Source organism: Tyto alba, unplaced genomic scaffold (genome assembly GCF_018691265.1).
Source record: "Tyto alba isolate M040663 unplaced genomic scaffold, T.alba_DEE_v4.0 Super-Scaffold_10, whole genome shotgun sequence".
Lineage (NCBI taxonomy): Eukaryota > Metazoa > Chordata > Aves > Strigiformes > Tytonidae > Tyto > Tyto alba.
Genome location: NW_024881262.1, coordinates 1,501,897 through 1,573,067, shown reverse-complemented (window position 1 = coordinate 1,573,067; position 71,171 = coordinate 1,501,897). Strand labels below are relative to the sequence as shown.

At 42.1% G+C, this 71,171-nt stretch overlaps 2 protein-coding genes across 2 annotated transcripts; both read left to right on the top strand.

Moving 5' to 3' along the window:
• Positions 1–18,311: 18,311 nt before the first annotated feature.
• Positions 18,312–44,832, top strand: GPR149 (G protein-coupled receptor 149). The gene is made up of 5 exons (XM_042797045.1): positions 18,312–19,730; positions 20,743–20,935; positions 23,821–24,086; positions 24,126–24,230; positions 41,768–44,832. Exons 1-5 carry the CDS (start codon positions 18,762–18,764, stop codon positions 42,338–42,340), a joined length of 2,106 nt encoding a protein of 701 aa, XP_042652979.1. The 5' UTR covers positions 18,312–18,761; the 3' UTR covers positions 42,341–44,832.
• A 3,918-nt stretch (positions 44,833–48,750) lies between these two features.
• DHX36 (DEAH-box helicase 36) lies at positions 48,751–69,820 on the top strand. Its single transcript, XM_042797033.1, has 25 exons — positions 48,751–48,997; positions 49,638–49,759; positions 50,569–50,770; positions 51,480–51,518; positions 52,651–52,821; positions 53,733–53,812; positions 54,809–54,883; positions 55,020–55,186; positions 55,770–55,851; positions 56,324–56,464; positions 57,743–57,845; positions 59,435–59,522; positions 60,402–60,457; positions 60,565–60,629; positions 61,115–61,258; positions 61,901–62,018; positions 62,672–62,770; positions 63,773–63,946; positions 64,249–64,335; positions 64,973–65,056; positions 65,162–65,261; positions 65,343–65,433; positions 67,036–67,156; positions 67,739–67,891; positions 68,891–69,820. Exons 1-25 carry the CDS (start codon positions 48,785–48,787, stop codon positions 69,074–69,076), a joined length of 2,961 nt encoding a protein of 986 aa, XP_042652967.1. The 5' UTR covers positions 48,751–48,784; the 3' UTR covers positions 69,077–69,820.
• The last annotated feature ends 1,351 nt before the right edge of the window (positions 69,821–71,171 follow it).

The following is a 71,171-nucleotide window of genomic DNA, read 5'->3' as shown; positions in this document are numbered from 1 at the left end:
AGCTTAGTTTGCTGAATGTATAAGACCCCCAATTTCTGTAATATCAGGTAATGTGTTTATGGCATGATTGAGTGAAAACCAGTCTTGTGAGTCTAGGTGTTTCAAGGGTCTTTAGGTTGAAAGATGCTGATTAGTCCTGCTCATACAGCTGATGACACTGTTCAGATGAAGACCTAGTTCAGTGCCTGGTAGATAGCTTGAGATCACTATTCTGAAAAGCACTGTCAGTACTCGTGGTGGCTTCAGGAGAAAAAGCAAAGATACGAATAAATGCTAATGATAACTACCCCTCCACCTGCTCTTAGGTACTGACCCTCCAATGGTCCCCTCTCCTTAACTCATCAGAAATGAGATCTGTCACCGTGCAGGGTCAGGAAAGTCAAAGTTAAAAGTCAAGGTTTCTTCTGCTGTTGGCAGAATAGCAAACTAGGGTGGTTTCCATAGCACACTAGTAGTCTGTGTTGTGAACTACAGAAACCCGTTCTTGTAGGCTACAGTTAGATGCCCTTGCAGTGCTGAAAGAGGCTGTGGTCGGTCCGGTGTCCCCGGGGTCACCGTGCCAGCCTGACAGGCGCTTGGACGGGTGGAGCTGAGAACGGCTGGGCTGTGAGTGGTGATTGCTGGCCTGCTGCACGCCTGTAGGCTTGGGTTCCCAGTCGTATGTTAATGACTCTGCTCCGATTTTTAGTGGTCAGCAATGTGTGGATGCTTATTTGATGAAATGTCAGCTTCTCTAGTGCCTCAGGAGGACATGGTTTTCTCTAAGATGGCAGGAATGACCCCAATCATTGGATGCTTCTGAGATGAAAAGTAGTATTCACCAGAAAGAGTTCTGTTGCACACCTTGAAGTGCTTTGCTTTCCTATTAATTTTCTATTTCCTTTCAAATTAATAGGAAGGGTTGTAGTGCTTTTTCTCCTCAGAATGTAGCTAGATATTCTTACAGAAATTTAATTTGATAGAGTTACCAGAACCTAAGAATCTGATCCATGCTTTCTGTGATTTGTTTTTCACTAGTGATAATATTTTATGGACTTTACTGAGCCAATCCCCCATGTGTTTCACTGAGACTTATTTGTGTAAATCTGAAACAGAGAAATGTAGAGCATAGCAGAGAGAAGTACATTTAGTTTGTGATTACAATCATGAATGTGCTTAATTTTTCCATTAAAATTATCCAGTGATAGTTTAAAAATTGCTGAGAATGCAAGACTGAGTGTGGAGGGAATTGGGATGATTTATTCCTATGTTATTATTAAGTCAAATTTGCTCACTTTACACCCGATTAGTATGCCCTGCACTGTGACTGAGTGTGCTTAGTTAACCACACCTGCTTTCACTAGGAGAAGGTGACTCGTTTATACAGAGATGTGACTTTTCCAAGCTAATCACAAATATCTGTTCACTAGAAAAATACATGGATTATGTGGATTTTTAGCATATGTTTCCTGGCTCTTTTGAGTGTCATGTGGTAGAAAAAGTGGTGATGATATCTTAAAGCTCCAAATGCAATTTGCGTACTCCTTTTGTGCTCGGGCACCATGGCAAAGGGATCGGAATTTGGAGCATCTAAATAAGAGGCCTGGGTTTAAATTCCTGTGGTGGCCAGCTGCATGAGTAGCTGCACGGATGTTTTGAGAATTCAGTCACTTTTAGTGTATAAATGCAGACTTGGGATTTGTCAGCTCTTTGTGCCTGAGGCTTCCCCAGTGAGCCACGGCAACAGAACATAGTGCCCAGCTTCTGCAGTAACTTAATGGGAGATACTTCAGACTTCTGCCGCAGTTCAAAACAGCCCAGCGGGGACTTCTGGGCTTGGTTTATGTCTGTCCTCTCCAGCAGCTCTGCGCGTAGTCCGGGGGAACCGAGCTGGCAGCAGCTGCGCCTGCGGCAGAGCCAGATCGGCTGCGCTGGGACACGCTGAGCTGGGAGACGCTGCGCCGCCCGCGAGCCAACGCAGGGCCAGCGCCGGGTTCCTGGCCGTGGTCGTTAGGCCAAAAGCGGCGTTAATGAAAACTCGGCCTTGTCCTATAGGAATACACAGTTAAGTTTTTCATCAGGCTCAGGGGGTCAGATAAGCATATGAATTGAAAAGATTCAGTGTTTGAAAATAATCTAACGTTCTTCTCAAGCGTTTTTGTTTTCTCTTTCTTTGCAACCTAAATATCTGAGGGGAGTGATGCATGCTTTCCATCTAGCCTGATAAAGTAAGATTCTTATGGCAAGGCTTTGCATAGTATCTTAGTATCTTGCTGACACACTATGTCCCGTTTATGTTGGCGCTAAGCCTGGATTCTGCAGTCCCTTTATCACAATTCCAGCCTCAGAAATTGGAGATCAGAGAGGCTGGACTCGTAACTGCATTTGAAAGGCTGTTTTCTAAGTGTGATTTTATCTTGTTTGGGAGGTTTTCATTCGCAATCTCATGAGAATATTCATGAGTTCTTTCTCTTGGCTAGAATCATCAAGAAAATGCTCGATGCCCAGTGGCACAGCCCTGCACTTCCCTTCTTGCTGGGTCTTTTATTATTCCACATGTTCCTAATCTGATAGTTTTTTTACTACTATAAATTAGCAGTTTTAAATACAGTTGCCAGGAAAGATCAAACTGTGATATTAAAGAAGAAAGCTTCATTATAAGTGTGCTGAAAATTCTAGGAAATATTTATACCTTTGTTGTCTTGTTTTTCCTGGAATTATGATATCTGCAATTTGGTAGTAAACATGGAGTTTTAAAAGCCTGCTTGGCTTTCCTGGCTCATATTTCACCAAAGCTGACAAACAAAACCTCCCTGCTTCAGCATGTGCAGAACCGAGCCAAGAAAGGAATTACGACAAAGTAGGTAGAATTTCCAAATCTAAGATTTAAATTCTTTTCACTTATTAGCTTTCTAACTTGTATAAACAAATGAATTTTGCTTTGAGCGAGGCAGAGACATAAAAGTGACTCCTCACTAATGCCATCTTCTGGAGGACACCACTGAAGTATGCTATTTTGTATTCTAGATGTTGTGTTTTAGCTACACAAGTAAATTGCAACATCCAAGTAAGGAGGTGATTTCTTACCGGAGACTGGCATTGACACCCTCACGACAAACCTTCCAAGATTTGTGTGCACATATTCTGCAGCATGGAATAGAACTGGAAGTTTTTAGGATTTCTTATATGTGAGATGTAACATGTCCTTAGGGCTGAGTATAACTGGGGCTGAGCTTAGTACTGTATTGAAACATTTGTAAGAAAATGTCTTTACTTCCAGTTTACTCTTAGAAAAGAAGTTTGCAGAATCAGCCCGTAACTTGGAACATGCATTTGGAAATACCTACTCCTCTTTTTACAATGAAAAAGAGTTTATTTAATAAGTATATGGATTTAGGGTATAGTTCTATTGCCTATATGATGTCTTGTCATTGTCCTTGCCAAACTGGATTCTACAGCGACTGTTAAAAGTTGTATCAATTATTGACAATGTAAAATATTAAAATAGGTTTCAAGGATGAATTAAAACATCCACGTAACCTGTAGTTTTGTGAACTGCTGGTAAAATTATTGTGTTAGTTTAGTCAGACTATTGTAAAGTGTCTGAAGCTGCTTTAGTATTCTTTACCTTGTACTCAGTATTCAGTAGTTATATCCACGACTTCGTAGTTTGTTTGAAATATTGTCATTCATTATTTGGGTTTATTGTTCTGTTATGAATTCTAATATAAGGTATACTATTTTCAAAAGTACGTAAATGATGTAGGATCCTGCTGCCTTTTTCCTATATTTTTTGTAGAACTTTATTTTGAAGTCCCTCAGATACCTTTTAAAATGCCACCTCAGATCTAAACACTACATAATAGTCAGTTCTTCAGTGTCATCTCCTATTAAGTCTGTTCATTTTCTTATTGAAGTAGGCTGAGTAGATGAGCTTCATTCACATGTTTATATTGTTTCAGCTAGTGCAGTCTGGTGAAGACAGCAGGATTACTGTGCTAAAGTAACCAAATTGCTTGTGTCCTTACAAATTAAGAGAATCTCAAGAAATATAGATATATTTGTGCCTCAGAGATAAGAATGTGATTTTTTTCCAATTTGAAAACTATTCTGAACTGTTAGGCAGTTCTCTGTGCCTTGTTCACTGTGAGCAACAACACTAATGCAACCTGACTGGTAGTGGCTACTGTCAGTGTCTTTCGCAAAGGAAGAAGGACCTGTTGTGATTTTATATCACTCTTTGCTGTAATGAATTTTCACTAGGATTCTTGAATGGCATTTAGCATATTCTATCATGGCGCACATTTCCTGCAGGTATTGTAGGATTTAAAATGTCCCCCTTGTTGCATACATTTTGAGGATGCTTTATATATGATATAGATTGACTTGGTGAATACACTGGTGACTTTAATTTCCTGCGTCACTGGCATTATGAGCTTCCAGGAGAGCATGGCTACTGGCTGCTTGTCCTGTATTCTGTGCCTTCATTTCTAGTGGGATGTAGTCGTGCTTGCCACCTGGAAATGAGCTCTGTGAGTAGAGCCCCGTGCTGACACCAGTGTGCCAAGTCTTGCAACAGGAATGGCTCCTTCGAGCTGGGCCAGATGTGGGCTGGAAGTGTCCGAGCAGGTAGCTGTTTTGTCTGTAGGGTTCCTGTGTGTGGCATACATAAACATCTCCTTAGATCATTACCCAGTCTGCTGAAGTACTTGTCATAGCTATTAATTGTGCTGCTGCATTCCACAGAGAGACTCTCGAGCCCTGTGGGAGCTGGCAGGCTTCTAAAATCCCTGTGCAAACAAGAAATATCAAAACAAGGGGTTCTCTGTGCTCACTTGGATGGGCACTTTTGGGAACCCCAGTGTCACAGGGGTTTGGTTTGACTTTGCTCTGCTTTAGGGAGCTGGGGAGCTTGTCTTCACTCCTTGTGACTAACCTAGTGGAAATACTTGAAATTACTTGCATGAGGAGCAGGAACAGGTTTTGTCTTATGGTTTTGTGTTCACAGTGTGTCTCTAAGAATCCTGTCACATTCATTAACATTCATTTATACCCCATGGGTTTTGTGCCTTCACCTTACTGTACAAACAGGTCCTAAGAGCTTTTTCTCCATGTTTTATTAATAAAGGGAGGAAAATAAATAGTAAAAGAGAAAACTAATACCTTACAAAAGTTTACGTTTACTGACTGTTAGAGAAAATGATATATTATACTTTAGTAAAATGTGGCATATCTGGCAAATAATGTGTTGCCACAAGCAACAAGCGTAGGTATTGGTCACCTACCCTGTTAGACTGATGTATATATACAGCATTCTGTGGTAGACCATATGAGCCCAAGCCAATAGTTAATGCCAGTTTTCTTAAAACCCTGAGCAAACCCCTGCAGTCAGCGAGACCTTTCCTTCCTTGCTGACTGCGGTAGGGAATAGTCACTGTGTGCGACGGGCAGGGTCTCGCGAAATTGGACTCTTGCCCTAGTAATTACGGTAATTCAAATTAGTAAAAAGAAGTAATTCATGACATCGTGGCTCCATGTGCTATGACTTTGTTGTGGTTCAACACTTTGCCTTAAATAATTATCAGAAATGGAGGAGGAGGGAGCTGGTGAAGATGGCAGGGAAGGGGAAGGCGGAACAGGGAGTGCTCCAGGCTCGTCCAGGTCATGGTCTTTACAGCACTTTCTGATAAGTGGATAGGCCAGGTTCTGCTTTTTTCATGCTTTTTATTACTATGTAGCAAAAGAGTATATAAAGCAACTTACGGTACAGATATTTACACATATCCACTGAATACTTTGGTAATAATGTAGATAGAAATAACTTTAATCTTTGTTACATACAAAGCATGTTTCTTTAGGATGTGAAAAATACCTCAACTTCGGGCTTTTATTATAATGTGCTAGATACCACATCTTCCGTGTTACTTACCTAACCATAAAAGTTAATGAGTAAATGTGTAAACTGTAAATAGGACTTTGCAGGTGTGTGACAAATTTTGAAAATTAGTCAATATTCATTTAAATACATAAATGAAGACTTCAGATTTTACATTTACCTGAAAACATTTGTGACTCTGGTGTTAATTCAGTTAAGTTAAATTTGGAAAATTAAAAGCTTACCCCTTTTTAATTCTGTAGTTCAACATTTGAAGAGTTTTGTACATAAAGTTATAAATGATCTCTTTAATTTCACTGAGATATTGTGGCCTGTCTTGAGGGATGTTTCACTGGCTCAGATTGCTTTGTATGTGTTAACGACAAGTGACTTGCCATTTAGACACCATTCCATTAGTACAATTAAAGTAAAAGTAACTTTCCCAGAACACTGTTCTGAACCTCCACTATGAATCTGCCAACAGCTGATACAGCCTATTGAGTTGGAAAGGACAGATGAGTATTTAAGACTTCTATTAATCATGGCATTTTACCTAGCTCAGTAAAGATAATGAAACTTCTTATCCTCGGGCTCTCTTCCTTATATCTCTCCTTAAAGAAAAACATATATTAACAAGTTTATACAGGCTGGAAGGACTTAAACTGTGCTGTTAAATTGAGAGGTAAAGGTGATGATGTAGGAGGAAATTTAGGGTGATGTGATTTTGTGGAGGATTTAATTCTCAGGGAAACATTGGCTCTTTTAAGATATCTATCATCCAGCTGAGAGTACGGCTGACAAATTGAAAAGGTTACTGATCTAATGACTCAGTGTTTTCCCAACATCAAAAGAAATTAATTATCAGCTGAGAAGTTCAAAAGACTAACCCTGAACTCTTTTGCTGATGATGTCAATAGAAAATTGAAACCCCTCCAATTCCTTGCATCCACAGGTACTTTAACAGAGGCTGCATTCATCTGTTGGGACTACTTCCACCCCTGGGTAGCTCTCCAAAGCAAGAGAGCTCACTGACACTCACACTTATACTGAGTTTTTTCAGTTGTGATATTTTGCTTTTTTAGACATCCCTATAAACTAATTTTTTCATAAGTAGATCCATTGTTGCAAATCTTTTAGGGAAAGGCCGGCTTGAAGAGTGGACACCATTGTTGAAGCTGATAGAAGTGTTTTCAAATAGATTATGAAAAGCGATATAATTGTTTTGAAAAGTGTGATGTGAAAGGTCTCTGTCTTTCTACAACCTGTAGCTGCAGGAAGATGTCTGACAGACCTTCATCCAAAGCTTACTGAAATCGGTGGGAATCTGGCCACATGCACCCTTTGCTATGAATTGGTACACAAGTCCAGATTCATTTCTGACTTGACTTTATCAATTTGACTGGAGCTATCATAGGTAACTATTTCAGTCTCTATTTTAGTGTTGTCAGTTAAAACATTTTGCAAACTATTACTTGCAAGAAAGAAAGGGGGAATATTTGTGATATATTGAGATAGGGTTTTTTTTTTTAAGTCATGCTATATTAAAAACATCACAAAATATAAAATCAAAAACAGTAAAGAGGAGGAAATACAAGTTATATCCATGTCAATGAAAATAGCTTTAGGTGGAACTTGTGATAACTTCTCAATGAGGAGAAATCATCTGTGAATACAAGGCCATGCACAACTTGCACTGGCTCCAGTGGGGCAAGGCACAAGCTTTGAGCCCAGCTCTGTCTGTCACTCAGGAGTTCTGTCAGCCCGATGAAATGTTTCCATGAGCTCCGGTCTGCTGCTGGCTCGCTCTGCTCTAACTGTTACGTGTCACTGGAAGCTGCGCAGATCATCTGGGAATCCGCACTGACAGCTCTTGCTTTGAAAGTTGCATCTGGTTTGCATAATATATTTAGTTTCTTTGCTGGTGATAGGTGTATTTAAATTATTCAGTATTACTGCTTTTAAAATGCAACATTAATTTCTTTGTCAAAAAAGTATGGAGGTACTCCATAACTGCTTCTACCCAAATCACAACCTCAGCCAGAATATTTTTTTAAAAGGTTGAGCATATAGCTCGGGTCACTTAAAGTTCAGTTTAGCGGGGTGCAACACACCAGGCCAGAGAGTTTTGTCTTACACTTGCAGGTGCTTGCGGATCAGAAAACCAGCAAACAGCCTAGGGCAGTTTTCATGCCGTGAGCATCCCTTCCTCAGACAAGGTGTGGCAGGTGGCCTTCGCTGGGGGAGCGGTGACACTGCCCGTGCCAGGGCGTCCCATGGAGGCCCGGGGGAGCCGGGGCTGGCACACAGGCCTGCAGCTCGCCCTTCGCCAGCAGCCTGCCCGGCGCGAGGTGGGATCTCCAAGGACGGACATCCACAGCCTTCCCGGGCAACCTCTGCCGCTGCCTCACCACCCTCACAGGAAAAAAAGCATTTTCTTCTTGAAGCAAGAATGGAAGGATGGAGATACACTGGCTGACCCTGTTAGTTTGCACCCAGAATTGGGAAAAATAATCAATTTAAATTGTTTTAACTCTTGCATTCTGTGCCGTCTCAGATCATCACTTTTCATAGGCGCACTTTTCTCTCACCAAGTGTCAAGAAAGTTTGCACCAAGTCGATCTTCATGTTCGGAGGATGGAGGACATAGCACGACAGATTGATTAAAGAGAATAAAATAATTCCTGTGGGGGGTTGTTGTTGAACTACAACTCAAGTGCTTTTAGGTTTTGTTAATGCAAGTGAAAATATAACCATATTATTTGACTGTACAGACACTTCACAGGGATGGGACAATCAGTGGCTTAGCAGCACCTTGCCTCTGAGAAGACTTGACTCCCGGGGTTTGCGCAGTTTGTAAGAACATTCTTAATCTCCATTCCATAATTCACAATATAAGGAGACACACTGCCTGTGCAAGAGTTCTAGGACTTGTTTTACATCCTTCCTTCTTGCGCTGTGTCTGTTTGCTTCCCTCCCTAGGCGGTAGTGACGGGAAGCATTGCCTCAGTAACTCTGGCTCCATAGCACCGGCCTAGATTATTTTGTGGAACTTAGAGCACAGTTGCTGGAGATCCATGGCGAGACACCTTGCCAGCCCTCTGGACAGTGGGCGTGAAGTTGGCTCCCTAACACAAGCATTTGCAGCACCAGTCAGTAGTAATTTTTGACGGTGTTCAGCAACACCCGCAGTGGGCTTGAAGGTTACCCATCAAAGCCACGTGATCGAGGGCCTTTAAAGTCCATTGTAGTCCCTGGGTTTTGCTCTACAGGCCTGCAGAAAGCTGGCTGTGTAAAGGGCATGAGGCTCTATCCATCCTTTGTCAGTATTGTGTTAAATTTGTCATAATCTTCTTTGAAATGATTTCAAGGTTCATGAAGATTGGATTTTTTTTTTCTCTCTCTCCTCTAAAACACAATATTCATGTTGGGGTGAAAAAGGAAGAACATCATTCTTACTCTGTTCCAAGACTGAATACGGAAAGTATCAGACACCTCACAAGAGATGGGTTTTATGGTAACTCTGATCTTATTTTTCAGCTCCCTTATATTGCTATAACTTGGTCTTACTTTAAGTAACTAATGGAGTTACTGGTTGAATCCATACAAACTCTTTGAAAATTTTGAAGTTCAGTAGTCATTCTGCATAGGGTGAAACAGTTCTGAATGACCTCCTACTTCTTGTTCTGTCTTTATGCAAAAGTCATCTCTGAAGTTGCTGGGAAAATGCCCCACTATCTCAGAATTGGGCATCTCATCCTTTTCTGTACATTTTCCCCTGATTTCTCCTCAATGCCAAGATATTTTCTTCATAGATTTTACAAGACAACAACTGTCGGATCTTCTAGATCACAATATGGGAGCTTTCTGCCCCTGTGTTGGAAACTCATCCTCTAGTTAGAAATGGCCTCAGAATTTGGTGAGCAGTTGACAAAAATAAGACTTTGTTATCATAACTGAGTAATGACAAATGTATTTACAGATGAGTGTGTTTGTTTTGTTTCTTCTTAGTGTAACATAGCCTGTTGCACTCTAATTCAGCTCTTGTATGAAAAATAACCTTATTGAGAACCACTAGGTCCCTGTCACGTAAATTATATTGAAGTGATCAGAGAGGGAAATGGGGTTTGGGAGGAATGTATAATTTTTTCTTAAATAATGCATTTCTTAAGCTCAATTAGTAAGGGTTTGTTATCAGTGCCCATCTTAGTTTACTTAGTTTGTGCAAATATGAGATGATACCAAACATTAGATTATACTGCATGGTTTAAAAGGGAAGGTCTTCTGTGTGACCTGAATTTTGAGCTGATAGTTACAGATAAAGGCACTCAGGCAATTTCCAGGAAAAAAAAAAAACAAAAAAAACCCAAACAAACTGGAAAACTGCCTGTGAGGCAGCCCCGTGCACTGGCAGCCCAGAACCCACCCGTGCCCTGGGCTGCAGCCAGAGCAGGGGGGGGCAGCAGGGCCAGGGAGGGGATTCTCCCCCTCTGCTCCGCTCTGGGGAGCCCCCCCTGCAGTGCTGGGGCCAGCTCGGGGGCCCCCAACAGCAGAAGGACCCGGAGCTGCTCGAGCGGGGCCAGAGGAGGCCACGGAGATGCTGGGGGGGCTGGAGCAGCTCCCCTGGGGGGCCGGGCTGAGAGAGTTGGGGGGGTTCAGCCTGGAGAAGAGAAGGGTCCGGGGAGCCCTTCGAGCGGCCTCCCAGGGCTTAAAGGGGGGACAGGAAAAGGGGGGGGGTGGGACTCTGGATCAGGGGGTGGGGGTAGAACTAGAGGGGACGGGTTTAAGCTGACAGAGGGGAGATTTAGGTGAGATCTAAGGCAGAAATTGTTCCCTGTGCGGGGGGTGAGGCGCTGGCCCAGGGTGCCCAGAGCAGCTCTGGCTGCCCCCTCCCTGGAAGGGTTCAAGGCCAGGTTGGACGGGGCTGGGAGCCCCCTGGGCTGGGGGAAGGGGACCCTGCCCGGGGCAGGGGGGGGGGGGGCACTGGGGGGGCTTTAAGGACCCTACGAGCCCAAACCAACCTGTGATTCTATGATTAACTGGTTTTGTTTTAGCAAAGCTGTTGTAGGACTCATGGGGGAAGAACCCAGAATATTAATGCTGTGCAGAAACACCAGAGCTAGAGTTGGGTAACCAGCAGCTCAAGATGTAACTGTCTCAGCAGAGTGTGTGGTAGTGTAGCTGCCTTGCTCCATGTACCTGAGGGAGCTGACAGAGGGAAAGCCCAAATGTCTATTCACATTCCATTGCCTCGTGGTCTGGCAAACGCTGGTCTTGCACAGTGGTTTTTATAAATACTTTACAGACAAAAATCCAATTACTGAAAAGTGAAGTTTGTTTAGAAGAATCTGAAACTAAAAAGCATCATAATCTGAAGTGAACATTTTCTTTCTCAAACATGTACCACCTAGTGAGAGATACTTGAAAAGTACAACTGATTTCTTTTGCAATCTGAAATATTCTTTCTTTGTCCTTCACATTTGATGAAAACACTGTCCTTTTGATGAGCTCATACTTCAATTAAACCTTTCCATTAAAAAAAAAAAAAAATTCTTCCACAAGAAGAAAGATTTTATTTTGTATTCTAGTATCTTTTTTTTAGTACCTTTTTCACCCTTTCCAATACAAACTCAGTCATCCTTTACATCAGCAAAGCTAATAGACCTTTTTACTGTCACTCAAAATTAATTAGCAGCCCTTTCTTTATTCAGTACTCCAAAAACACTTCAAAAACACATGCACGTTTGGTTACCCTTTGGGGAAGACGTTTGAGGATGTGGCAATGTTCTGAAGTGTGATTTCTGGGGAGTCCAGAACACAACTATCCCAGAAAGCGGTGACTAGAGCTGGCACTTTTCTATCTTTTCAACTTTATTAAAGCAGTGGAAAAGAAATTTCTACTGTTTTTTTTTCAGTGGTCTTGTAGAATATCTGAAATCCACTGATTTGCTTTATCTCTTGTATTTCTTTTACAGTATCAGTTGTGGGTTTTTTCAGCTTTCCCCTCACTCTTCTTTTTCCTATTTTTCCAAACTTTTCCAATGCGTCAAGGATAGAAGGCTTCCAAAGGAAGTCCAAGGAAAGTGGCTACACTCTAAGCCATAGAAGCCTTCCCTACTGGGTGAGTTTAAGAACTCTCCCTGTAGCCTCTTCTTCCTCCCTGCGGCTGGCGAACGGCTGCCGTCTTCCTGCAGAGCTGCTCCTCTCCCTGGGGCTCCTGCTCTGGGAGAGAGCAGCACATTTCTGCTACTCTGCTTATTTGGAGAAGGACTAGTCGTCTGCTGCACAAAAATCATCTCTGCCCTTAAAATAAAGCCACCTAAAGTCTCTGTAACATATGTGCAAAATAGACAGGATTCCTTTTTTGTTTGTTTGGGATTTTTTTAGAGGAAAGTATGTTTTCTTTGGTTTTACATGCAGTAGGCTCTGTCCTATGCTTTGTCCACATTCTTCAGGTATCATTTGTGATATTTGAGGTTTCAGGGTAAAGCAACACTTAAAACACTGGCTTCCTTGCAAAAATACTTGGTGAATCATAGTATCTTTTCAAGAAACTATTCAGTGCTACAAAGATAATAGTTTTCATGGTATGGGTGAAAGCAGTGATAACCAGCAAATAAAAGCTCTTAGTCCTCTAGAGGCAGAATTTGGTTCCAGAGCTTTCAATCTTCACTCATTAAAACCTGATTTCATCCTAACTCCTGGGGCTGAATTTCCTGGTCTGCTCATTCAGCCTTCCTTGAAGGTGAGTGGGAGAGAAGATGAGGAAATGAAGGACTAAGACAACCCACTGCAGAGCTCTTGAGACCACAGCAGGCAGTGAAATGTGCAAACAGTATTACGAATGCTCATGCGGTCATTAATTTTATTACTATTGGAGAAAGTTCTACGTGTACAGCTGATTTTCCTGCTGCTTCCAGATGGGGTCATAGCTGGGTCACTCAAAGGCATGTGCCCACTTCTTTTTCTTTTCCTCCCTTCAGAAAGGGGTAATTGTTTCTTCCCAGCTGTTTGGATTCTCCAGTTAACTCTCTCAGTGCAGTTTTCCACAGCAGCGTGGGATTACTGCTGCCCGGCTCCTGATAGATTGGACAACATTTGCTTTTTCTCCAATGTGCTACACACATTTTGCAGTGTCTGGACCAGGAGCGATTACCGAGCATAGTGTTATATTTACTGGATTTATCCAGTGATTGGGTATGATTGCGCTAATACAGCTGCATTACGGGTGTTCTACTGCTAGTAGAGCTGAGCAGAAAAATTAAAAGCATTCATATCATGCTGTTCCATGAATTATACTCATAGCCTGCTGTGCTCTCTATTAGAAAGCAAACAGTCGCTGTGAGGAGCTGTACTGAAGAATTGCCTCCCCGCTAGCTGTCTGTCTACTCCTATCAATTTGGTGAGCCTGTGGCTGCTCAGTAGAAGTGACACTGTGAAGTGTCTTGTCTCAAGAGAGCAATTACGCCACACCTAGCAGAATGTCTTACTCTCCATGCTGTCTAGAATTGAGTTCCTCTCCACTTTGGTAGCGGCGAGTATTTCTACCATCTCTCTGCCTTGCCATCCACTAGAGAAACAGCATCTTCCTGACTAGAAGTGACCCTTTCTCCTCCTTGAATACACTGCATGCCTAATATCTCTTCCCTTTCAGCATTGCCATCCTGGAATTATTATTTTATAATTGCTTGTTTCTCTTCTAGTTGGTCCCACTTGGGGCATTTCCTGAATAACAGCACACAGTCATCTCTGGTAGCGCGTAGAGTGCAACCTGGACGGGTTCATCTCTCAGCCACCTTGTTTATAGCAGCCTCGCTGAAGCACTGGCACTGTTCTCACTCCCGCGGGCGGGCTGGCTGCAGGCTCCTGCAGCTCCTGGGGCAAGCCGCGCGCCGCACGCCGTGCTTGTACCTCGCCCCAGGGATGCTTCGGGGCTCGCTCGCTTCTAGCTCCGCTTGTCTCTTACCAATTCTGCAGCTCGCCAAAAACGTTCGGTTCGTTGCAGTCTCAATTTACGGTCTGTATTTACAGCACGGGAGCAAAAGCCAGAAGTTCAGGAGCTGTGGCAACGGGCGCTGGTTAAAGCCGGCCCGTCTGCTGAGAGACACGGCGGGACAGGCTGGGATGCACGGCCGCAAGGAATGATAACCCGGTGGTTCCAAAAGGAGCTTCTGCACAGCAAGGCTCTGTTTCGCTTGAGTTTGAGCTGGTGCAGTCTAGCCCATAATGAGCACATAAGTTAAATCATATTTTTAGGTTTAATGGAATTACTCCTGATTTACATTGCTCCAAATCAGTACGCACCCTTTTCCTACAGCACAGCAATACAGCTGCAGCGGAAATGGATTAAGTATAAGAGTATCTGTCTTTTATTAGAAGCCACCATTGATTTAATTCATCTGAGGCAAATGACTAGATGAAATAATTACCTGCAGTTTAACCATCTTGTATCTGAAAGTGATGTCTGGGTCCATTAGACCAAAAATGATCATTTAGTCTGACATCTTTTAAAAGTCTGTTAAAAAAATTCTAGAAAAAAGGAAAACATTTTCTTTCACATGTTATTGAGGAATAAATTACAAAGACATCTCTGGAATTTTATGTATATATGTTTATGCCTGGCACAGTGTTTATATCACCTTCTGAAATGAAATATTTGCCCAGCTGCTTGTCTCCTGTGAGTGGCAAAAGGAAGCAAAATCATAAGTCAAAGCTTAGCTTAGTGCAAGGTATGAAAATAAAATGTGACTCATACACTAAGTAGGATAAATTTTTAACACCTTATTTGTTGGTTGTATTTTATGAATAGGGAATATTTGATTCTCTTTACAAGCATTTCTGAATCGTTACATGCAGTGTGTCTCTTCGAAATCCTTTCGTAGACTGTCAAGTAGTTCTGACTCTTCCTTTAAAGAGACCTCGTTGTGCAGTGCTGTTTGAAATGAGGCCAGAGAGGAGACTTCCATGCCTAATGTATTTTCTCTTGTGATCATTCCTTAGCAAAAACAATTCACACCAAGATAAAGAATATATACCTATATTGCAGAGGACAGTAGTTGTGTTAGGAACCTCCCATAATTCAGGAGGCTTAATGCAGAGAAGAAAGAGAATAGTTAATAAGGATCTTCATCTACAGATTCATGCCTGCCCTGACACAGTCCAAACCAAGGACACGGCAGCAGACGACAGTGTCTTTTTCTTTCTCTTGATTTCTGCAAGAGCATTATCCATGGCTTTTTGGCAGTGCTCTATTATTCCATTCTAGCACTGTTTCTTTAGAAAATGTGGGAGAAGAGGGGTTGTGACGACACTCTCTACCGCTCTGCTCGCTTACCTGTCCTTGCCACCCCCAGACCTAGTTGAGACTGTCCTCGAATTTCAGGGAAATTTGGAAGTAAAATTACAATGACAAAGATAGTGTTCCTGTATGTTTTGAAAGACTGTGATATAAACTCGTCCTTTAGAAGAGATCAGAGAATGTAATTCAGATGCATTTGCCTCAGCCACAAGAGAAATTTCAGAGCTTAGAGCTTACTGGGTATGCAAGTCAACTACCTGGAGGCACAGCTGTGTGGAAAATCACACTTCTCTTTGTAGAGTTGCTTGTTTCTTACCACAGCCAAATTCTCTCTTTAGTTTTAAGATGAAACTGATCTTTCTGTACATGTTTGGTCGGAATTTATCAGTCATGTTAAAGAAAGATAAATAAGGAGGGAAGCTGCTTGGATTCATTGCTCCTAAGACCTTCAGTTTATAACTATGAAATGACCAGAGGAAAGAACATTTCACCATATTGTAAGTTATGATAAACGCTGCCACAGAGAATGGCAAGGTGCAGTTCATATAATAAAATACATTCTGTGGGAAGATAAACTGAAGTGAGTAGTATGTCATCTGCCTTGAATGAGTAGGGCGAGAAATAAATGTGACTTTCTTCTTAAAAACACTGATGAGCATTTCATTCCAAATACAAACGGAAGGCACAGAGCAGACTGCTCTTACCAAAGTGTGCCAAAAGCTCCAGAGAGGCAGAGAGCCAGTAAAGCAAGGTCAGTAAGGTGTGTGGAGAGGACTGTACTGAGGGAACTTTCAGAAAATTTGTGGTTGGTATCTGCCATCAGGGCTATTGGACATCCAGTGTAGGTATAATGGCTCTGGAAGCAGGAGAAAAATTTTCTGAAGTAGGGAAAATAGATTTTCCAAGCATCATTAAAATTGTTTCTAAACACCTGGCAATGGGCAATGGAAACAGGGAATTTAAGAATGAAAGTAACCATCAGGAAGCACTAAGACATGCCAGAGTGAATGAAATTGGTTTCCCACAGTTTAGCATCCAGGTTAATTGAAATTTCAGCTGAAGCTTTCTTTATGGTTGGAGTATTTATAAAGCCTTTGCTTTGTGTTCACTGGTTTCTAGTGAAGAGGGAACTCTGCTGCAGCCTGCTGTGATCTGTCTCCTCTGATCAGCTGATCATTTTCATAAAACTTGTGCGAACTTAATAGCTTTGACACTGTCAGATTGAGATGAAAATGATCATTTTGTCAAAAGGAATTGAGGGATGGGGAGTGGAAGAGAGAGAGATGCATACGCATATATCCGCACTCAGGCAGTGTGGTCGTGTGTTTCCTGAAGAAGACAGGCTGAAAAATAAAGGTCCAAACAAGGGTGAGTGATGTTTCTTTCTCTTCTTATCTCTTGACTGTAGTTCTGACCAGGCTCATACTGTTAATCTTTAGATTTAGAATACTGAGCTTAATTTAAAGTTGACTTGTGGGGGCAGAGGTGACTGTGAATTGTAAATAGAAGGAAATGAGCCCTGGCCTTCAGCTGGCACAGCACAGATTAACAATCAATAGTCCAGCAGGACAGATAAATCACAAAAGCCAAGTCAAATCCTGTACGGTTAAAGGCCAGATGGATGGTCCCGATCCAGGGCTGTGTCTTGTGTGGAAGGCAGGATGGATGCTCCTCTCGTTTTCAAATTTCTGACATGAGGGTTGCCAGTTGGTCCTGATAAATAATGCGGAATGCTCAAAAGGGAGGCAGCTGCGATGTGAAAGAGAGAATGGAGAGGCAAAGGCTCCCGCTCAGGCTGCGCAGGAGGAGGGTGGCTTTGCGACAGGTCCTGAAGCAAGGCCAGTTCTGTGGCTGTAACGGGGCCCGCCGGCTTGACTGGAAGCCGAGCCCGCGGTGGGGCATGAGCCTTCCCAGCGCCACAGCAGGGCAGCTTGGAAATCCCCGATGAAGGAGGGGTTATTCAGAGGAGCTGTCACTGCCCTTAGCTCTGACCCGTGGGCTCTCGTCACATGCTACCGCTGTGGCTGGGCGTTCTCTTCCGCTGCCTGTCCCGCCTGGGGCTCCAGCACCCCTGAGAGCCACTGCCCTCAGCCCTGCCCTGCCCTGGCAGGAGGGAAACCACCCGAGCAAGCCAGCTCTTGGCTTGACGCAGCTAATGCATTTCAAAGTGGGTAGAGTTGGGCAAGAGTCAGGTGGTTAATAGCACAGATTTTTAACTGAGTTTATCTGTAATGTTACCCAGACTAGCAAGCAATCGCAGCAGCCTCACGATATTACCCTTAATCAGAAAACATTTGTCCTGCATCCCCATTGCGTATTTGAACTCAAAGTGGTGCCAAAAGGAAAAGAGACAGAGTCCTCCAAGAATCCTAGGACGGCTTGGGTTGGAAGGGACTTTACAGATCATCTAGTCCCAACCACCCTGCCGTGGGCATGGACACCTTCCACCAGCCCAGGCTGCTCAGAGGAGAATGCATTGAATCTATCTGTCCACTTCTGAGTGTTGGAAATTTTGTCAGCTTATAAGTTTGACCAGTATCGCACTTTCTCAAGAGAAAACATTCATAACATGCCAAAATGCACTGGGCTGTGATTCTGTCCATGTATTCAGCTAGAGCAGACAGTCAGCGTTTGATGCGGCTCAGATTTGAATCATGCAGGGAATGAAAGTTTTATAAATCCCAGACTGAGTTGAGAGACCACATAGGCAGGCAACACCTGGCTAACATGCGTGGTCCCTAATGTCATTAGAGGTTGTCACTACGTAACTATACGGTTAGCGTCCCTGTGCAGCGTGTGCACATACACAGGCACACTTGCGGTAGGAGTAGGAACAGAAAAAGGCAAAGCAGACACACCCCTTCTGCTTCATCTTCATAAAAGGCTCCTGCGGCTTTTCCCCTGGCTACGCTTGGAGTACAGAAGTGCGAAAGAATCAAAGCAGCGCTCGAGCTCGTGATGCACAGCCCTGGAGCAGCCCTGGGCTTTACGGGAATGACACTTACGGCTGACATCAGATCTGAGTATTTGCATTGGATTTCAGTGTCGGCATCGGAGGTGTGGCTTAGCAGGGACACTGTCTTCTGATCCAGCAAAGAGGCAGCTCCGTCTGAGAAGATACTCGCTCCCCTCGCCTCTGCTATCCTGCTTGCACCCGACTCCTCCCTCCTGCAGCTCAGAACAGCGCAGGGTGAATCCAACAGCCTCTCATTTCTACTATGTTTCTCCCTGAGCTACTAGAGCTTGAATACACCTGATATTCTGCCTTCGTTTCAACTGAACTCGTGAGTAAGGCGCACTGCCTGATATCTGTCAAAAGTGAATGGCATGTTATTACCTGAAGAGCCTAAATTAACCATCTTCCAGTACTGAAAGGCTTATGAAGAATTGCATTTTTTTCAGCACCTTTGGTACTTCATTGTTGCCTGATTTTTTAAGAGCATGAGTTGTTCTGGTTATCAAGGGTACTTTCACCGGAATATTTCTTCATGAGATACCACAAAAGAGAGTCTAGGAAAACAAAGAAACTTGTGATGTGGAGCTAACAGTTCTGGTTTCAGCTAGTGAAAACTTGCAGAGTCAGTGAGAAGGCAAAAAAAATTGCCAAGGACAATGTCGGTAACGCCTAGTAATTTGTCACACAATGGGACGAGCTTCTTCACTGAAAATCATAGTGCTATGGATAAGCCTAGTGAGCAGAGAACTTTGAATGTCTTTCTATTCTGCTTGACTTTTATCATTGCATTCACAGCACTCCTGGGCAGCATTTATTCACTAGTTTCCCTGCTGAAAACGCAAAACAAAACCACGGTTTCAATGATTGTGACCTCTTTGTCAATAGACGATTTGATCAGCATCGTGCCAGTGATTATCTTCATGCTCACCCAGTGGTCAACTGATGTCCTCCCCCAGCCTCTGTGCACCACCTCAGCGCTTATATATTTATTCCAGGGCATTTCTAGCAACCTGAAAGGGTCTCTTATAATTTCTTACAACTTCTACACCATCAACAAAACTGAGACAATGAGCTGCAGCACTTCCAAGCAACGAGTGAGCATGGTATGGGCCATCCTTACCATTTGGATTGTCAGTTTGCTGATCTGCATTTTGCCTCTCTGTGGTTGGGGCAAGTACATCCCCACCTCCTGGGGCTGCTTCACTGACTGTGCCAGTTCCTACATCTTGTTTTTATTTATTGTCTACTCGCTGTGCTTTTGCCTTCTCACAGTGCTGTCTGTTCCTCTAACTTACCAGCTGTTGTGCTCAGATGAGCAACAGCTATTCCACATTGATTACCAGGAAATCTCTCGAGGCTACACCACCCCTGGGACGCCTGCAGGCTGCAGCACTGCTACCCCATCGCTGTCACCGGTGGACTCTGCCGATAAAACCCTGAAGCACTTCCAGAGCACATGTCCAAGCTCGGAGGCAGTTTTTAGGAAAGGGGTGGCTGAGAGCAGTGCACTTGAGCCCCGCTGCATGGACAGCGTACAGAGCAGGAGCTTCACGGTGGGCTTTGCCCAGAAACGGTTCTCTCTGATTCTTGCACTGACAAAAGTCATTCTCTGGCTTCCAATGATGGTAAATTCTCAGATTGCTTTACTTTCTAATGTCTCCTTACATTTAAATGGGATGTGAGTTGGTGTGCCATGTATTGAAACAGATGAACAGTAGCCATTGCAATTGTTCCTTATAATGTAGTTTGTGCCAGCAAAAGTCCTTTTAAGCAGCTCTGTGGCACTACATGAATTTAACTGGTTTTCAGCTGGTTTGGCAGGGCCTGATTCATCAGTATGTTACTCTATCATCACATTTGTATCACCTGAATACAGGGATGAATAAGGTTCACCCTTTTGTATTGCCAGCTGACAGGCATTTGTTCAGCATTGTGAGCTCTGTGAATCGTACTAAGCTAGCTCTCCTGCCCCTCCTCACGGCTGTGAGTCACGTCCTTTGCCGGACTGGTTAAAAAATAGGAGTTTGTTAGAAAAATGAGGGTTGATTATATCTGTGTAATCTCTGTAGCATTGGGGGGAGGGGGTGCTGTCCGTGTGCATGCACTAGGATATCTGTGAAGAGGTGCATTTGCGTGCAGTTAGAAAGGAGTCTGCTGAGCACACAGAACATGGGTCTGGGGTGGTGTTAGCCCCCGCCCCGGGATGTGTATGGATACAGCACTTGAGCTTCTCTCCCAGGAGGGAGCATTACAGAGCACTTGCCATGCAGCCCGGGGTGCTACGAAGTTCTCTGCCCTGTTCCCCATCAGGAGCTGGGGCTCCTCAGTACCGTGCAGGAGGGACTGAGCTAGCAGTCTCTTCTAAGTTGCTTGGTTTGTGAGTTGTTGTAATAGTGCTCAAGCATCTATATTTAGCTTAAGCAAGGGTTTTTCTGAGAAATGGAGAATGAGGAGGAGAGCCTCTGTCGCTGTGTTTTCTCCACTCTCTGTAAGAAACAAAATTGTCAGGCTCAGCAAACATTAATGACAACCTATGTCTTTTAGTTGTGTCATATTCATAGTGAGATGTTTTGTTTATTCCTGGAAGTGTCTCATGTGCCAGAAGCGATTTACTTTTCAAAATGCTCTGCCTTTCAGATACAAATGGTTGTCCAGCACATCACTGGTTTTCAAAGCCTTTCGTTTGAGACACTTAGCTTCCTGCTGACTTTGCTGGCTGCCACAGTCACCCCAGTATTTGTCCTGTCAGAACACTGGATCCACCTGCCCTGTGGCTGCATCATTAATTGCAGGAGGAATTCATATACAGTGTCTTCAGAAGAACTCAAAAGTAAGTACAGAAGGGTGACACGCAGCTGGAATGTATCTTGGAATACAGAGGATAGGATGTTAGTGTTAGTAACAGTACTTTGTACTCCTTGAAATCATTTCCCTGACTTATATAGACACTATTCAGAACAATATATGAGACTCACAACATTGATGTGAGAGGGCTGGAGGGAAACAGTGGATGCTGAGGCACAGAAGCTTGGCTGATTTTCCCAGGTCACTGTCAGATCCTTTAGCAGAAGCTGATGGACTCTGAATTCTAGTTTTTCTCTCCTGTCCTACCGTGGTAAAGTTGTACCCACCAAAATCTGGCTTCTACTAAACAAATACATGGAACATGCTAAACATGTTTTATGTCATGGGGGGGGGGGGGGAAACCTGCTAATCATGAGCAAATTATAAGGAGAGGAGCTATTGTTTGTACACCTGCGCTGTAGCTACTAAGCAGAAATCACAGCGACACCAATAAGCAAATAGCGACGGACGTGATTTATGGGAGGGGTCTGTGTCTCCGTGTGTTCATGCTGCTTGTTGAAATCTGAGGAACTCCTACGCAGTTTCTGCCTAAAAATATTTCCCTTCATTTTTATGAAGTTTATCCTGGTGTAACAGAGGATGCCAGACCTTCACTGGTCACCTTCTTGGAATCTTCTAAAGCCCTCTTTTTCCTCCATGGAAAACCAGCTGGAGGAATCCTTGCACACTCCAATTGCTACAGCCTCTCTCCTGCAGTGACAAGACTTTTGTTCTTTTCATAAAAAAACTTGATCATGTGGTAGTAGTCAGAGAAACAGAAGACAAAGAAATACAGCTGCCACTGCATGAACTTATCTCTAGTGAAAATCACCTTTAGGCTTCTGTGAACATGAATAACATTGTCATATTTGTGGTGAAAAGACTGCATAATGCTTTCCTGTAGCTCTCCTGGCCACAGTTACTTATGAAATACCTCAATCACCAGTGCTCATGTATCTGCACAGGGGAACTGCATTTTGAATCACAAATGAAAATAAGTTTCTGGTATTCTTCTGAGAGAAGCCTTTGTTATTAAAATGTTTTATTGAAGCTTACTATACCTATTAATATAAGTTCGGTATCTTTATTAGTGATTAATTTACATTCACAACACACAAATGTATGCATATATGTTTGTACAATTTTATTTTCTGGGACAACCAAAAATGTACGGACTTAAAAAAATTCAGCTGTTCAACGGTAGGTAATTGCGGAAAGCTTGAAGCATAGAAATCTGCTACAGGATATTAAATGCATCTGTATCTGTCAGATCTCTGTTAGCATATAATAAATACGTTCTGGTAAAAATATCAGTACGGAAGCCTACAAGGAGGGAAAACAGACCAATAGCTAATTTTTTTAAATTTATGATCATAATTATTATCAGGAGTAACTTTAACAGAAATATAATTTCCTATTTATAATACTGCAATTATATTTGTGTATAAAAATGATAGATTTATGCATTAATCTTTCAGAAGTGAAAGCAGCAGTGCTAGAGTTCAATACAGTTGTCCCTTGAGGCCTGGTCCAAAGGGAATTGAAAGTGTTGGCAAGTTTTACTGAGAAAGCTAGAATTAGAGTAGGATAGAACAGTTCAGTTGGAAGGGACCTACAAGGGTCCTCTGGTCCAAGGGCAGAAGTTAAAAGCTAAATACTTCTAAGGCTCTGGGTATTGTTTCCCATTTTCTGGAGTGAAAGTCCTCTGACATCCTCAGTGGATGACTTCCTGACATTCGCTGTGTGTTTCGGGAGCAAGAAAGCTCCTGAATCCTAGAGAAAAGCTGTTCCCACTCAGGGCTTTCTCTTGCCGCGAACACGCCCTCCAAGCGCAGAGCGGCTTGTGCTGCGACTGGAGCCCTTTTAGCCGCTTTCCCAGAGGGTGTGACTGCAGTTCATCGAGAAGGCAGTTGACTTCAGATGTATTTAATAATGCTGTTTGGAGAGATAAATGTACAACAGGTGGAAAAGTAGCAATTGTAAAATTATTTTAAATCTGTGACTTTTAGATACCTGTACTAAAGACCATTCTTCAATTTTAATGCAATGACTGCTAAGGACTGAATTTCACCCAGAATTATATATGCTCTAGTGAGCGCACAAACTCTTGAGTAGGAATAGAGGTTGTATAAAGGTATCCTCATATCTTCTATTTTCAAATTTAGCATGAAAGGTTTGCTGGGAAGATGATTTTATTCGTTAAATGAAAGTTACTACATAATGTAGGATGAAAAGGGGAGGATGAAGAATCTCAGGGGATTGGTGTTAGAAAGGAGGAAGAATGACAAGGTATAAGTAATGATTGAGAATTTTTATTTAATTGTTCAATTACTGTGTAAGATTAGATGGAGCACTGGATTTAGAATGGAGAATATACAAAAATATCATTGTAAATACTTGATTTTTTAAAAAAAAACTGTAGAATTCTGGTTTTGTTGCTTGACTATTGATTTTGAAGGTTTGTTACAGATTCTCAGAAATGTTTTACCATTTTGTATGATTTTTCACCTTTAGGAATCTAACTGAAACAGGCTGTGAAAAAAAGGGAGTATTACAAAATGTAAATGTTTTCTTTTTCTGTGTATCCCATAAAACATCACGTATTGTGTGTTTTTGAAAATGGCAGCTAATCTCCCAGTTTCTGGGAATCCTTTGGCTTTGGAATGTGTAAGTTCTGAATGCATTACGAAGGTGATATAGTAACATGTCTGAGAAGTCTCTCAGCAACTCATTGCTTTTATGAATAGAAAATGACTGCTAGAAAAACGGTTAGTTTATTCCGTGTTTAGAATGTCCTTTTCATTGTGTAATCTCATTCTTCTTCTTGGGTTTGACCCATTTTAATATGACATTTCTTCCCTTTCTACTTAGCCAAACGCCGGGGTTTCGAATTCAACCTGTCCTTCCAGCAAGGTTATGGAATCTACAGGATATCCCAGGAAACCCACCCCGACGGCGGCGGCGGCGGCAGCTCCGCGGCCCAGCCCGACCCGGCGAGCGAGAGCTGCGCGGGCGCCGGCGGCGGGCAGGAGCCCTTCAGCACCGCGGGGCCGGCGGACAGCGCCCCGGGGCGCGGCGGCGGCGGCGGCAGCGGGAGCGGGCAGGCGCCGTTCAGCACCACGGGGCCGGCGGACAGCGCCCGGGGGCGCGGCGGCGGGAGCGGGAGCGGCAGCGGCAGCGGGAGCGGGAGCGGGAGCGGGAGCGGCGCGGAGCGGAGCCAGCAGCCGGAGCTCACAGACTGGGAATGGTGCCGGAGCAAATCCGAGAGGACCCCTCGGCAGGTAAGACATGAATCTGCCCTCCCTTTTTTTCTGGTCAGAAGAATTACCTTACAAAAAAAAAAAAAAAAAAAAAAAAAAAAAAAAAAAAAAAAAGAGTAACTGTACATGGAAATTCCGATTGGTAGTGTCATTACTTTTGGTAAAAATAATACTTAGCATTGAACATTTTAGTAACCACATGCCTATTTGCAGACTCTGATCCTGACATAGTGCTTCGTTTGTCTTCTCAATCATGGCTGTATTATTATTAGTAATACTAGTATTATTTTCTGTGCACCTGCATGATCCATATGCGGTAAGAATTCAGTATGAATTATGTTAATTCATCTTCATGAATAGGAATTTCCTCTCCAAAATATTACATTTTCAAAATGTAATTTCTAAGCATCTGGGGACTTTTTTAGCCATGCCTACATTTTGGTAAGGGAAAAAAAAAAAAAAAAAAAAAAAAAGAACTGCAAAACCAAACATCAGCGGTAAGTCCACAGAGAAATTCAGATTTCAATCTGGGCACAAAGATTCCTATTAGATTCAAGCAGAAAGATTCCAAATATTGTATTGTCCATCCCTTTCCTTTAGAATGTGAAGAGTTATTGGGAAGAAGAAATTCTGATAAATGTATTAGTTTTCAGGAGCTCGGAGAGCAAGGTGAAGGTGGAGTCCTAATATGTTAGTGCATCAGTTGAAAGACTTACGAAAGATGTCTGTAACCTCAGTGTGTGCAGTGCTTCACACAGAGGTTCTGCTGCTGCTCTCGCTTTTGCTGTGCACTGCACTGAATCCCACAGAGCTTTCACAGCTGGGGAGAAGGGGGAGCAAAAACCATGGGCTTTGAGGACATACCATCTAAAATTCATAGAGAGCGCTCCAATCTTGCTATGTGACCCTTTTACCTAAAGGGTTGTCCTGTTGAATGTGCCACCACTGCCACAGAAGTTGGGGCTTGCTTTCAGTTATCAGATTGCAGGACCGCGGTCTGTTCCAAGGCAGAGTCCTCATTTCCCTAGTCCTTGCCGTGCTGATAGTGCCATATCGAGAACAGCAAGGTCACGGATTCCCTCAGCTTGGAGGTGTTTTGGTTCTGCTGTGACAAGCCTTGCTGTTAGCGCCATGCTGGGAGGGTCTCCACTGCCTTCTGACTAGAGGGGGGGTTAACACTAAAGAAGAGCTGTGAGAGAGAATTGCCCCAAACTGCCATTGGTAGAATGGCAGACTGAAATTGGACCCAGCGAAGGAGAGCTATTATCTCATGTAAGAATATGGGCTTAAGGGACTGCTTTACTTTTTTTTTCTATAATCAGTGTTTGTTTAACGGGCAAAAAGTCACAACAACTGCTGCAGGTTGAATGCTTTTAGTGAAAGAAGGGAAGGATTGTTAGCCATTCCTTGCCAGCTGTTAAGTGGACAATGAGTATGAGGATATTCTGTCTCCTAAAAATTCATGATTATGAACCAAAGGCTGAATGCTGGCTTGAGGCACTGGGTGAGCCTGCAGTGTGATATCTGTAGTGGAGATGGAAATGAGCAACTGCTCATCCCTGTGGATCTTACAGGCTGCTTTCTTCACATACTGGACTCTAAAAAGCATTTCAGAATGGCCTAAGGAGTGAAAAAGAGGTAATACTGCTCATTCTGTGCACACCTTTCCTGTGCTATGGCATTTATGCACCAGTACGTAATTTTGGTCTGCGTAGTGTATATAGTGCTCTTCTGGCACCATAGATATATACCCATTTTCAAGATAAACCAGGGCAGTTCTGTGTACATACATGTACAGTTTTCATGTTTTACATGTGATGCAGTCACGGGTTCATATTGCTGCTGTAAACTGACTGAGACAACTTAAAATGTCAGTTCTGCCTGCTTACCTTTGGAGGTTTCTCCCAGTGGAATCCAAAAGGAACCAGTATCGACTTTTGATTTATTATGCATGAGCAACCAGTAGACACATGCAAAAGGACTAAACCAAAGAACATTGAAGTATTTTTTGAAAGATTTTATTACTATTTGAGTAATAAATAGTAATGCCATTTGAGGTTGAGTTTTCATTTTATTTGATTAAATTTCAGGAGCTTTTGTCATATGTGGCAAAATTACTGCTTTTCTTCTTCTGTGTTTGCACAACGAGAAGTTTATATTTGCCATAGGAAAAGCATAGCCAGTTTTTCTCTAGGATGGTGACATTGAGAGAAGACAAGAGTGTGTATCTCTCTTCTGAGAAATGAACAAAAACTTAGTTGAAAACTTAAATGCTCAGAGAATGATTTTATATTTGGGAAAAGCTGTTTCCTGCGTGGCATGGAAGCAGCTACTCTCCCACTGTCCTTCAGTGGTCACAAAAACTGAAGTATCAGTTGCCTGTTAAAGTGGTTTGAGTGTCTCCACTGAAATAAGGAGAAGTCTCTGTAAATCTGAGAAACATGTTTCCAGGTGATGTAGTTGCATGTTTATGCTCTATTCAAGGACGATGGACGATGGTTAATAATTTTTCTGGAAGGCTTAGTTTTTCCCAAGCTATCCTGCTGATGTCTGGAAGGGGGAACTTGCATTAGGGAAGTTGATTTTTAAGATCCAAATTGAAGGAAAGGACTTGACCTTGCCTGGATTATGAGAACCCTGTCTTCTGGAGCGTGTGCTGATTGGGCTAGGTGTCATGATTTTGTAGCATTTCCTGCAGAACCACAGCTTCTGTTAATCTTTCCAACATGTCACTTCAGTGAACTCCACAGTCAGTACAGTCTCTCCATCTTTCTTTGAATTCTGAAACCTGCTGATACCTAGAAGCTCAGTCCTTCCACCCACTGCAACCTTGAGGTGATGCAGGAGGCAGGAATTTGGGGCACAGTGAAGTCAGAAGCCAAGGCTGGTCTGCCTGGCTGAGTGTTAACTAAACTCTGAGGGTTTGAGTGTGCACTGTGGAATTCAGTCGACATTGAGCATTACAGTTGGTGGGAGTGGGGTGAGAGCCTGGGTGAAGTCCACAAGAGAAGAGCTGCAGAAGGCTTGAGGTTGGAAACGAGCTCTGGAAGTCATCTAGTACAACCTCCTACTCCAAGCAGAACTGACTTCAAAATGAGATCAACTTGCTCTCAGTTTTGGCACATACATAGGTATGATGCATAAATGCATTTCATATCTAAATAAGGGAATCTCCTCTCCCTCTGATAAACACAAGTTTATCATTTGAGTCAAAGTAGGAATTAGTTTGATATTTCAAATTTGACCGATCATCCCTTTCTTGAAAAAGCAAACGTTCACTCTGTTGCAGTGTGCAGGGATGATCTACTGTGTTTGTGGGCAAAGGTAAATGATGACTCAACCTGGTTTTAATCTACTAGTTCTTGCTAACCCCTTGTGTGCCATGTATAGTTTTGTTAATAAAGTCAGTATATCACTAGGTGCACCGTTAACTGTGCCTCTCCTTGCAGTAGTTTCCAGATGGTGTTTAAAAAAATATAAAAAATACCTTTTCCCATCTCCTGTGGCTGCCATTTCAAATTGTTAGACCTGTGACTTCCATTACAGCAGGTACGAGCATCTCTTTGTGAAGCAGCTGGCAAGGACTGCACGTGGATGGCTTTATTTGCCCTGGGGCTTTATATGTCACTTTTGGACATACTTCACTACTTGCACTACAAGGAATCCCAATTCATCCTTTTGTGACATTTTCCAAGTTATAACCCGGTGTGCAGTTGCCAGGCATCAAGGCTCCTATGGTCTAAAAGTTCAAGGCTTCATAGTTACAGATCTCACTGTTTCTGACATTCAGCGTGAGTTTCCAGTGCTTCACAGTGCTGACATTTGCTTTGCTTCTGAAAAAGGGCAGAATATGTAACTCCAGCAAGTGTTGTAAAAATAACTTTAATGTACTTCTCAGATGTATGTTGGATGAAAGATCAATTTGGACCAAACATTAAATAAGTTGAAAGTCATCCCTTTTATTTATCCTGTCTGGAAGACCCTAAAAATCTAAAAAAAGTCGCTTTGCCTTCATCACTCCATTTCTCAGCTTTGTTAAGAAAGGAGGCTTTCCCTAGCATTCACTGGCCAGGTACTTCTGCTTAGTTTGTCAGTTAAGCTATTAGGGAGAAGGTATCAAACCTTACAAAGAAATGCATGATTATCCTAATAGGATAGAAGCTCTTCATCTTAGTACTTGCAGACTATAAATGTTTGATCACAGAAATAAATATAGATATTCTTATTAGAGTACTTCCAGGTTTCCTTTCAATAAGCAGAACTTGTAATAACTTACAGTAGGAGGAAGAATAGCAATTACAGATGGATTTTCAGCTTAGCTGTTAGGTGATGTGGTAAATGTGTCCTTACATGCTGAATTTCCACATGGCAAAGGGCATCGGTGCTCGGCATGAGGACTTGAGAGAAACATAATCTCAGTCCCTCTGCACGTACTTGTTGAAAAATGGATAGTGAGTTGTCTTACAGACAATCAGAATGCATTTTTCTCACATTAAAATTCTCTTATCATTTCTGTTGTACTACCTGGTTTGAAGGTTTTGGAAATTAAGAGCTCCCACAATAACCCTGAGAGCAGCCGGGTAGGGGTGCTCCAGTTCTCTGATGCTGTTATTGGGGTTCCCCACCAGTTGTTGTGCCTCTGTGTTCCTTTATGTTCACAGAGAGGATCTTTGAGTCACACAACCAAACAATTTGCAGTTCTGCAGCAAAATGGAGAGCACTGCAGTAGTCGAATCTAGAAAATTCCATTCTGATTGAAGTTGCAGTTGGGAGAACTACAGTCTGCTTCAACCAGCTATTGAAGAAATCATTGTGAGAGTTGCTGCTGCTGAACGAGGAATACAGCGTGCGCTGCTGTGGCTGACGGGTGTCCCACTTGGGATCAAACCTGATTTGCCAAGGGCAATAAACCAGAACGTTTTGGTCACTACCAAAAAGGTGCAAGAGTCTCACCCTGATCTCCAAACAGCAGCTAGCCGGGCACACGGATTTTTATAAAAGACAAGTATTTCTTACCAGCAGGACAAGTCAACCCTTTCCAGTACAACCCTAGTGCCTCCCCCAGTGCATCAGCACTGGGTTTACCGTGGAGCTGAAGCGCCAAGTGACTGCCTCAGTCTTTGCCTGGTGCTGGCCACAGCACTTTCCTGTACTGCACAGCTCAGCAGAAGTGAGCTGGGTGACACCAGCTTTCCAAGGGCCTGTCCTCATGCCTTTTTATTAATCCTTCTCACAGCCACTTTGCAGATTGAACAGGAGAGGAGAGAGGAAGGGGAGATGAGATGTAGCGAGCAAATAAAAACAGGCTTGAAAGAATAATTGCCCAACATTTCTCTGTGACAGCTCAGGAGGCAAAATAAGTGATGTACTGGAGAGCAGTCCAACCTGAGCGTGCTGTGGTCCAGGAGCAAACCCAGCGCACATCCTGCTCAGGGTACCTGTGGCAGCTTTAGCCAGTTTTATCCTTTGCAAGGTCACCCACTACTTCAGCCCTTCAAATGGCGCCAGGCACCTGAGGGCCAGCCTGGCTTGAGGAAGCTGTTGGCACGAGTGGAAGTGGAAGGGAAAGCGGGTTGTGTGGAATGGGCTGGTCACCGTTTCAGGGAAGGGATGGGTGTGAGGGGCAAGGGGAGGCAAGGAGGGCTTCTCCCACAGACGAGAGCACATCCATGCTCGCGATTTGTTTGAAGGACTTGTCTGAAACACACAGACATGTCCCTCTATGTTATTTAAAAAAAACATGAAATCATTAAGAGGTAAACTGTTATCTTGAAATAAATTCTGCTTTCTCTGTAGACCCCGTTGTTTAGTGTTGCTTATGTAAGGAAGGGTAATTAGGATGTGTATTTCTGCCACAGGTCACCTTACAGCCATGCTGAATTCCAGAGTTCATAGCAATGAGAGATTTTTACTGGCACTGATTTATAAAATTAACATTGTTTAAAGAAATTTGTGTGTGTATGTTGATTTATATTAAGCTGGTTAGTTATGCTATTTTTTTAGGTATCTGTAGTGATCTGGAGGTAGAAATACATGAATCTGGTAACATCAAAATGGTGATGCTACTCAGGAGATGCAGCTGCGCTCCGGGCAGTGCGCTTGGTCTGCACGTTGCTTCCGAGAGGGCAGCAGGGATTGCACCAGCTCCCCATTGCCTTGCAGGTTGTGTTACCAGAGAACTGGTGACGAGATCTTGCAGCTGTTAGTTTTGTGCTTCTGTTTACTGAGAACTGGGGTAAAAACAGAGAAAAACAGGATGGGAAAGTTCGGTCACATGCGTGAATATAGTTTAGCATGAGAGGGCTTTGTCTGCTCTGACAAAACGCACTCTCTAAAGCCACTGAAATAATGCTGGTTGAATGCAATTCAATTCGAGAAAGATTCATCTTCTTTTCCTAGCCTTCTTTTTTCAGGAGTGTCCAATTTACTAGAAACCATAGTTTATTTATTTTTTTATCATTCACTATTTTTTTCCAGTTCCTCACCCAGTCTTATGCTATTAGCCAGTTCTAGTGACAGTACAGCAGCTGCTCTTCAAGCTTTTAGCAGACCACAAAAAAAATTTACTGCAAGAGCAGAGTATGAAGCATTTTTTTTTTTTCATTTCCAGAAACATCCATACGCGCAGACTGTGTTTTCCTTTCTACTTACCAACAAAACCTCTAATTGTTTTGCAATACATCTGTTATAAGCTCTGCCTGTACTGGCAGTACTTTCAAATTCTCCACAGTTTTTTGCAGGCTGCCATTAAAAAGACTTGACCTAATCTCATGGAAATTAGTTGGTCTCTTGCCTGATCGTAGACACTGCTGTTGTCAGTGAGAGCTGATCCTAGTTCTGGTCTTAAAAAATATGGGTTACATTAGGAGTTGATGTAGTGGGTTGAATTCCACAGGCAGCTCCTCTACCCCTGCGGCTTTGTGCTGCTGACGCTGTACTGCTTTCTTCTGAAACCCAGATGTAATACAGACACTGTGAGCTACTGAAACTGGAGGTCTAGGCCCATGGAACTGCGGAGCCTCTAATACTTTCCCTCTGCCAGGGGGAAGACGATGTGTGAAGCAGCAGGCACCCTGCAGTGCCCAGTTCTCATCTGTGGCTCCACGCTGGGAGCGCTGGAGAAGGGACCCCGGGCTGGACTGGAGATGGGAATCTGCCAGTACTCGGCCAGTACCGAATCCTCTTGAGAATCTGGAGGGAAAGTGGAATCTAGCTCTGTCCTGCATGTCATCTGGGTAAAGTCTACAGAGCTTGCCACGAGTCAAGTTGAGGCAAACCCCACATTTAGCCCAGCGGTACTACGAGCTGCTGCTGGCCATGATCTCCAGTCACAGCACAGTTACAACATCCAGCAGAACTAAAGTTTGATACGGCTCCGAATGGCTGCAGATCCTTTGCCTGCCAGTTTCCTGGTTAGAGATGGTTTTGTCCTCACTTTCTGGAAGGAGCCCAACCCCAGTGCCACAAAAAGCCAGTAGCGATGCGACGTTGGCTTGTTCCTTTTTTTATCATATGGGCTGGCAGTTGGTTGGGTGGAGTAGGAAGAAATGCCTGATCAGATGAGGCTGAGCTTTGGCAGACTTTGGGAGATTCCCTGCCAGTTCTTCAGTGCTGGAGCTGAAGGGCAGCGGGGTGGGGCGGGGGGGGCTGGTACAGCCCTGCTGTGCTACAGGGGAGAGGACACATACAAGAGGAGGTGCTGGGAAGGAAAGGGAAGATACAGCTGCTCTCTTAGGCCCTTAGACTCCTTTTATAAATGCTTTTATGCATATTATATCATGGTCTTAAAGAAATGCGACCATTTCATTGGTTTGTGTTTGGCCTTTCTTCTAGTTTTCTTTTATTTTCATAGCCAGAGCCTGGCACGTTGCTCCACCGTAGAAGTACTGCAACGTGGCAGTCCATTTGTTTCAGCAGCACAAAACTTGGCTGCGGCTGAAGGGGGACATCACAACCTGCTTCCCTGTGACTGAGAAGCAGGTGGAAGCAGCAACATGGCATGATAAGTGTAAAGCACATTAATGAGGGCATAGATTTCTTTAATACTCGTTTACATATTATAAGACTTTGGATTGACATACCTTCTGGCATGGCAGTATATGAAGAGGTGAAAACTGTCACCTATTCCATCCCTCCCCCTAAGCTCCTTCCTACTGTGTCATATCCACTTTTTTCTTTCTTTCTTTAGCACTTTCGAGTAAATTTTCTCAGTCCTTTCACCTAAAAGCTGTGCTTTTGCCTCTGTTTCAACTCAGGGAAGATGAGCACAAAAATAAAGCTTCCATAAATCTTGTCTTGCTGCAAAGCTAGCACGTGGCAGTGGCTGTGCTGATGAAATGAAGGCAGAGGTGGGAATACTGAGTGCAGTGCTGTGTACTAAATCACAGCATTTACAGGCAAAATATCCTCTTGGGCTGCATTCTGAGGGTAGGGACATAGTTGTGTTTTTCCCATTAACACTAATGGAAGTCAAGAGGCTGAACCACACACCATGCCCTGGCAATGTGCCCCCCAACAAAGCCATCTGGTACGCTTCCTCCCCTCTCTGCTTCTACAGCAGGAGGTGTTCCAAGGGTTAAACGGTTATAGTCGTGATGTCGATGGTCATATTTGCTATTCTCTCAGTTACAAAGAAATGTTACATTTCCTATTTTGGTACCCTCCAAACTTACCGTGTATGTTGGGCAGATTGGCCCAGTGCACATACCACTTCTTAATGGTAAAAAAACAAAACAAAATAAACCCTCTGTGAAAAAGGACTTGCTGAAACCTTACCCAATGTGGTGTGGTGAGCTCCATCTCACTTGAAGGCGGTTTGCACTGCTCGGCAAGGGTAAGGGTCCAGTGGGAGGCTTTGCATCTCTGATACAAAATTAACGGAGTAGGTAATTAGGCCTGCTGCTCTCCTCTCAGAGCCAGGTCAGGCCGGGCTGGCAGTAGTGCTGGTGCCCTGGTGTGACCGAACCTCTCAGCTGCACTGTGGTCCCGGGGAGCCTCTTCACACACTGTACGAGGGGTGAGGGTGCAGCCTGAGCTGCTGACCGCAGCGCAGCGAGCAGAGGTGCGGTATTGGAATAGTGTTAAAAAGTGCAGCTCTCCCCAGTAAACTAACCTCTAACCTCAGGTAATAAACTGGGCTTGGCTTTGGAAGTTGGAAGGTCAGAAGCAGGTGTGGATGGGTTAACTTTAGCAACTCCAACTTTAGCAAAATGGGGCACAAATGCAACCACATTTTACTAAAGTTTGTAAATAGCAAGGTTAGTCAGCAGTGGGTCTGGTGCAAAGCACCCCAGGTCCAAACATCCCAGCTCTTAGTCATGGTAAATATTCCGTTATATTTAGTGGGACTTTGTCACAGGCTGCATAAAGCTTTCATTTGAAAAACTGCTGGTATTTCTTATGTCCGATGCCAGCAAGGACTCCGGTACTTCAGGGGAAGATAACTCGTAGCAGGACTGAATATTTTTCAGTGCTCTCTGCTGCGAGGAGGGCTAGTGCCTGCCAGCTGGCCTGGGCTGTTCGCTTGCCTGAAGTGATTCAGGGAAACAGGGATTAAGAAGTCTCTCCTTACATTACTTTTTTTTTCACACTCTGAGCAACAAGTGTTACTTGCAGAAGGCTGCCCATTTTAACTTGTATTGTGAAAGCAGTATTTTTTATTCTGTTATTTTCAGACCTTAAATAAGCAGTGAGAAAAGTATCAGTTACTTTGATTTAGCTTTTTGAAGAATAGGAGGCCAGACAATATATGTGATGCCTTTGATTTCCTGTTGAAGCTGTGTGCTGCCTGGAAGATGGCACTACCTTGGAGTGATAGTAATGATGCCGTAGCTAGTTGTCTCCTCATCGTCTGTTCTGCGAGTAAAGAGTTACTCTGTCAATGTGATTTCTCTAGAATAAAAGTGGCACGAAAAGAGAAGAAGGCAGCTGGTTTTATTTAATACCTATATAGGCTAGCTATAATTGAGAGAGAGAGAAAAAATGGTACGTGTCTTTTCTAACTCTTGCTTAGCTGCATTTTTGAAAGATACCTTTAACGTCTCATAAAATGCCAGTGTATCTCCCTTTCCTAAAGAGATTGAGTGTAAATATGTCATGTATTTTTTTTTGCCTTTACTTATGTGCCTTCAGGCAACAGAAATCTCCCAGGCTTGAAATATCTTATACGCTTTCTGATTATTTTTTTTTCTTTAACTTGATACCTCATCTATGACTTGCCTCAAGCAAACTCTTTCAAGAGACTCTGTATAGAACCTATTTATGTCTCCTGCAAAGAGAAAGAGGGGGAGGCTGTGTAAATTATTTCACTTAGGAGGAGTCAGCACTGTATCTCTGTATGTGTGCAGGTTGAAGTTTTTTTAGCAGGATCTTTCTCACTCCAGGAAAGCTGTAAACATTCCAGTGAACACCAGGCGCAGCATAGAAGCTGAGTTACAAATGGACTTGGAGATTACATTTGCCTTCCACTGGCCTATACAACTGTACCCACGCTCACCTGCTGGGATGTTCATCTGGTCTCTTCCTGCAGCGGTGTTCCCTTGCTTGGAAAAATCAATGTAGCATTTCCTCACCATCTTCTGACTTTGCTCCAGGTGGGACAAAGTGGTGCGGTCCTGGCGATGCTTGCTGACTCTCTGCTTGCAGTTAAACTGCAATTAGCACTCTGTTCAATTGTACAAACAGGAGAAATATTGAGTGTAGAAACATTTGCCCGGGAGGGCAAGGCTGAATACAGGCAAGCTCCTATAGCGCTTTGCTTGTGCTGGCACCCCGGTGAGAAGCAGCTAGCTTCCCATGGCTGCTGTTTGTTCTGTCTGGTTCAGATAAATAAGCGACAGCTTTCAGACCTGTTGCTTAAACAGGTTTTTATGAATGCTAGTGTACATGCACACATGGAACTAGAGAAAAGAAATTAAAAACGGAGCTGTTGAGAAGTAATGAGGATAAATAAGCCTTGTGGAACTGCCCAATGCCACTGTATGACAGAGTCTTATGGGAATCAATCCTGCAAAGAGCTGCCACTGATTGGTATCAGTGTTCCTTTTCTGAGAGAACAGACAATGCTACAAACAAAATCAATATTACACTGACCAAGGGATCCTTGTACACTGGCCCTAATGCCACTTAGTGGAATAGGAGTTACAAAAGCAGTGCAATTGAGACACCTTCCAATAAAGCCATTACATTCTAGGCTGATATGTTCTCCATTTTTTAAAGGCTTCTGCTGTTCTTCAACATATTTTTCTTCATTATATTTTCCTAGTAAGCAAAAAGACCACTTCAGTTTAACTTTATAATACCTGCAGCCCAGCACAAAGCCTGTTAGTATGATGCTTGCAAATGAACTCAGAACTTTTTCCCGGGTCTGGCAATACACACATCAAATAAACTTCACCAAGTATGGTGAAAAGGGTAAGGCCCAGTTTTGCAGCTATTGCAAAAAAGAAAATGAATGTCAGCAGATCATCTCCTGTGCAGAGTGACCGCTTCCTGGTAACAAGGTGATGGGGAGAGCTGGACCAGACATCGCAGGCTCTGATTTCTGTACCCACCACACGCTGCCCAACGGACCTCTTCTCTCTTCTGCCATACTAACCTTCTTCAGAGAGTTCATAATGCAATCAGCCCCGTCAGTCAGGACTGTAAGAAGTCATTTTCAAATATTCAGGGATGGAAAGCTTTGGCAGTTATATATAACTATGTAAAAGCCATGTTCTTTAGAGTGTGATATGTAGATTTCAGAGTTGTACCTTTCTAAAGCAGGAAATTTCCGTTCTGTGGACGCTAACGTTGCTTTAACTGCAGCCCAGCTGACAAAACCCTTATTACTTGAGACTCACTGATACTGTGCAATGGAGGTGCAGGGGTGGGATCTCCTTACAGCGAGGATCGAGGTGGCTGCCTCGGGGCAGTGCTAGCCTCACTGTTCTCCTTTTAGAACCTCGGGTAGCTACTCCTCCTACCTCTCTGTATGAACGTAGGTGTACACGTGGGCTGCAGCCTTAGCCTTCAACTGCATGGTCGCTTGTTGCCCACGTCCACTGTACCACACGAACAAGCCACACAAGACAGAAACACAAGAGCTAGAATTTGTCCAGGCGGCCTTCTGAAGGCAAGAAGTTTGGTGAAAGCCAGACATATCAGCAGATCCCAAGAGGCGAGCCTGTTTCCATACTGAAGAGAGTTGTTTCTTGTAAAATCAGCTCTTCTATCTATGAAGAAGACTATTTAAATGTAATAGATTTGAAACAGCAAGTCTTTACATTAAAATATAGATTGTTTGTAATAATTTTAACACAAGTAGGTGCAGAGCATCAGTGATTACAGACGACAGAGAGATGGAAGCTCATGGCAGATGACGCCCGTGAAGCCCAGCAGCAAGAAGAGCCCTGGACTCAGCTGAAAGGCCTGAAAGCCTGGTGCCTTCTGAGTGTCACCATGCTGCACCCACGCTGCGGCGGGTCACTAATGGTGCCATCTGCATTATTTGGGGAATATTAAAGGACTTTCTGTTAAACTCATTTACTTCAGCCCCGGGCAACTGAGTGCAGAAGTTCTGATAAGCAGATGCAAGTATTCTTACCTTGGATGCCTCTGCTGCACTTTCTTTTGCTAATTTGCTCCAAATAAAGGTCTGCCCACGTCAGGCAGGCCAATGACAAATACTGGTTTTCAGGTCATCTGAGGTGAGCTTGTCTATTCTTGTCATACCCTTTTAGCTCTAAATTTACTGCAGTCAGCCTCTCAAAGGGAAAATCATTGCAGTAATTAATTTTACTGCAGCTAATTTTTATTTTTAGGGAAGTGGAAGACTAAGCCTCTATTTTAAAATTAACAGAAAACACATTGTCTCTGGAAAGAAACATTGGGATCCTTACTGGAAATATTCTAAAAATAGAACTTTTCAGCAAGAGCTGTATTCCACCAAAGTAATTAGGAATGCAAACTCATTACAGCTTTATTTAGATTGCTGATATTTCTCTTTGGGAAGGCAGCATGGCCCAATGGGAGTGGTGTGGGACTGGGACACAGCAAAACCCGGTGTCTGTTCTTGACTCTACCACTGTGCTGATCACAGGCTTGGGAGAGTCACTCTCTGTTCTAGGACCTCACCTCAGAGCTCTCCTACCTTTTCCAGAGATGAGATACATGCCCTAATATGTTCTCCAATTTGCTGTAACGCTAATGTTACACCTATCTTATTATTCCAGAACCTGAGATTCATGACATTTGAAAATTAGGAATTGTGAGGACGAGTCTATAAACTGCCTGGTGCATGAGTCCGTTGCCCAGCCCCAGGCCTGCAGAACCAGTTGAGGTGCTTTAGGGTGTCCCACTTGGCCTCCAGCTGCTGCTTCAGGAGGCTGTAGCTCTTCCATTTGTCCTCTGTTATATTTGAAAGATTTTTGAGGATATCCCAGATCCTCTACGGCGTGTCTGACAGCACTAAACCACCATGTCTGGGCAACTAGTTAACTAGTTCAAGCGCTGCATGGCTGAGTACACAGCCTTCCTGCATAGTCAGGGAGGGTAGCTCCTAGCTTCGGTGCACTGGAGTATCCTCCAAACAAGTTTTCTCCTTCTCCTTGATTGTGTAGGAATTCCAGGCTCTTAGGAATTTTCTTTCTTCCCCCAGTTAACCTTTTTTTTCTCCACTGGCCTTTACCACACTGCAACAGCAATTTCTTGTCTTTAAAATCAAACCGAGCTGTGAGCTACGTGAGCCGCCATTCAGGTCATGGGGCTCTGAACGGTTGATCTTTGATTTCAGTTGCTAACAAGAATTACCTAGCTAAGGATCCGCTTCTGGAACAGCGAGTTTTGTTCTCAGGCGATGAAATATGAATTGATAAATATGTTTGGAGAATGGACCTGTTCATGCTTTCCCAGTTGTGCAGTCATCTGCTCCCTGAATCAAAAAATTACCAGGAAATCCTGGGAAGTGTGTGCTTATCCAGACTGGACGATGGTCTCTGCAGGTGCTAAGCACTGGAGAGCTGCGAGCACTGAGTTTGAATCCACAGGATGAATCCAGTTACACTTAATATAAAATGCAAAAAGTATGTAGAAATGTTTAGTGCTTGAAATATTAGTATGTTAGCCTTCAAGAATTTTCCAGGCTTCCTCTAGCAGAACAAATTCTTGATCACTTGTAAACTAGAGCTTTAAATTATTTTGTATATCACATGTAGATATATCAGAAACAGTATTCAAAGTTAATTGCAGTCATACATTCCTGACTTTTCTATAAGTGCCCAGCTCTGCAAATTGCTGATCAACTCCTGCAGACACTGAAGGGAAGCAGAGGGAATGCCGTGCACCCTCGGGAGGCACTTACCAGCATGCGGAACGAGGCTCTGCTCTGGCAAGTGATGAAATTAAAATTTTTTCGAGTGTACTTGCAGCTTAATACCCCTTTATTAATATTTCATATAAGTCTAACTATTTCATGACAAACCAATCTGAACAGAGTGTTTTGGTTTTTGCCAGTTTGCGAGAAGAAAAACAGTAACAGATTCTGTAAAGGTTACCTTCCCCTTTCCTTCCCTCCCCCCTTCAGAAAAGCCATAGGGCTCAAAACCTTATTTTCTCTACGGGGAAGGCTGTGGAATTTCTAGATTCCATAAATGGCCTTAGTAGAATCATTTAAAAACCATCGGTCAGATGGCTCTTGGTGGGCCCTTTCTCACTGCTTTGAGCGTTTCCAAACAGAAACCTTTCTGCAGGGGCTGTTGCCCAACCACCGTGGGCTCGGTTACGGCCTCTGCAGAGGCTGGGGCCTCCCCTGGGTGACAGCATCCTCCCACAGGTGACAGCATCCTCCCCTGGGTGACAGCATCCTCCCACAGGTGACAGCATCCTCCCATGGGTGACAGCATCCTCCCATGGGTGACAGCATGCTCCCCTGGGCAACAGCATGCTCCCCTGGGTGACAGCATCCTCCCATGGGTGACAGCATGCTCCCATGGGTGACAGCATGCTCCCCTGGGCAACAGCATCTTCCCCTGGGTGACAGCATCCTCCCCTGGTGAATCCAGCTCAAACTCCGCTCAGGCGGCCGGAGGGGGACAGGGGAGCCCTGTCTTAAACCCCAGTGATTGTGAGGAAGGTTTGCCTCATAGCAACAACTACTTTCTGTCTTCCGTGAAATATGGAAGGTGAATAATTTAATTCAAGAATGAAAGGATTTGCTTTATCAATTATGCAGAGATTTCTCTGTGCAGAATGCATCAGCACTCCTTAAGGAACAAGTACATTTGTGATTTATTTCATTGTAGTTTTTTTGTCTTTGCTTGTTAAAAATGCATGTGCTGGTACATGCAGTTCTCCGGTGAAATCCCTGTCCCAGATTCTCACAGACAGAACAGCCTCCAGCCACCTCGGGCAGGAGCTGCGCAGGGGTATGCCCTGTGGCAGGACGTGGTGGAAATAAACCCCCTCCCCAAAAGGTAAAACCAGGTGAGGGAAGGGCCAGTTCCCGCTGGCAGGAGCTCGTGGCAAACATCCCGGCACTAGAGACCCTGCAGCATCCCCGAGTGAGGAAACACACGCGGATATTTATTAAGAAACTTTGAAAATTAGCAACTTGCTGTTTCTGTGATGCAAACCTGCAGAAAACAGTCCTCCAGAGGGATCGCTGAGATTTAGTGCTGGACTGCAGCTTGTATGAGACCCAGCAGATATTCTTGTGGTATTCAGTTAAAGCTAGCCTCAGCATAAAGACAGCAATTTTGGCTTACAGGGTGTTTTGACTGGGGAACGCTGTGATTTTTTAAATTGAAACATTTGGGCATTTCCAAATGGAAACCTTTCAATCCTACCAGAAATTAAGAAATTAATTGTAAAAGGGGAAATATTTCATATACATATGTGTGTGTGCAATGAATAAATAAATAGTTGTATGTATCTCTGCATGTGTGCGTGCAGAGAAGAGGTATCTATAAGTGGATGTAAGAACCAGAAGAGACTTAATTTTAAATCTGCTGTGTTCAGTCAGATAAGTGTCTGATCCTTCCTGCACCTTTCCTAGTTGAGAGCGAGTAGGGTCTCGGAAAGACAAGTCTTCACAGGCTCAGAATCGTTGATAGCAAGGCTTCCTTGTCCTGTGAGGTTGCCATGGATGCCAAACTGGTGTGGGATGCACGGGAGTCAGAAGGAATGCACGTCAGCTGTGGGGTGTCTTTGTGATAGTACTACAGAGCCGGGTATTACTCACTCTGATAAACACAAGACCGGTGTAGAAAAAATTCTGTATTTTATTTAGGAATAATGATAATTATATCTGTGTTTGTAATACGCTGCAAAACTGCTGAGACACAAAAGCTGCAAAATGGCACTTTGGTTGAAAAAATAGGGTTTATTTTATTTCAGAGCTCTTTACCTTTACGCTAGTGCCCGATTCCTGCATGCATTGTCAAGGTAGCATCAAAATGTCTTTCTGAAAATGATCCAAGAAACAAGTGGCTGTAAGTTTTCTGTACCTTCTTACAAACATCTGTGTTTAAGTGCTTTAAAAAGAGAATGCATAGCATAAGTTGTGTGGGAGGAGTTAATATGTTTATTTCTTTTAGAAACCAGGTTTTATTTTAAATACAGGAATACAAAGTATGTGGGCAAAAGAGTGTGGGAAGAGCCCAGTGGGGCAGTACCCTTTCAAAAAGCATTTTGGGCCCAGGCTGTGGGGAGTGAGGTGGCAGATGTTCAGAAACAGCACAGTGGATCTCTTTCTCTTTCCACTGAAGTAAAAATGAATCATAACCCTTCTACAACTGTGGATGCTCTTATTCATGCTAAAATAATGCAGAGATGAGATACAGGAACCTGGATGGATGAGCTGAAGGCCACTGTTAAACGTTACTCAAATTGCTCCTTCTTCCTACTGCTTTAGAATTAAATTGCGTTGTAAGGCTTAAAATCATAAAGCTGAACTGTAGGTAACAATAGGAGTGGAAGATAAAATACTTCTTCACAGGATGTACCAGTATAGTCTGGTTGGCTAATAAGTTCCTATTTATTGCCATGGATGTGTCATAAAAGGCACAAATGGGTATTTAATAATGATATCAAGAACAAGCTACGGGTCACATTCTGTTCTCATCAGTAGAAATTTATACTGAAAGTAGTTTCAGTAATAATCAATTTTACCTGGCTACACATAAAACCAGAAATGCATTCTTCCCTCTTTTGGGCTAACAGTGTTTTTATTCGTAACATTCTTCTGTTGAGCTGCTTACAAGAGGTGCCTGCTGCTGCTGGCTGGCTCATTGTAGACTGGCTGCAAGGAAACGTTAAGTGTGGACTATTCTAATAAAGTGTGTGTGTCCATAAGCTGTAGCTGAGGCACAGTCACTTGGGACTTCACTTTTTATACTAAAGTGTATAATGATAAACCACTTCTTTCTACTCTTTAAAGTCATAAATACCAGGTTTCTAAAATACTGCAAGGAAAAGTCTACAACAGTAAGATAAGCTAACAAACTGAGCATAATTGGCTTATTTATAATTGACTCTAACTTCAAAAGTTAGCAGTAGATAATGGTCATTCTTTCTCTTTCCAGCGATCAGGTGGGGCCTTAGCTATCCCTCTGTGTGCCTTTCAAGGAACTGTATCTCTTCAGGCACCCACGGGAAAAACGCTCTCTTTATCCACATATGAGGTAAGCACTGAAGGGCAAAAAATAACTCCCACGTCAAAGAAAATTGAAGTGTATCGATCTAAAAGTGTTGGTCACGAGCCAAACCCAGAGGAGTCTCCTAATACGTTTGCTGACACAAGCGTTAAAATTCATTTAGAGGTACTTGAAATTTGTGACAATGAAGAGGCCCTGGATACTGTGTCAATCATCAGTAATATCAGCCAGTCCTCCACACAGGTAAGGTCTCCGTCCTTACGATATTCACGGAAAGAAAACAGGTTTGTCTCGTGTGATTTAGGGGAAACTGCCTCCTACTCCCTCTTCATACCATCACACAATCCTGACAGCGATATTAACATATCGATTCCAGACACTGTTGAAGCTCATCGGCAGAATAGTAAAAAGCAGCATATGGAAAGAGGTGGTTATCAGGAAGAAATACAAATGTTGAATAAAGCATACAGAAAACGGGAAGAAGATGGCAACAGCAATTAAAAGGCATTTAATCTAGACATTTAAACTGATTTGACAGACATTGCTCCTCTTGACTCAAGCTACCCTAGCAAATACAATGTCAACTGTTTTTTCCTAACAGATTAATTTTATTTGGATACACCGTTAAATAGATTAAAACTTTTAATGATATATGGATTGGATAACATACTTAGGTGCTTTACAGCTTTGAACAGTGAATTTCAAATTATTTATATATCTATTTACTTAAGGAACACGTGTCCAAAAGGAATCCTAAACAAAGTCTTAAAAACCAGCTTTGGTGGCTTGTTGGCACTGGGCTGTCTGTCTGTGGGAGCCTGTGGAAAGTGAGGGAGCAGCTCCACAGGTGTGAAGATACAATAGTTTTGGCTGACTTGCAAATCTGCTCTTACTGACATGCCAGACTTGAAACATTTATCTGAAAAAATGTAGCTCAAACCTAAGACTAGCTCATTTAGTTGACTAAGTAGAGGATTAAAAGATATGTAAATGGTTTCATTTTCTACTGCTCTATACCAGATTCATATGTAATACATACGTAAGTGGCATTTGTATAGACCTTTGAATATGGGTGTCTGAAATGTAAGCATGCACATTTTGTAAATACGACATTGTGAAACTTATGAGTGTTCTCATGGTTAACATTTTGTTGATCAAATGTGACAAATGGTGGTTAATTTTATGCCAGTTACTCTGAAGAGTCCCCTTTTTTTGCCTCCATGATCTTTTCCCAAGTTAAGAATTTTCCCAACCTTACAGAATATTTGCAACTCAATCCAGATAAAGGCAGCATTTGAAATGTCTGCAGAGCTAAGATGTCAAAATTAATCTGAATAATTCTTCACGTCTGAGTCGTCCCTAAGCAAGGAATAGTTTTACAACATTGTGTGAAGCTGCTATTTCCTCAACCTCAACACAACCACGAGGGCGGGTGTCGTTTGCAGATAGTTGCAGAAGTCCCACCACTGGCTCACAGCAAGAACACTACTGTTTTTTCTGCTATGTATGTTCTGTCAGTAAACCTGTCATCACTCTGCTTTGGATGGATGCCCATGCTTTAGATCCGAGTCAGGAGCTGGGGAATACAACTGATGTGGGACTCGTTAGGAAAGGGGGAAGGAGCTATTCAAGGTGGCCACTTGAACGAGATTGAGCTTAGACACCGACCTCAAGAGAGCAGTCTGGTTATGTAAATCAGGTCCCAGCCTGTATCGCCCTCAGGAGGAGCCTGTCTCTCTACTGATTTATAAGGAACCTAAAGCTAAGTCTAAAGCCAACCTAAAACTGGTGAATTCTCTAATTTGTGTCAAATCCAGACAAGCCAAAGCGGAAACAGTGAATGAAGTTCTCAAGTCTTACATTAAATATGCTACATATGCTTGAAATGCTACTGCATTTTGACTGAGAGGTTTTTTTTTTTTTTGGAGGGCTTGTCTTTCATCTCAGTTAAACAGAAGTAAATACACTCTCAGGACTTTCAGCAGTTTGATTAAAAATCACACTGCTTCTTTAAGGAATAGATTTAATTCCCAGTGGTACGTGTTACGACATAACCATTTAGTGTCTGCAGTCAACCTGTTTTCCACTCAGTGGGAACATGCAAGGGAAAATAAGCACAACCCTGTTCAGGATTCCTTTATGGCTTGTGAACAGGCAGAGCAAAAGGGCCAAATACTGTGTCTGTTTGCACTCCGTGCTTGGTCTGGAGGCCTGAGAACAAGCAGATGGCTTGCCTTCTCCCCTCACCAACATAAATCAGGTTTTGCCGTTGCAATCAGTGGGGTGGGCTAGTGTGACAGTCATGTAGCACTGAAGAAAATCAGGGTCGAAGACTGCAGGTTGCTGCGATGGATCACTCTGCGAGTTGTGCTTTCCGTGTGCTGCCTTTCCAAGGGGAAAACAAGGGCTCTCAGAAGATTGCCCCAAGGCTCTTAATTCCACTAAGACGCTATGTTACATTTCAGATTTAACAAGAAACTACAGTAGAAGGAACAATCGGTGGTAAGTCCATTGAATAAATCTATATCCCTACACAAAGAGCAGAGACACACATTCTGCTGTCTCTGGATATGTTGCTTGTCTTTGTGTTCTGTAGAAGGAACGTGGAAAGTGGCTTTATCGCAACAGACACGCTCGATCCAGATAAAGGCAGCAACGTTGTGATGCAGGATGCAGTCCATCACAACTTTAGTTTGGTCAGGTGTTGTGTCCTCCCTGGAAGTGATTTGGACTGTGTTAACAAGGTTACGTGGTGGAGTGTTCATCTCAGATGGATGGATGTACAAAGGGTTAAAGTTTGGAGGCATTAAAATTCTGCAGAGCTCTGACCCAGAGCTTGACCTAATTGTAGAGTGTTGTCTTGCTGCTGTAATAAAACATAGATTTTATTTAATGAATCTGTAAATTTGATCATGTACAAATGTCTGATTATTTTATTTTATTTTTTTTCTCTAAATGACTCACATCATTAAACAATTTCAAGTGTCTGAAAATGCAAGTTGTAATTATTGAATAGATACCAGCTCCTTGCACAACACACCAGAAACCTTGCTGTTTGAGAAAGTTTGCTCCTGGTTTGTTTATTCACGTAAGTGTTAAGGTGTCTTCATTTATCATGTGGACTTAATTTTTAAAACAATTATAAGAAATTTTAAGCAAAAATTTTTTCTGCCTCCTCTGTTGTTTTGCCCCTGTCTGACCTTTTAATGTATTTCAGTGACAGCTTGACATTTGAGGGCAAAGTGTTTCTCAGTGACCATTTGAGGGTGACTTGCAAGAGACCTCAGCTCTGTTCAAACACCGCAGCAACTGACTGAAAAAAATCCCGTGGAAAACGTGACTTGAATCAGCACCCGGGCTTCCCCTGCTCCTAGGACGTGGGTTGTTGAATAATGCAAAGGATAGAAAACAAGAAAATGGGAGATAATTTTTGAGATAATCTTTGGTAAGCAGTGTATCCAGTGGGTCAGAGTTCCCCTTCAGTGGCACTCATGTGCACTGAGAATAACATTACATTTACAGAGATACAAGAAAAAGAAATCTGTAACATGCAGGACCAGGCCCCAGAATCCCAAATGCCTCAAAGGATTGTGCTTCTTGAAATAAAGGACATAGCCAAATGCGGAAATGTAAATTTTCCATACTAATCTTGATAGAAAATATATCTTAAAGAATCATACTATTTCAGAAGACAGTAATTTCATAAAAAATAATAAATGTTACTTATACATTATTTTACCTTTATAGATTTGGGGTTGGTGCATAGATTCTGGAACATGATTTCACTTCCCGGTATGTATCACTATAATGATTTCCAAGATGACTGGTTGAGTGCTGTGTTCCTCTCTCTTAATGAATTTTGCAGATTTAGATGTCTCTGAGCAGAATAAATTCTGCTTTTCTAGACTCAAGCAACAGCTCCTGTAAGAATTACAATACCCATATCTGAATACTCCTGTATGTTGTACACTCTATGTTTTATGAAACAAACTAATTTTAAAGACATTCAGTCCTAGTAGAAGCAACCTTTACTGATAGAGACAGTCCCGTTGGCTGCAGCACTCCTGGTGTGCAGCAGCAAGATTTGCTCACCGGATTGAGAGCTGTAGCGTGGGATCCTCTTCTGTCCTGTCTCCCCCTTCTCAGTGTTTACCTGACGGGTTTGATGTTTCCTCACTAGGAATCTGACTTCAAGGAATCTCACTTCAAAGTCCTGAAAGGAGAACACCATCTTCTGTCCTCCTTGAGAGCACGCTGCTGCACAGAGAGCCTTAGGTACAGATGCATTGCTTCACATCGTGACAGTGTGCTCCTGAAGGGGAGAAAAACTGAATGTGAACAGTGGTTAAAAGCAGTTCGAGAGGCCCAGTAATATGCAAACTATACAGATCATTTAAAGAAATATATCTTTGCATATATATTAAAAAATTATGTGAATAGATGCACATTCACTATCTTTCCAACCTCTAAATTTACAAATCTACTAAAAATACTGGAATTTGTAATGTTTTCTTTAGAATGTGTGTTTTTTCCAGAGTGCTGAAAAGACATGGCTGAAATGCAGTAGCTACATGCACGCATATGGAAATTTCCTCTTGCACTAAAATCCCATTTATTTCAAACGTCTGCACTGCTTAGGTGTCCAGATACACTGTCACGGAGATACTGGATCAAACAGAATAAATCTGTTAAGTCACCCGAGTGAGTCAAAGTAACCCCAGAACATTTTTCTTCAATAATTTTAAGGAGACAGAAGAGGCAAACCCACTTCCTGGCAGTTCCCGAGGCATGCAGGAGCTAACCCGAGGCACGGCGGCGTGTCGAGGTGCGTCCCGCAAGCCCGGGCTGGTGGGGCCTGTTCCGGGTGCGCAGCGGGGGCCCTCTCCTTCCAGGCTTCCCTGGTTTCAGAGTAGCATCTGACACGTCTCCTGCCCTGGTATGTCTAAATAACAGACCTGGAGATGAGCATTGCCCCCATTTATATTCACCTACAGGCTAAAGAAGGCCGGGGGGGGGGCAAGTTGGGGTGTGGGGGGTCATGTCGTGCCACTGACGTTCACACCTGGGCAGCAGGATGTTCCCGCGTAGCGTCCTACCCGCTCTGCCCGTCCGGAAGGACTTGGGCCATTCCCCCTTGTTGGGCCTGTAGAGCTATGCCACCAATGCATTTCAACATTCCCTAGATTTCTGAGAATTTATTTTGTGCTAATTTTCTTCAGCTCTTTTTTACTCCCTAGTTGGTTGTCACTGTGAGACTTTTGAAGAATGCTGTGAAATTACCGGTAGTTCACGGAGGATGCCTAATGCAAGAAGCCATGGAGTGTGCTTCCCTAGTCTGCAATAAGCCACAGCTGCAGGATGAGGAGAGCAGAAGTAAGGAAGGAGTATATTTCCTCCTAGATTTCTCGTTTCTCTCCCACGCTCCTTCCTGTAATTTGCCTTTCAAATGATCTTCCTCAGTATCCTCCAGTCCTTGTACTCTCTGTTCTTGGTCTTTTCTCCGGGTAACCTCACCCAAAGTTCAGCTACTCCCTGCGCTGATGACTCAGGAGGTCTTGCTCTCTCTTCCTTACTGGTCTCTTTATTTAAATTAAAATCCGCGCTTCTCTGAGATTGCCTTGTACCCGAAACCGGGTATAGCTAAAAACCAACCACGCGACGTTCCCTGCACAGACGCTCCCTGCGATGCCGTGCCGTTCCGGAGACGCTGGGATAGAAGCTCCGGGTCTGCACGGCCACGGCCGCGCGCTGCAGCTCTCGTCCCAGCACGGCGCAATTCCGTCCTCGGGGCCGCGGGCCCCGTCTGCCCTCTGCCACCCGCCGCCAAGAGCTCCCGCGGCCGCCGTGCCGCTCGGGGCCGTCACCGGAGGCGTCTCTGAGGAAAAGGCGACAGGTGGATGCTGCGAGAAGGCGGCGTGATTTGGGCTTGCGTGTCTTATGGCCATGGGAATAAATGTTTCCTTAAGCATGGAAAAGGATAAGCCAAGCAGCAAGACAGGTGGCTACCTGGATGCATTTTGTGAGGGGAAAGGAAAAAAGAAAATACAAATCTTTAACTCGAGCACCTAGTTATTTCTTCTCATAGCCAGCTGCTGGGAGTTGTTGGACTCATCACTGTAAGTAAACTGTAGGCAGAGAAAAAAAAAGAGAAAATGATTTCCTTTGAAAGAAGCCATCCTTTACCCAAAAGAAGCTTGAAAATCAATGCGTAACATGGTATTTCGGAGATCTGAATGCTAATAATTTTCGAACTAATGTAAATCATAGCAACAAAGAAGAAAAGGCAAAAATAATACGTAAAGAACTGAGATTGAAGAAGGATTTCCAGCTGTACAGTGGTATTCAAGGAAACAGAAAGAACATTAATTAACTGTTGAAAAACTAATAATTCTGTGAATAGTTTAATTTAAAAGGTTTAATTCCACACTCCAGAGAATTTGGACAAAGTATACCATATACAGCAGCAACCAGCCAGCAGACCCAGAACCAGTAGATACTTAAATATGTATATTCTATTTTAAAAAGCAACACCGGGAATGCCCCTCTGGTACAGAGAAGGGGCGGTGACCCCAGTTGTCATGATGGGGGAGCAACGTTTAATGTTCCCTGAAAATCTCTGCGGCCGCAGGAAGGGAATTCAGAACCTGGATCTGTAAAGGGAAACGAGAGGAGACATTCATGCAAGGTGAACCTCAGGGACATGTTTTGGTGAAGGTATTGCCTTAGTTACTCGCAGTGGCGCTTCGCTCCCGCGCGTGTTTCGGGCGCTGCCATCCGCGGGCTGCGGAGCTGCGCGGTGCGGTACGCGCGGGCGGCGGGGGGACTCGAACCGCGGTCCGGCGGGCGGGCGGGCGGAGCGGCGGGCGGGGGACTCGAACCCGCGGCCCGGCGGGCGGAAGTGAGGCGGCGGATGAGGCGGGCGGTAGCAGCGGCTGCCGGGCGGCCATGAGCTACGAGCAGCGCCGGGACTGGGGCCGCGGCCGCGGTGGCGATGGCGGGGCTCCCTCCGCCGCTGCCGCCTCCTCCTCCGCCGGGGGACACGGGGGCCGCGGCGGCGGCGGCCGGGGGCGCCACCCCAGCCACCTCAAGGGCCGCGAGATCGGGCTGTGGTACGCGCGGAAGCAGGGCCAGAAGAGCAAGGAGACGGACCGGCAGCAGGTGAGGGGCGGCCGCGGGCTCGGCTCGGCTCGGCCCCGCCGGCTGCGCCCCGCGGCCTCCAGCCCGCTCCCCGGAACAGCGGGGAGACGAGCGGGGCCGCTGCCGGCCCGGCCGAGCGCTTTAATCCGGAGCGGGGCCGCTGCCGGCCCGGCCGAGCGCTTTAATCCGGAGCGGGGCCGCTGCCGGCCCGGCCGAGCGCTTTAATCCGGAGCGGGGCCGCTGCCGGCCCGGCCGAGGGCTTTAATCCGGAGCGGGGCCGCTGCCGGCCCGGCCGAGCCCTTTAATCCGGAGCGGGGCCGCTGCCGGCCCGGCCGAGGGTTTTAATCCGGAGCGGGGCCGCTGCCGGCCCGGCCCAGCCCTTTAGTCTGGAGCGCTCCCCAGCCCCGTCCCGCTTTGTGTCTGCCTGTGCTGCAGTGCCCGAGTTTAGGGATGGGCACGTTTATTCAGCGTTTTGCCTGACACAGTGAAGGTGTGTTTGCCTCTGCCTGGTGACATTACTCGTCAGGAGCGACTGGGAAGTTTCTGATCATGTGAAAGAGTCTCACCAGCTTGATATTCAAATGTTATTAATGTCATACCATAGATACACTGAGTACATGTTGATGGAAATTGACCTTTTTTTTAATTTTTATTTTCTTAGAGAGCTGTTGTGCGTATGGATGAACGCAGGGAAGAGCAAATTGTGCAGCTGTTGAATACCGTCCAAACTAAAAATGAAAAAGAACAAGAAGCAATGTCCTGGTGGTCTGGGGACGAAGAAGGGTAAAGAGAAACAATTACTGATGCTTTTCTTTACTTTGCATTGAACAAACTTCCCGCAAACTTGCAGGAAGATATATCAGAAGATACTTATGTTTACCGAGTGAATTAAATTAACAAATTTACTCAGTTTTTTCCACATGCATTGTCGTACCGAAACAGTCAATTGTAACCATTGTTGTAGGACTCTCTTCCAAATTGTTGTGGAGTTTGGGGTGTTAGAATCATAAAATTCTCTGATTGATCTCCAGGCCTCCTGGAGTAGATATATGGAATTTGTAAGCTCCCCTAGCCTCTGGAATTACTCTTCTAGTCTGGCATTTGACTTAATTTTTCAGTTATTGTGGAGTCTTGGAATGTTTTTTCAGACCCTGTGAAATAGGGACCATTCTTAACACTTAAAGGATTTTAAATAATAGCAGTGAAATGGGCAGCCAGGCGTGTTATTCTGAGTCCACTGAAATGAGGTGTTTGGGTCTGAATGAGCTGGTTACAGGGCAGTGGGTCCGGCAGTGGGTTGAGCAGTAACTCTCTGGAGACATTTTGTTGCTTCCTTACCTTTGTTTGATGCAAAAGAACGTGTCACGTTTCTGGATACTGCTGTAAAATTTTTGATGGATGGTAATTTTCAGACTTTGATTGTTCTAAAGGCATGCACAGTATTCTCATTGGCTGGTGGTCAATCAACTCGGGAGTGTAATGTCTCAAAGACAGATAACGAGGTTTGCCTTGAACGGTTCAGTGTGCTCCTCACAGTGGCCAAGCGCATCTTGGATAATCTTTGAAGTTTCTGTTTCCTGCATTTATTTCAGACCTACTCCAGAACAGCCTGCAAAAGTGAAACCAGATGCTGAAAAAGCTCCTGTAAGGCAGAGACCAGTCTTGGAAAAAACATTTCTTGATCGGGATGTGGAGTATCTCTTTGAAAAAAATGAGCAGGATACTGATTTAGATGAGCAACTGAAAGAAGACTTGAGAAAGAAGAAATCTGATCCTAGATACATTGAAATGCAGGTACTTTTCCATGTGTTAAGTAGAAAGCTTTTGATAGTTTTGTTGTGTTGGTTTGTTTTTTTTTTTTTTAATTAAACTAAACTGAAAACATGAATTCTTGCAATTTATTTTCTAGGAAGTTGTCATTTTATTGCTTTGGCTGAAAATTGTCTTCTGAATTTGCAAAATGCATACCTAGCAATAGGGCAGCAATTAAAAAGCAGGCTTTCAGTGATAATTTCCTATTGCATAAAATTGGAAATTTTACGCTTAGACATTGGCTGGTTGGGTGGGGTTTTCTGTTTGTTATTTTTTAACGGATTGTGTCCTTGAATTTATGTCTAAAACTGAAAGCATAAAAATGGGCTCTGAAGGAATCGCCTCTTAAAGTAGTTTATGTTGTTCTAACAGCCATATATAAAGTTGTAAATAAAACAGTTTTACCATGAACGGGCAGTTCTCCCTTTGATACGGGCCCTGGTCTTGCAGCTCTGTGTACGAACCTCTTCATGTACTGAACTGTTGGTTTTAAATAAATCTGAAAAATTTAATGAAATTGAAAACATGCATGGAATTAAACTTATTTCTAGTGGGCCTCTGTGTAAGTATTAGCTGAACAGTTTGTCCTGTTACTTTGAAGCTTAGCCTAAATAGTAGAGGAGATCTGTTGTATTACTTCAGTGTTGAAAAAGTGTTTAAATACAGGTGCTGTTGTTTTCTTTTTCCCCAGAGATTCCGAGAGAAACTCCCTTCATATGGGATGAGACAGGTAAATGTCGATCTAATTTGAAAGACTGTGAGTTTCCATTGCTCCCTTTTAAAGTAGGAGAAGACAGTTGTGGAACTGGGGCTAATGGGAAACCTTTATTGCCTTTGATGAAGGTGCCTGTATGAAGTTACTCTGGGGCTATATATGGTTTTATCAGTAGGGGCAGCATTATCCATGGAAATGATATTGAATGCTAGATACATTTAAGTCCCTTGGTTTTTTTTTAAAAAAAAAGTATAAGTCATCTTCTTTCTCTGCCTGTTAAACTTCTAGACTGTTCCTAATTGCTTGGATTTTGTGTAGAGTAATTGACCACTATGTAAATTGTCATGCTTGCTTTCTTTATATGGGCGATTAAACCTTTTTTAATCACAGACTTAATGGCTGTACTGCTGGCTCTTACTGCTGTTAGTTTCGCAGTCAAAGTATTATGTCAGTGACAGCATGGGATATTACTGATCAATGTTAATTCTTCATTTGATGTTGCCTATATGAAATAGAAATTGAGTATTCTGTTATGTTTTCTTTTGCAGGTTCAATGTATGATTAGTGAGCTTCCTTTCTAAAGTTAATGTATTTGTCATAATGTGGTCCTTCCTGTTAGTGTTTATTTCTTAAAATAGTTATACTCCCCTTTACAGTCCTTTGGATTAGGAGGTAGAGGCTGGGAGCGTAAGAAATCAGTTCCTGTCAGTATAAGAAATGTTAAAATATTGCACTGAAAATCTTCGGTTAGTACAGTCTTGGAGTCCAACAGAGAAAACACTTGTTTTCAGTCACCAAAGATACACAGAAGGCAAGTAGGAGGAAGAAAAGTTTTAAAATTTATTTCAGGCTTCCATATTAGTTATTTTATGTTGTTTTCGTACAGGATGTTGAGTATTTAAAACTAGTATTCAGATTTTATACGCTCTAAACATTACATGTGAAGTGCAAATGTGCAGAAATTACTTCTGTGTGGTTTAAACTAAACTTTATTTAATATTATGAGAAACAAATGAGTATCTGTTTCTTTAGTTGCTATAATACTTTCTTTTAAGTTCCCCGCACAGTAGCAGAGAATTGTCGAAATCCTTCTAAAATCTATTTTCAACAATAATACATTAAATGTTTTCTCCTTGTTTGGAACCAGGAACTTGTAAACCTTATAAACAATAATCGAGTAACTGTCATAAGTGGTGAAACTGGTTGTGGAAAGACAACCCAAGTTACACAGTTCATCCTGGATGATTACATAGAGCGAGGGAAAGGGTCTACGTGCAGGATTGTTTGTACTCAGCCTAGGAGGATCAGTGCTATCTCGGTAAGTGCCATTTTGACAAACTGAGTAACTAACTTATTGTGTTTTGTTTTGCATTGTTTTTTCCCCCAATGAATCTGAAGAAAAATTACTGCCTTGCTTGGAATCATTGAATGAAAACATACTTCTTGCTGGGCCTAAGATCCGTGGGCAAGCTTATGAACTGAGTGTACAATCTGCTAGATTATTTGTAGTTAAGGTTCCAAATGACCAGATAGGTCCTGTGCACCTCTCAGAGAACCTGCTCTGCCATCGCATGTACTCATACTAACTTTAAAGCTCAAGATAAGGAGTCAGCGTGCAGGGGGATGTAGAGATGTTTTTTGTGTCTTCCTTTTCAGTTGTCTTTAGAGTCTATTGTAAATAACAATTTTGTTAATACACACTAATTTGATATTTCATAAGTTTTCATCTTTAGTAAAATACTGGCAGTGCAAGCCTCATTCTTCCCTGAATTTAATCATTCTATCTGTAATTTGAAGGGATTTGGGCAGTGCAAATGTGAATGAAGGTAAATGCTAATGTTGTGTCAGACCCTTTAGAGGTGTATTAAAGAGCCAGAAAGCATTTGGCTTTTAAGTGTGCAGTAATTACTCTTCTTCATAGTTAAGTGTCAAACGATTATAGACCCTTACCTCCCATGAGGAAAAGCTTGCCCTGCTGAAAGGGTGAGTGTTTCACTAATGCCTAAGAGGTTGTGTTCCTGTAAAATATGTCCTGGGTTGCAAACCTGTTCTTGGGTTGCTGCAGGAAACACTCTTCTCAGTGGAGCAAAAAAAGTGATTTTTCAGGGTGTTTCGTTGTTTACATAACGTCTTGGTTTTAGGCTTTTCCTGCTGATGAGCAGCTAAATAATAGCTGAGCCTTGTGGGATTTTTTTTTTTCTAGTTTTCTTTAATATACCTTTTTTTAAGGTGGCTGAGAGAGTTGCTGCTGAAAGGGCAGAAGCATGCGGTAATGGCAAGAGCACAGGATACCAAATCCGTCTACAGAGGTAAGAGAGGCTCCCTTGGCAGTTTCCCTGCGTTCATGTAAAGCAGCATCTATTGTTATTCAAGCAAGAAAACATGAAAACTGGTTTTTAACATAGATGACTGCTTTCATTCTCATATTTTCTCCAAAAGGAATTTGTGTGAGTAACTGGTGTAGGGAATAAGGTTTTTGAAATTTAGCAAAAAGTTTGCGTGTGCTTATTGTATTTTATGCAGCATGTAGCAGTAGCTAGCATCAAATTGTACTTTGTCTAGCAAGTCCTTTTTTCAGCTCTTTGAAAAAGTCCTGCTATAGATAGAGATAAAACTGATGTCCCTAGTCCAAGAATTTGAAGGTAAAATGGAAATGCTGAAGGAGAGAATGCTGTAAACCATATTTCTGTGGAAAACTATCTATTTGATATGCTTACCTATTGAGTATTCCCACTGGGATCAAGTAATAAAGTTAGGTGCGTTGACAAGGTTCATAGACCTAATGGGATAGAGCAGAAGCTATTACATTTGGAGTCATCAGTAGGTTAAAAAAAAATATATATGAACTGTTACTAGCAAACAATGGAATCTGAATTATCGTTGAAGAAAAACTACTGATGAGAGATGACAGCTTAGTCCTTTCGGCATTTTAATTTGAATTTATAGAATCTAATTTTTATTTTTCTTTACTGCTTAATCAAGAATGTTATACTGCTGTATATTTAGCTGTCATCTGTGCTGAGCTTAGGTAGCTACAGGGATTTGGGGTCAGCAGATCTATGTGCAGATGATGAAACATGATGTTTAGGAAGTCAGGGCACCTGTCAGTTCATTCCCCATCATCAAAAATGCGGCAACTGTGGCCTAGTTCCTTGTTCCGTCAGTTGACCTGTGAGTGAGCAAGGTAGAGAATGAGGCATGCTTCGTAATGTCTATAATGACTATCTGCATTTTGATTTTAAGCTTTTAAAGTACTTTGTAAAATGCAGAAGAGAACTGAGGAATTCTTAATGTATCTCTTTCAGTCGGTTACCAAGGAAACAAGGTTCAATTTTATACTGTACCACAGGAATTGTCCTGCAGTGGCTCCAGTCAGATAAGTAAGTTTTCTTATTTAATAAGAAACTGAATACAATTATGAAATGACTTGACTACTGAGCAGTTTCTGATAGCCTCAGCTCTGTGTTTTCAATTTTGCTTAAAACAAATGTTTAACTTCCTGCTCCTCTATTTTAGGCACTTGTCCAGCATTAGTCATGTAGTCCTTGACGAAATTCATGAAAGAAATCTTCAGTCAGATGTTTTAATGAGCATTATTAAAGACCTTTTGAATATTCGTTTGGATCTGAAAGTAATACTTATGAGTGCTACTTTAAATGCAGAGAAGTTTTCGGATTATTTTGGTAGGTGAAATGCTTCTTATGAATGTTCCTATTAAGTAATTTAGGCTTCTACACTATAATGCAGTTCTCAAATTTTAGGATTGATTTTTATCAAAAGAGGTAATGACTTCAGTTTTACAAATAGTTGCCAGCTGCTGGAGATGCTTATTCCCTTAGTTTTATCTCAGCATGAGCATACGTTGCTTCTGTGTTTGCTTTTTAGATGTATTGTGAAAACAGTATCTCTAGAGTGTTTTCATATTAAATATTTACTAATATTTACCATATTTTAGAAGACTTGGTGTGAGTGGGCAACCAGGTTGAACCCTGCTAGTTGTTTAGTCTTCTAGTTTTATCCTGTATCTGGAACCAGATGAACATGCTGGAGAACAATATACTGCTTGCTACCTGTAGGTTTTTTTATTTAGCAACTTTATTTGGAATTGAATTTGGTGTCTTCCATGAGAATTTCAAAATAAACAAACCAAAAAACCCTATAGATTTGGCAACTATAATGCAAAAATAGACAATATTTATTGCCTCTGTTATTCCAGTACAGTGTTTTATTTGCTGTTCAAAAACGGAGTTCTGCCTTCCTCCACAGATAATTGTCCAATGATTCACATACCTGGGTTCACTTTCCCTGTGGTGGAATATCTTCTTGAAGATGTAATTGAGAAGTTGAGGTAATGGCATTTTCTGAACATCGTTATAGCTAGTATTTTGGGGTTTTTTGCTTAGTATGTCTTTTCAAAGATTATCTTGGCATAAATAACCAGTGGAAGAATTAGCTGTGTTTTTCAACAGAAGACCCCCTCAAGGGAAGTGGAGTAGCTTTTACAGTGTTTACAAATGGCACATAGCTACCTGGATGTGTTGACTTCAGGAGGAAAAAAAACTTGTCTGTCTTTCAGTACGGTGAATTTTCAAGCCACTAAATCAAACTACCCTTTCTGTTTGTTCAGATTTATTTATTTTTTTTCCTACATGTTCTTATGCTTACTAGAAATGGTACCTGTTTTTACAAGTAAGATTTCTTCCAGAAAATAAGAATCTTATTTACACGGTGTAGCTAAAGCATGGCATATTGTTTGGAAAACTACTATGCAGCTGGCTTTAGTTTAAAAATTTAATTACGTTTGTTATTTAAATTTAAAGGTATACTCCAGAAAACACAGACCGTCGGCCACGGTGGAAGAAAGGCTTCATGCAAGGACATGTAAGCAGACCAGAGAAAGAAGAAAAAGAGGAGATCTACAGGGAGCGATGGCCAGACTACTTGAGGCAGCTGCGGGGCAGGTTGTTCTCAAGTTGCTCTTCTGCGTTAAGTTTTTAGACACTTCTTAACTGAGAAACGTTAATCAGTGCTGTGTTCTGTTACTGTGCTTTTATTAATGATGTGATAGTTGCTACTGTGGAAAACAGTAGTGGTGCAATTGCCAGCACGCTTGGCTGGCATCCACTGAAGTGCTTTAGAGCTACCCTGGGGAGTTCACTTCCTTTGCACGTGGGAACTGTAAGAGGACGTACAGCTGTCCAGTCGCCTGCTGTTGCTGTTGGTATCGTCCGTTACTGTCTTGAGCATAACGTCAGGCTTCTTGAGCTTTGGTCATTTAGTTCTCTTCTGATGAATCCTCCTCTTCTTCAGTCGTTTTCTTTGAGAGAGATCTCACAGTATTTTTAGTCTCATAATCAACATACAAAATGTGTTGTTTTTTAAAAAACAAACAAAACAAACAAAGCAAACCAAAACCAGACCAAATAAAACAAAAAAAACCCAAAACCCACTACAGCCTTTTTCTCAGAATATTTTAATATTCCTCTAGAGTGATTTAAAACCAAGCTAAATAATTTTGCCTCTTGAGCACCTGGTAGAGATTGTCCACTTGAAACATTCTTTTGATTGCCAGAATTTAACTGCGTTGGTAATCTGGATAAATTGATTAATTGCATAGCCTGGCTGATTTATTTCAGGAACAGCATCTTCCTGTTTTAATCCTGTTTCACTTGTCCTCTGCATTTTGGGACTGTCTCTGTATCCAAGTTGGTACCAGTAATGAATATAGGTGGCCCAGATTTATCTCCCTTTTCTAAGGGAAAAGTCCTCAGCGCTGCATCTGTCTGCTCTACCCCGTGCTCTCCTCATCCCATCTGAACTCCTCCTTCCCTTTCCCAACGCGTCTTATGAACCATTTGGCAATTCTTTCCCTAGTGTTATCTTTCATGAAATCAAAGGGCTGAACAGATGAGAAGCCACTTACTGTGAGAGAAAGGTAAGTGGAAGGGTAAACTCAGATTGTGTAGGTCCTAGCTAATACGAGGAGCAGAGAGATCATGTAAATGTTCCAAATGCAATTCAGTCATAACATGGTAATTCTTAAACTTACTGTCCTAAACTGACAGTAATCACACTGAACTAAATCTCAGGTGTACGTTGGAGGTACGGTACTTGAACAGACAAAGAAATAAATTGGTCAGTAGTGGGTTACATAGATGTGTGATTGCAGAGCCTCATGACAGAAGCATGAACTTTGTATGTCAGTAAGTTACCCATCTGTGTGTTGTCGATGCCTGTAGGTATTCAGCAAGTACTATAGATGCCTTGGAAATGATGGACGATGACAAGGTCGACCTTGACCTCATAGCAGCACTGATCAGACACATCGTTTTGGAAGAAGAGGTACACTTCTGTCTCCTATCATCACCTTTTAATGGTGTGACTGAGTTGTTGTCAGTGGCTGGTGGGAATGTCAGAGCTGATAGTTACTTTGGCTTATCGTAGAGATAGAAAGAACAATTTTTCGCCTTGTTCTTCTAAGAAGTAATCTAACAGCTTTAAATATGTAATTACCATTTAAGCCCTGAATTTAGAATGTGGTTAGAGTGTTTGCTGAAATGATGGGATAGAATCCATGTTTAAAGGGCAGCCCACATCTAAGCATTTTCTTGAAAAGAGGTTGTGGGTGTTAATGAGAGCTATGTACATAAGAAACTTGGACAACATACAAATACATTCGATATGCTCATTTATGGTCCCTTCTGAGCAAGGGGTAAAAAAGAGCCAGAATTCTTTCACTGACAGTAGGGATTGTCTCGTAAATAAAACGGGTTAGATATCTGGAAGCTTGGGTGCCATTTTGATTCGGATTGCTGCATTTTTTTCTTTTTGAATAAGCTTTTAAATAAGCCTTCGAATTAATTATACGCCTTAGTTATTTGATGGGAAGATAATTACAAATTAAATTCTAATTTCTAGTTCTTTCTGCGACACTGTGTTTGCAAAGGTAGTATTCTTTTTAGTGGTAGTACTCTTTTTGGTAAAAGTTACATTTTGTGAAATAGCTATAGGAAACTGAAAACCTCTTTAGTGTACAACTAAATCTCTGTTCTTATTTCCTCAGCAATGGTGGGGGAGAGGGCAAGAGCAATGCTTACACTGATGTTCACTGCCTCGTGTCTGCGCTGTGCAGTTGGCTTTAGTGGCTTTTCTGCCTGAGTAATGTCAATATGACTTTGCTGCTGTGAAGACTGAATTTTTATACAGCCTAGCAAAAGTCTAGTCACATTTACTAACCACACAGCTAGGAGACTCTTTCAGCTTGTCGAGATTAGTAGTTAACACAGCTGCATTAAGTTATCCCCAAATGTGTCTAACCTTGTTATTTAGTAATAACATCAGAATATTAGAATATTACAGCATCAGAAGGATCCTGTGCCTGAAGCAGTGACAAACAGGAAATAAGAATAATTTCTTTTACCACAGGTATAACGTATGTAGGTTGTCATAACCTGAAGTTATGTATTTGTTCCAAAACATCTGCGGAAGAACTGACACCTTGGCTGATTCCTTAAAGAAAATTTCGATCATTAAAACCGTCAAATAATTTAATACTTCAGTTGATAGGTCATTTAAGCTGTGGATAATGAGGATGAGCTGCTGTTTCTTATTTTGTTCTTCCTGTGTTGAAAATTATACACTGGTTTCTCTGTTTTATTTGCAGCTCAAACTCTTGTAGTGTTGACATGACTGTATTTAAAACACTGCAGGGGAAAAGTGTTTAAAATCAAGATTTTATTGATTACATTCAGATAAACATGTGTAGCTAACTCTTTTATAGTAAACAGTCTTATAAATGTTGCTCCAAATTCGAATCAGTGAGGCTTCAAATACCACATACCCAGCATACAGGTATTAGTGTGCAAGTAGCTGGTTTTCTGCATAGTGTATAATTTAACCTCTTTTCCCTTCACTCCCTCTTTTATGTATAGGATGGTGCAATTCTAGTGTTTCTTCCAGGCTGGGACAACATTAGCACTTTGCATGATCTCTTGATGTCACAAGTCATGTTTAAGTCAGGTAAAACCAAAATTTTACATGGGAATTCTAGCAGTAGCGTTAGTGGCAAACTCTTAATTTTTTGCATGTGATTGCTGGCATTGCACTGGATTTATTTTTTTTCTCGTCTCTCCTCTCAAAATGATTGCAGTGTCTTGTTCAGTACTTTTTTTTATATTTTTATGGTATTTTTCATCTGCTAATAAGAACTTTCCTCAACGTAGGAGTGAACAATCTGAAAAAGAGTCTCAGACATGCACTTTCTTCCTGTTGTCCTTTTCTGTAGCTACGATAACTTCCATCCAAAACTAAACTCTTTCTTCACTGTGTGCATTTCCTCTTTACTTGGTTCTTTAGCAGCTTCTGTCTACTGCTTTGCTGATAGTTCTTTTAAATCCTGTTTATTCTTAGAAGCTTTTTTAATAGGACACTAAAATACTTTACGTCCGTCTGTTTCACTTCAATTTGTCCTGTTTGCATAACTCATATTTTCATCTAAGTTGTCTAACTATGCTCCTGACTATTCAGGTAGTTGTCTTACAGTTCATGCTGTGTATATTCCATAGATAAAGAATTTAAATTTATTGAAGGTTTGAGAGTGTCAGTTTATTTATCAAACTTGAGCAATTATTAAATAGAGAATTTAAAAATTAAACATAAATTACTGTATGTAACTTCACATACTTCTTTAAACCTGTTATCATAGTATAATAAAAAAAAAAATCATTTATACCTTTATGCTTTAGAATTTGCCATTATGATACGTATGCCTGTGAATTCAGACTAAGAAATAGTAGACTTACTTGCAGCATATTTTCTTTACTCCACATAGTTGATTTTCCTGTAAAATCGAAGTTTCTGTGCTTACACTGTATCTTCTACTGATTTTTTACTTTTCAGATAGGTTTATTATCATACCTTTACATTCATTGATGCCTACTGTTAACCAGACTCAGGTATGCTTTTCTTTTATTGTAATATTTCACAACTACAAAAAAAAGTTTAAAAAATGAATGTATGTTTGGTTTTGGCAAACATATAAATGGGCTGTGGATAATTACAGGTTTTTAAGAAGACCCCACCAGGAGTAAGGAAAATCGTGATTGCTACCAACATTGCAGAGACTAGGTAAATAGCTAGCTATACAGACCAAAAAGAAGCTATATATTTAGCAAAATAAAAGAAGGTGATAATTGAAACCTGTTTTAATGTTTCCAAAAATATATTTTCATTCTTGTACCATTCCTTTATAACACTATCTTTAGAAATGTTTATAGACTAAACAGAAGTTTTCCTTTAATTGTTTTAAACAATTAAAACCTGGATGTTTCTATAATGACTCGCCTTTGTTGTACACGATAAATCTGAGCTGCCTGTCCTCTGCACACTTCGTAACCCCATGTGGTAACTTCTGCCAGTCCTAGGAGCATAAATCAAGCTCTCTTGAACTGCTTAGTAAGGTAATTCTTAATGAAATTCCACACACAGATTTTTTTTTTTTTTTTTTTAATTGTTTGGCAGGGGATAAAGAGAGGCTAAACCCCTTTCAAAATCCTAGGTCAGGCTTGCAAAGATGAAGAGTTGCATTTTCTTCTCTCTTTTTTTTTTAACAGCATTACAATAGATGATGTAGTGTTCGTTATAGATGGTGGAAAAATAAAGGAAACTCACTTTGACACACAGAACAACATCAGCACAATGGCTGCAGAGTGGGTTAGTAAAGCTAATGCCAAGCAGAGGAAAGGCCGAGCAGGAAGGTAAGAATAATGGGGATAGTTAGAAAAGTGTTGTGATATTCAGTTTCCATCAGCCTTGGACTGCATGCGTGCTGAAGATGCTACTTGTTATTCCTATGCTCAGGAGCAGGTGCTAGCATGACTGTCTCTTGTTCTTGTAGAAGGAAGGGTTTCTTTGTCTTTATAGGAAACTAACTTGTGCTGCATTTAACTCGAGAGTTTCCCTCCTTATAGAAGGATGTCCTGCATTTTTTAAAGTTTCTGTTGGTAGTATTTGCCTTCACACCTGATTTATGAGGATATAATACATTAAAGTAAAAATTGCCTACAAACTAGTAACACTTAGCTATATACCAATTTTTTTTTTCTCTCTTCTCTCTCTCTCTCTCAAAATACCTTGTGGAATATTTTCCTCTCTTGCTTAGACTTACAGTTGTTCTCTGGTCTCTTCAGTACTCCTTTTGAGCAGTTGTTAGGTTTCTGTATTCTGCATGCTTTTTTCCTTTTGATGGGTTTGTGTTTCAGAAGGCTGAAATGGCTTTTACAGTTGAATACACTTCAGTTCCAGTTCCCTTAGATGTTTTGGAAAGCTGTTCATAAACACAATCATAATGTTACAATGTCATAGGAAAAAAAATACAATTGTTTATTAAATAATTCCAGAGTTCAGCCAGGCCACTGTTACCATCTATACAATGGACTGCGTGCTAGCCTTCTAGATGATTATCAGTTACCTGAGATCTTGAGGACACCTTTGGAAGAGCTCTGCTTACAAATCAAGGTAAACATATGAATCTTCAAACATACTTATTATCCACTTTTCCATTGGAATAAGAGGTTGAGAGATTAAGTTAATGCAACTGTGAGCCTAATGTTGTCTTCAAGTCAAAATTCTGTTACACCAGAAGTACAATATACAGCTAATAGCTGCAGCAACTTTTGCAAAATGCATACTTGTATCTAGATGCATTGAGCTCAGGAAAACCAGCATTGTTTACTATAAATAAAAGCTAAAGTCTGTTAACAAAAATTTATACTGTGCTTCCCTTCCTCTCCCCGGAAATAGCATTCAGTCAGGGAAGCTTAAGTGAGAATGCCAGTAAGTCAAGGGATATGATGTCTTAAAAGCATATCTCTCAAAAATAGTTTTAGAATTGGTGCGTTTCCTTTTTGGCAGTTTGTATTGAATTCCTTCTGCATGCAGAGGGAATACCATGTGTACGCATACTGAATGAAGAATAGATCCTTATGTTTCAAGTTTCATCATTAATACATTTTTATTTTTGTCCTTAGTTGTTAATTAGTGAAATTCTAACTCAAGCTGTGAATTATTAACACTTTTTTAATTAGTGTGGTCACTTTACTGATTTTAGGTAGCTGTCATTCTCTAATTGCGGTAGGTTTTTGTTTGTTGGTTTGTTGTTTTTCTTTCAGATTCTAAAGCTTGGTGGGATTGCTTATTTTCTGAGCAAACTAATGGACCCACCGTCTCGTGATGCTGTAATGTTGGCCATAAATCATCTAATGGAGCTGGTAAAGTATTGTCTAAGATACACAAAAAAAATCTGTTTTAGAAAAAAAATCTGTTTAGAACCATGTTACTGTGCTGTATGTTACCAGACAATTCTGATTCTGCAGGTCTTGACACTTGCAACCCCTTACCGTATTGTGTAGACCCTTTATATATCCTCACTGAACAGAGGAAGTAATTTCAGATAATACGTAATGTTTAGGGGCTGCATAGATAGTTCCCGAGGAACTTTCTGAATTACTCAAAATATACACGTGCACCTTGCGCTTCAGTTCCCTACAGATCATTATTTAACTCACTGCTGCTGTGCCACCCTGCTCGTGGCTGCAGCCTTTCTGTCCCTGCCAGATGAGTGAAGAGTTTGAGATGCTTTTTCTGTGGGCAGATAAGGCACATAGAGAAAGCTCTTGGATGTCGTTGCCCCATTGGGTGCTGGGGAAGGAGAGGCTGATGACATGTTTGTGCTACTGACTTCTTGCCCTGGTATTATTTGTACAAATCAGTTGTAGCAATAAATTGAAACATCTGATTTAGATGAAGGGCAGTATTTAGACTGATGGCGTGATTCTGTAGATGTTTAGATAAAATGAAAATTCAGTAGTACCTTGTGTACATGTGACAACGCTGTATATTAGCAAAGGGTAGAGTAAATAAAAACAGAAGTGATATTCAGGGTAAGATACAAGTCTAAAAAAAGCTTGATCAGGAGAATAGGAAGACATTCAGGTGTTAATAATTCTTCATACTTCTGTCCAGAAGGAGACTGAGCCCTAGTAAACCACTTGAAACACAATTGCTGTTTTCTTGGCGCTAATTGAATATCTCTATTTCTCCGTAACTTGCTTGATCACCTTCCAACCACACCTTAGCACAGCTAGCTGTGTTCTCCAGCTGTTAGGCTTTCCTTTGTTCTCTACGTATACTAGTGGCTATTTCAAGGAAGTCCTCCCCATTTCAAATAGTGTTTCTTTTTTTCCCCTTTTTTTTTCTCCTTCTTCTGACAGAATGCTTTGGACAGACAAGAAGAACTGACTCCACTGGGTGTCCATTTGGCGCGGTTACCAGTTGAACCGCACATTGGAAAAATGATCCTCTTTGGAGCTTTATTCTGCTGCCTGGATCCAGTGCTTACAATTGCAGCTAGCCTCAGCTTCAAAGACCCTTTTGTCATTCCTCTGGTAAAGTTGCTAAGAGGAGAAATTACACATAAGATTTTAAGAATCTCAGAAGGATATTGGGACTTACTGAGATGTTACAGTTTAAAAGCACTTTAATCTCTTTTTCATGTTAATTAGATTTTTATTAGCAAAAGATTGACTTCACATACTATGAAGTATTGTCTTTGCCTACATAATATTGGAAGTAGCTTTAATTGTCATGTATGTTGCATACAAGATATTGCTGTATATATATACATTAATTAGGAAAAGAGAACTGTCATGTCAGTCATGAATATTTTATAGGTTCTAATTATTCTTAGGGCAAAGAGAAAGTAGCAGATGCAAGAAGAAAGGAACTGTCAAAGAACACTAAAAGCGATCATCTAACTGTGGTGAATGCTTTCACGGTAGGCATGTTTTAATGTTGTTTTTCTTCTAGAATTTTAATTTGAGTAATGTGGTTTGTTCTAAGGAAAAAACTGATTAGCTTATGCTCTGTAGCTTCTCAAGAAACATAAAACCAAGTTAACTTTCACCCTTACAGTGTTGAGGAATCTTGTCTTCAGGCTCAATAAGCTAATTTCTTCTGGATAAGTCTGTGAAAGAGACAAAGCATAATGTTATAGTTACCTTGCTGAAGTCATTAATTCTTGTTCTTCTGGCCTCTACGAGAGGCTGAAGCTGACTTCAAAAGTGCTGGAGATTTAGCTGTATAGTGTTGGGGCGAGTGGAAGAGGAAATAAATCGACTGGAATGCAGTTTCTACCCAGGACTGGTAATCACAACAAATGAAGTTCTGGCAAACTTAGATAGATTTCACTCTTCACTATGGAAAAAGGAAGGTTTTTTTATTGGAAATGTTGTAAAGTTGTGGTTTTCTGCTCTGTGCTGCATATACATAAACAAGGAAATCAAAGGATTTACTTGCTCTCTTGTAGAGAAAAATGTGACTGTATTGTTTGTTGACCTCCAGGTTTTGCTGTCCTTAATTTTTTAGTATGCGTTCACTTACAAACGCCTTTGAACTATGGTTTTAATTTTTAGGGCTGGGAAGAGACTCGGCGTCGTGGTTTCAGAACTGAGAAAGACTATTGCTGGGAATATTTCCTGTCTTCAAATACACTCCAGGTACCATCCTGACAATTTAAAAAAAGAGGATCGTGTCTGTAAGGAAAAGGGGGGAGGAGCCTTTTGGCACAGCATCACTCTGGGACAATTTTTGTTGTTTTCTAGATGTTGCATAACATGAAAGGACAGTTTGCTGAGCATCTTCTTGCAGCTGGATTTGTGAACAGCAGAGACCCCAAGGATCCCAAATCAAATACCAACTCAGGTAAACAGTGGACGGAAATGGAAAGTTTCTGATAGCTGAAATCTCAGTTTGCAGAATGGCATTATTTACTGTCTTCTACAGATAATGAGAAGTTGCTCAAAGCGGTCATCTGTGCTGGCTTATATCCAAAAGTTGCAAAGATCCGGCCAAGCTTCAGCAAAAAGAGAAAAATGTAAGCATTTGGTTTAATGTCAGTTTGTATTCAAGGTTTTTTCTACATTAGGGAGTTTGGCAAGGTGCAGCAATGGCTTGAGTGCATGGGTGAATCTTACATCTCAAGTCATGGTTGTGGGTTACTTCATTTGAGAAGAGTAGATGAGAGCATGGAGTTGTTGATCTTTGTTTAACGTTTGAATACCTGGTAGTCTGTGAAATCATTTGTGACTTTTATCGTGCCACAAACACTGTTATAATATATATCAATAACACTGCTGGTAAAGGAGTCCTGCCATCATCTTTGATCTACGGCAGCAGTTGAAACCACTACCCTTTGTTATTATTTGGCAAGATAGAACTCAGAAATTCTGTTCTGTTTATTTATCACTTCGTATCAGACTATCTATTCCTATTAACTGTTACGGTAACAGTACACTCATCAGAATACAGATATCCTTCTTCATGGATATGATTTAAGGCAGAATGAAGGGTCGAACTTTTGGATCAACTTTCTGGGTGTGTAATGTCAAAACAGCAAGCTAGGAGCAATTGTGCCTATAACTGAAAAAAAACAGACAAAACAAAACAAAAAGTCAAAATTATACTTTAGATTGTGTAATTTAGACGCATCTCCAGCTGACACTGCTAGTCAGCTGATACTCCCTTTGAAACAGAGTCCCGTGTGCTGGGGTTGGTTGCCCAAAGGGTGCAGTCCGTTTGCAAACCTGATGCAATTGCTGTGTCGCTCTACCTTTGCCGCATGGTGGAGCTCGGTGTAAGCCAGCTGCCCAGGAAGGCTCAGTGTTACGATCCACAAAGCAGGAGATCTGTTAGGCTACCCGCTTAGCTGGAGATCCTCTCCCACCCGCCGTTTCTGTTTCAAAACACTGACTGCCGTGTATTGCCAAGAGCTTCTGCACACGGAATAGAGAGCTCAGAGATCCACACCTGAAGAATCGCATCTCTGCAGTGTGGGGAGGAGGAGGATAGTTGTGCTTCACGCATATTGTGATTGGGTTCTGCTTTTTTAGTGTCTGACTGTTCCTGTGCTAGAAGGGAAAGGGGATTTCAGGTAGTGAGTATAACAGAGCAGTCGGATGTTACCCCTTGAGTCAGATTTGTTCCAAGGCACGTGGTACAAATAGAGGTAGGCCTCTCTAGGCTGGGTGACAGAGGCATAGCTAGTCCCTTGTTTGACACTGCTTAACGCTGAGAAAGGAATTCAGAGATGTAAGTTCCTTATGTGGCTTTTCCAAGAAATTGCTTGAAACTTGGCTTATGTAACCAAATTCAGTAACTCAGAGTCCTTCATTGGGAAAAAGAATGCCACTTGTGTTTTCTGCTGGAGAGAATGACAGAGTTTATTAAGGGGGTAAGTTTGACAAAGAATTCAAACTTCCTGAATGCAGAGATGTCTGCATACATGAGAGACCTCATACTGTAGGTTCAGTTGTAATCTTTCTGGAAAGGAGTTAAAGTTTCTTCAAATGTCCTTGTACTTTCAGAGTTTATGCTAGCAGAGAATTGGAGGGTTTTTTTAACTTGGGACATGATTGTGCTAAACTTCCAAGATCTTATTTCAGTTCTAAAATCTTTTTTTTTTTTTTTTTCTTTCAAGGGTGAAAGTTTCCACCAAGACAGATGGAACAGTTAATATTCATCCTAAATCAGTTAATGTGGAAGAAACAGAGTTCCATTATAACTGGCTTGTATACCATTTGAAGATGAGAACTAGCAGTGTATGTAAAGGGTTTATATTTGTGTAATTTATTTTTGTAGCTCTTTAATAAGGTTGGATCAAGGTTCAAAGGGGATGTGAACAGTGCCTTTGTTTTGAAGCCTTCCTGTCTTGGGTCCTTCCTTTTATATGCCACCAGATTGTTCTTTCTGATATTGGTGGTATTGTTCCACAAACAACTGACTTTTGGGGTTTTGTGGTTGGGGTTTTTTTTTGGATGAGGTTGGTTTTGTGGGGTTTGTTTTTTTTTTTTAAGGTCCTGGCGATAACAGGTGTAAATTTTTTTTTTTTTTTCAATCCAGTGTAACACTTCTGAATATGCTGAAAACTTTATTTTCTTCCCTTTGATTGTTACGAAGGACTTGGTTTGATTTCACCACTTTGTATGAAGGACTATATTTGGGACCATTTTTCCTCCTGTTCAATCTGATTTCATGTAACTTTTCCAACTGAGTTGCTTCATACATGTCTTGCAAATTTATGAATAATGATCTTCCAGAATTCTGTTAGGAGTTTCATTAAGGGTTGCTGATGTCATTTAAGGTGTTTTGGAAGGTGATCAGCCAGTTTTGTCTTCTTGCAGATTTACTTGTATGATTGTACAGAGGTCTCTCCATACTGTCTCTTGTTCTTTGGAGGAGATATATCCATTCAGAAGGATAAAGATCAGGATACTATCGCTGTGGATGAATGGATTGTTTTCCAGTCTCCAGCAAGAATAGCGCACTTAGTTAAGGTGACTGTGTTTAATAACAATGTATATGGAAGACTTAGTGTAACGCTGATTCTTAGAAATTTCTATATTTGATATTACTGTGTACCTGCTGATTTATCACTGTAGGGAGATAATCGTGTTTTAAATGTATTCCCAGTAAGCAGTTCAAGTACACAAAATAAACAAGAGATCTACTGAAGGGGTGTAAGATTAATGCAAGTTAAAATGCAGTAGTAAAAATAACATTATGAACAGTCAGTGTCACATAGTAAACTGGGCAGGAGCAAACAGTAATGTACTCCCTTATGTTTGGCCTCAGGAGCAGGCACTCAGATATTTTTTTTTTATTATTTTTTTTTTTTTTTTTTGTTTCCAGTGTAGTAGCTTGTCTAATGAGGCTGTGTGCCTGTTGAGGCATCAGGAATATGGCAGTGATGATGATCTTCAGCCAGTGAAGCCTCTGCTGAAAAATTAATGGAGATATTGAAAAACTTGTAGAAGCTTCAGAGATGAGTCATAGGGTGGATTTAAAGGATTTATGAATATGTCTTACAGTGAGAGATTTGAAGAGCTTAATCTCTATAATAGCAAAATGAAATGTCCGCATGGAAATGGAAACAAGAGAATGGGGCCCTTCAGCTAGCAGCAGTAAGTTCCAGTGAAAGAAGGAGCTGAATAAAGCTCTGTTTAATGTTAGAGCCTAGAAATCATACCTGACTTTTTTTAAATCCAAATATTTTTAATCCTGAAAAAGTCAGCTAATGGATGTATAGGCTGTTAAAGGCCATCACATCCAGAGATGTTCATCTGTCATAAAAGGTAAAACTGCTAGTTTTCGAGAAGCAGCTTTTAATCCTTAAGACAGCAATGCTGAAGTGAACTGAAAGGAGAACAGCAAGCATAAAGGTCAGGAGAACAGAGAGCCCAAGGGATTTGTACTTAACTCTAGTAATGTTGAATGTTGCTCTGATTGCCTCATTTCTTTTTTTTTTTTTCTTCATTCTGACAAACTCTTTGCAGAACTTAAGACAAGAGCTCGATGATCTTCTACAAGAAAAAATAGAAAACCCACATCCTGTGGACTGGAATGATATTAAATCCAGGGATACAGCAGTACTGACAGCTATTATAGACTTAATCACCACACAGGAGAATGAAAGTGCCAGAAACTATGCTCCACGATTCCAGAATGAACGCTATAGTTGACACACTTTCATCTTTATCGATAAAGCCAACGTATTCGCCTTTTTTGTTTTGTATTTTATAGCATTTATTTAGCTAGAGGAAAAACTTTTTTTAGGGTAAGATGGTAATTCCCTCATGCTGAAGAGCAGTTATTTCAAAATAGTTGGTAATATCTGTATATGCATGGTACTCTGTGTTCAGTGTAGCTTTTTAAATAAGAGAAAATGCAATGCTAGCAATGTTAGTTGATGTATGGTTCTTGTCCTGCTGTAGCTTTTTTTTTTTTACCCATCAGGTAACAGATAGCTATTAAAAAAAAACCTGCTAAAATACTGCTTAATAATACTTAAAATATTGTTGTTATTGGTAGAAACATCTCAAAAGACCTTTTTTTTTAATTGGGGGTGGTGAGTAATTATACTTACTGTGTTATTCCAGCTGTGCAGCAATCTTCTCACCAACACTTCCACGGAAGGTAATTATAGCTTAATTAAACTAAACTTGAAAACACTTGTTAAATTCGTACTGTGGGAGGAAACAATCTTCATAAATATTCTCTTCTGCCTTTTGTTCCATTCAGTTTATCCTTCACTTTCTGTGCCCATCAGTCATCAGTACTGACTAAAACTTAATGTTACAGGAAACACGGTTAGATAAAAGTCACGGTGGAAGACACTTTTAGGGTTTCATTGCATTCTAACTTTTCTTTTTTTAAGAGACCATGTATGGGTTATAGTATTACATTAAAAACTTTTCTTTACAGTGTTATTGCATCTGTTCTTAGTTCTTAATATTTTCAATGTCATTCTGTTTTGAATACTTCCAACTCTAAGAACACTGTTTAGGGTTTCGAGTAGGGTGATGGGTTTGGGAAACACTGTGTTGATCAAACTGTTGTTTCCTCTAACCCTAGGAGCTGGATTTGGGGTTGGGCTCCGTTCCCTGCTGCTGGGAGCCGGGGCAGGGGATGGAGCTGAAACCCAGGATGGGTGTTTAACGAGGCACTGAAAAGCGCTGGCAGTTAATTTGGCAGCCCTCTGTTACCTGCGCTTTGCAGCTGTAGCTATGGTTATTTCTAGGTGTATTCCTGAGGAACAAAGCTCTTGTGTATCATTTCTGTTTGACTGGACCCCTTTGCTCTTCTTGGGGTTTGGTTTTGTTTCTTGTGCTTTGCAAAAATGACCTTGACCACCAGACTCGAGAGGATTTACGAGCCTTATCCTGGAGAAAACAGAACTGGCCAGGTGAAACTTGTTTGGGTTTTTTTTTTTTTTGATACTGAAGTCTTAAATGACTAGCCGGTGCTTTCCATTGGGTTAACGAGGAGCGGAGGATGCCAAGCTCATTATTTCTACAACACAGCTGTGAAAAACTCCTGTGTTCAACCTCCCTCCTGCCCCCGCAATCAGTTGATTTATTCTACCTCCAGGTGCTGAGGTCGGTGTTGCACTGAAGGAGGAACATCCTGGCCTGGGGGTGGTGGGTGCAGGAGGCAGTTTGAAGGGGAAAACAAAAGCTCCGGGCGCGGGGTCGGGCCCTGGCGCCGGCCGGGAGTGTTCGATCCCACCCCGGAGCCGCCCGCGGTGTGTGTGGGGAAGAGCCGGGGCCGTGAGGACCCGCCGGAGGCCGCCGGGACCTGGCAGACATTGAGGACGCAGGTAAAAAGCGCGGGAGGCGGCGGGTCCAGCCGCCTCAGGGCGGCGAGCTGCTCTGAGGGCTTCGCTGCGGGCTGCGCCGGCCGCGCGAAGGTGAGCCTTGGAATCAAAGCGGGGGGGGGGGAAGGAAACTAAACGAGCGGTGATCTATGTGGAAATGGAAGTGAAATAATTTGGTAGTAGCGCGGCATCCCGCGCTCCTCATCTTGGGGCGTCAGCGGGGATAGGGGCCGCTGGTACGGGAGGAGACAAGATGGCGCCCAGCGCTGAGGGAGGTGCTGTGTGTCTGAGGCGGGTCCAACGTGGCTCGGTGCTGGGGCTGCGATGGTGGGGCAGTTACCGCTGCAAAGTGGGGCGGGCTGCTCCATCTTACGAATTTGTAGGGTCTTGAGGAAGAGTTGGCAGTAGCACTGTTGCTGGTAAGGTTGGATTAAAAGTCATGAAGAAAAGAAAGGCTGGTA

Coding starts and splice junctions, on each gene's coding strand:
- DHX36 (XM_042797033.1), top strand. CDS start 48,785: ATGAGCTACGAGCAGCGCCGGGACTGGGGCCGCGGCCGCGGTGGCGAT. Junction 59,523..60,401: donor ACAAGTCATGTTTAAGTCAG/GTAAAACCAAAA, acceptor TTTACTTTTCAG/ATAGGTTTATTATCATACCT. Junction 62,019..62,671: donor AGCTCTGCTTACAAATCAAG/GTAAACATATGA, acceptor TTTTTCTTTCAG/ATTCTAAAGCTTGGTGGGAT.
- GPR149 (XM_042797045.1), top strand. CDS start 18,762: ATGTCGGTAACGCCTAGTAATTTGTCACACAATGGGACGAGCTTCTTC. Junction 19,731..20,742: donor TTCTCTGGCTTCCAATGATG/GTAAATTCTCAG, acceptor TCTGCCTTTCAG/ATACAAATGGTTGTCCAGCA. Junction 20,936..23,820: donor GTCTTCAGAAGAACTCAAAA/GTAAGTACAGAA, acceptor CTTTCTACTTAG/CCAAACGCCGGGGTTTCGAA.